The 72,089-nt window shown below is 42.6% G+C and overlaps 2 protein-coding genes across 8 annotated transcripts; one reads left to right on the top strand and one right to left on the bottom strand.

The window, feature by feature from the left end:
- Positions 1–4,377: 4,377 nt before the first annotated feature.
- Positions 4,378–7,629, top strand: LOC118885926 (group IIE secretory phospholipase A2-like). The gene is made up of 4 exons (XM_036835120.1): positions 4,378–4,417; positions 5,159–5,297; positions 5,536–5,642; positions 7,487–7,629. The coding sequence occupies exons 1-4, from the start codon at positions 4,378–4,380 to the stop codon at positions 7,627–7,629; spliced, it is 429 nt and encodes a 142-aa protein (XP_036691015.1).
- A 4,763-nt stretch (positions 7,630–12,392) lies between these two features.
- OTUD3 (OTU deubiquitinase 3) lies at positions 12,393–52,515 on the bottom strand. 7 transcript variants are annotated; one of them, XR_005021002.1, is made up of 10 exons: positions 52,164–52,515; positions 45,394–45,542; positions 33,775–33,887; positions 29,773–29,895; positions 20,869–21,000; positions 19,910–20,006; positions 18,527–18,711; positions 16,470–17,523; positions 16,334–16,358; positions 12,393–13,636 (listed from the first exon to the last, which is right to left on the bottom strand). XR_005021002.1 is itself a non-coding variant. In XM_036861852.1 (8 exons), exons 1-8 carry the CDS (start codon positions 52,382–52,384, stop codon positions 17,347–17,349), a joined length of 1,197 nt encoding a protein of 398 aa, XP_036717747.1. In that variant the 5' UTR covers positions 52,385–52,515; the 3' UTR covers positions 12,393–17,346. The 7 variants fall into 7 exon arrangements, 2 of the variants coding, with proteins under 2 accessions (XP_036717747.1, XP_036717767.1); XR_005021005.1 differs by having other exon boundaries at positions 17,231–17,523; XR_005021001.1 differs by having other exon boundaries at positions 12,393–13,029; positions 13,433–17,523.
- Positions 52,516–72,089: the final 19,574 nt, after the last annotated feature.

Below are 72,089 nucleotides of genomic sequence, written 5' to 3'. Positions count from 1 at the left end.
GGGGAGCAAAAGTAAAGGCTGGACCTCCAGGATCGGCACCCCTGAGGGGCGGCTGGGGGAGGGGAGGAGTTCCTACACCCAGCGGGACCCACCCACGGTTAGGGGTCCAGCGGGGACGGGGAGACCCTGGGGGGGACCGTGCAGGGGTGGGGGTGGCGGAGGAACGGAAGGGAAGGTGGCCAGCGCTTTCCCTGTGCACTTGGGCACCGGGGAGCCTGTTGGGACCTAATCCTCTGCCCTGAGAGCCTCCCTCCTGCCGTGCAGAGCCCAAGCCCCGCCCCTACACCCCCACCCACCCACCCAGGGCCCACCTCTACACTGGGAGACCGCCTCCAACTCGCTGAGCCTAAACTCCACCCACACCCCCTTTCCCAGGGCCTTAGCTCCCAACTCCGGCACTTCACACTCCGGAGGCCCTGCTTTGGAGGTGCGGCCCCTCCCCTTCCACACAGGTCCTAAGCAGGGCCCCGCCCCACGCCTGAATGTCACCCCCCCACCAGCCTAGGTCCCGCCCCACCCTAAACCCCACCCCTGCCTAAGTTCCACCCCCGCCTAAACTCCACCCCCCATGGCCAAGGCTTTTTTTTTTTTTTTTTCTGTTGTGGTTTTATTTTACCTTATTGCAGTTGTTTCAATTACATTTTTATATTTTTTATCTTTCTAATTTTATTTTGTTTTTTATTCTTTGTTATTGTATTGCTCTTTTTTTTTTTTTTTTTTGCCATGCCACACGGCTCGTGGGATCTTGGTCCCCAGGCCAGAGGTCAGGCCCAAGCTCCTGTGGTGGGAGCTCCAAGTCCAAACCACTGGACTAACAGAGAACCTCAGACCCCAGGGAATATTAATCAGAATGAGGCCTCCCAGACGTCCTCATCTCAGCACCAAGACCCAGCTCTATCCAACGGCCTGCGAACTCCAGTGCTTCGAACTCCAGTGCTGGACGCCTCAGGCCAAACAACCAGTAAGACAGGAATACAGCTCCACCCATCAAAAAAAAAAAAAAGAAACAACAAAAAAATATGTTACAGATAAAGGAGCAAGGTAAAAACCTACAAGACCAAATAAATGAACATGAAATAGGCAACCTACCTGAAAAAGAATTCTGAGTAATGATAGTAAAGATGATCCAAAATCTCGGAAACAGAATGGAGAAAATAAAAGAAACATTCAACAAGGATCTAGAAAACTAAAGAGCAAATAAACAGTGATGAACAACACAATAACTGAAATTAAAAATACTCTAGAAGGAATCAATAGCAGAATAACTGAGGCAGAAAAACGGATAAGTGAGCTGGAAGAGAAAGTGGTAGAAATAACTGCCAGGGAGCAGAATTAAGAAAAAAGAATGAAAAGAATTGGGCTTCAATGGTGGCGCAGTGGTTGAGAATCTGCCTGCCAATGCAGGGGACACAGGTTCGAGCCCTGGTCTGGGAGGATCCCGTGTGCCGCGGAGCAACTAGGCCCGTGAGCCACAGCTACTGAGCCTGTGCGTCTGGAGCCTCTGCTCCGCAACAAGAGAGGCCACGATAGTGAGAGGCCTGCACACTGCGATGAAGAGTGGCCCCCACTTGCCGCAACTGGAGAAAGCCCTCGCACAGAAACAAAGACCCAACACAGCCATAAATAAATAAATAAATAAATAAATAAAAGAATTGAGGACAGTCTCAGAGACCTCTGGGACAACATTAAACGCACCAACATTCAAATTATAGGGATCCCAGAAGAAGAAGAGAAAAGAAAGTGTCTGAGAAAATATTTGAAGAGATTATAGTCGAAAACTTCCCTAACATGGGAAAGGAAATAGTCAATCAAGTCCAGGAAGTGCAGAGAGTCCCATATAGGATAAACCCTAAGAGAAACACGCCAAGACACGTATTAATCAAACTATCAAAAGTTAAATACACAGAAAAAATATTAAAAGCAGCAAGGGAAAAACAACAAATAAAATACAAGGGAATCCCCAGAAGGTTAACAGCTGATCTTTCAGCAGAAACTCTGCAAGCCAAAAGGGAGTGGCAGGACATATTTAAAGTGATGAAAAGGAAAAACCTACAACCAAGATTACTCTACCCAGCAAGGATCTCATTCAGATTCGATGGAGAAATCAAAAGCTTTACAAAGCTACGAGAATTCAGCACCACCAAACCAGCTTTACAACAAATGCTAAAGGAACTTCTCTAAGTGGGAAACACAAGAGAAGAAAAAGACCCACAAAAACAAACCCAAATCGATCAAGAAAATGGTAATAGGAATATACATATCAATAACCACCTTGAATGTAAATGGATTAAATGCTCCAACCAAAAGACACAGACTGGCTGAATGGATACAAAAACAAGACCCTTATATATGCTGTCTACAAGAGACCCACTTCAGACCTAGGGACACATACAGACTGAAAGTGAGGGGATGGAAAAAGATATTCCATGCAAATGGAAATCACAAGAAAGCTGGAGTAGCGATACTCATATCAGATAAAATAGACTTTAAAATAAAGACTGTTACAAGAGATAAGGAAGGACACTACATAATGATCAAGGGATCGATCCCAGAAGAAAACATAACAATTATAAATATTTATGCACCCACCATAGGAGCACCTCAATACATAAGGTAAATGCTAACAGCCATAAAAGGAGAAATCAACAGTAACACAATAATAGAGAGAGACTTTAACACCCCACTTACACCAATAGACAGATTATCCTGCTTTGGGTAGTATAGTCATTTCCACAATGTTGATTCTTCCAATTCAAGAACATGGTATACCTCTCCATCTGTTTGTATCATCTTTGATTTCTTTCATCAGTGTCTTATAGTTTTTTGCATACAGGTCTTTTGTCTCCTTAGGTAGGTTTATTCCTAGATATTTTATTCTTTCTGTTGCAATGGTAAATGGGAGTGTTTCCTTAATTTCCCTTTCAGATTTTTCATCATTAGTGTATAGGAATGCAAGCAATTTCTGTGCATTAATTTTGTATCCTGCTACTTTACCAAATTCATTGATTAGCTCTAGTAGTTTTCTGGTAGCATCTTTAGGATTCTCTATGTATAGTATCATGTCATCTGCAAGCAGTGACAGCTTTACTTCTTCTTTTCCGATTTGGATTCTTTTTATTTCTTTTTCTTCTCTGATTGCTGTGGCTAACACTTCCAAAACTACGTTGAATAATAGTGGTGAGAGTGGACAACCTTGTCTTGTTCCTGATCTTAGTGGAAATGGTTTCAGTTTTTTACCATTGAGAACGATGTTGGCTGTGGGTTTGTCATATCTGGACTTCATTATGTTGAGGTAAGTTCCCTCTATGCGTGCTTTCTGGAGGGTTTTTATCATAAATGGGTCTTGCATTCTGTGGGACCTCAGCATTTCTGATCACGACAGAGCCGGGTCCTCTCCTCCATCCCACGAACCTCCAGCCAAGCTTTGAAGCCCGGCCTCAATGTTCTGACCCGACGATGGGGACAGCAGCTCTCTCTGGGGGCCAAGTTGGACCAGGAGGCTACTGTCTCCCCGACCCAGGCCCCAAGATGACATCAAAAGGATGGAAGTTTCCAGCTCATGCTGGAATGTGGGTTTTCCAGCTGAGTCAGATGGAGCCTGTTTCTATGGCAGCCACGCTCCACCACTGCTCAAGGGTTTGGGGAGACAGAATTCTTAGCTGGGAGTATTTTCGCTACCTGTCAAACAAGCAGGAGCCTGCCCAGGAAAGAACAGTAAAGAAAAACCCCTAAGCCCAGCTGGCTGAGCGCCCAGCCTTTGGACTCTAGGTTCTTGGACAAATGGCCCCCTGCTATGTAGTCAAGTTGCCATCACCACTCTCCGTCTGGGTAACACAGGGGCTGGTTGAGGGGCAGGGAGGGGAGTCAGGGCCATGCTGAAGTAGCTAGCGTCACGGAAACAGGACAGACTTGCCCTTGGTGCTCCCTGGCCAAGGGAGCTGAGAACTGAAGTTTCTCAGCCTCTCTAGGCTGCATCAGTAAAATGGGAATGAGAAAAAGACACCAAGAATGAAGAGCACCTAGCACAGCCCAGACATATAGCTCCTCGGTGGGACCAAGCACGGTGATTTGGGGAAAGGGGGAGGGGAGGGGAAGGGCGGTGAGAAGAAAGCCCACAGATCGACCCCACCTTCCCCAAACTGCCTGGAAGCAGAGCCCACAGGCCCCAGGCTGGACCCTCCCCTGGAGACTTGGCCACAGTGTCAGACCAGGAAGTATCATTACGTCACTGGGCATTCAGGGGTTAATGATGGGGAGTGGACAGGACCCGGGTATTTAACTAATGTGGAGACGCCTTGAGATCAGAGGCACCCCTGCTGACTTCCTTCTCCTGCAGCCCAGCTTCTCTACTCCCTGCACCCCTCCCCTCCCCCCAGAATGAAGCTTCCCCCTCTTCGGACCTTACTTTGCCTCATGGGTAAGTAACCTTCCTGCCTTTACCCCTCCCCTGCCCCAGCTAGGAATCCCCAACTCCCTGGAGGCCCCTGAGCTGGGCCCTGAGGAGGGTGTGATTGGACATCCTGAGGAGGCCAGTTCTTCCTGAGCCATCGCTCGTCAGTGGAGAGGGGGGAGAGGGGAAGACTGCAGCCTGGATGGCCCGGTGGGGCGGGGGAGAGGGGCTGGCAGGGATCCCAGACAGCACACGAGCTCCTGCCACCCACGCTCCATCCCCCACCTAAGTTTCCATTTTTGGCTCTAACCTGCCCCAGTCAGCTGCCCCCCATTGCTGCATCATCAGGACCTAGAGGAATTTGGCGAAGTCCAGGTGGTTAGGAAGCTTACCAGTGACATCTGATGGGACTTGACAGGGACAGAGTTCCTGCGGGGATGGGGCTGACACCTGGGGAGGTGATCAGGAAGGGTTGGGACCCGGGAGGATGAGTCGGGGGGTATTCTGGGAGATGGTGGAAGGAGAGCAGGATGGGGGTCACGTGTGCTGACACGACGTGGGTGAGGACAAGGGGATCAAGGTGTGATGATGTCATGGGGATATTATTACTGCTTAGCATTGTTATTATTGGGAATGAGGTGCTTAGGGAGGTGAGGTTACCTAGACAATCAGATGTCTGGACTCAGATTTGGGGGCACATCAGGGGCAGCTGGCTGCAGACGGTGGGGCCCTGGGGGATCTGACCTCCTCCACCCTCCCTCCCAGCAGTGGCCCTCGCTGTCGGGAACCTGGTCCAGTTCGGGGTGATGATTGAGAGAATGAAGGGGAAGCCTGCACTGCAGTACAATGACTATGGCTGCTACTGTGGTGTCGGCGGCTCCCACCGGCCAGTGGACCAGACAGACTGGTGAGCAGGCGGCCCAGCAGGTGGACCACCCCGCTGGAGGCTGGGGAGGCTGGGGGGGCATCCTGGGGGGTGGAGGAGGTGGGGGAAGCATCCTGGGAGGACGGAGGGGCTGGGGGCACCTAGAAAGTTGGGGCCGACCTCCACTTTGAGCCCCTTTGGGCACTGAGCCCCCCAGGCAGGCCCTGGTCCTGCCCAGCCTGGCTCACAGGCCCCTCCAAGCCAACCGTGACCCTTACAGGTGCTGCCACGCCCATGACTGCTGCTACGGGAGTCTGGAAAAGCTGGGCTGTGAACCCAAATTGGAAAGGTATCTTTTCTCTGCCAGCAGACACAGCATCTTCTGTGGTAAGTGAGCAGCCCTAGACTCGCCCAGATACCAGGATGGGGGAGAGCTTCAGCTAGGAACCCTCTCCTGTTGGAGACCCTTGAGCCTGGTCACCTGGGCTGGGGCGGGGGGTGGGATCTTCCATCATCACGGAAGTGGGGAGAGACCTGTCCATCTACCCAGATGCTCCTGCGGCACCCAGTCTAGAGAGCACGTGACCCATCAGCTCCTGCCCTGACCCCAGGCACTTTCCCCAGCCAGAGCCCTCCCAGCTCCAGCCTCTGGGGAGAGGAGCAAAGTGGGTAGAGCTGAGCCGGGCCCCAGAGCAGCTGTACCCACACAGCCCTCCCCAGGGCCTGGGTGGCAGCTAGAGGCAAGGTTCCCAGGACAGAGCCTTGAGGGCAGAGCCCCAGACAGGGAGAGCTGGAGCTTGGATTTGGGACAGCAGACCCTGCTCCCAAAGGCTGACTGCACCGGTGCTCATCTTTGCCAGGCCCAGTGCCCACTTGGACCAAGTCGCTTTCCCCTGGTCCCCGGCCTGGGGAAGCAGCCTGCCCCGAGTCAGAGTGCCGAGGGCTCCACGCAGCCCAGCCCCGTGGAGGGAGCTCAGATCAGAGAAGCAAACCTTCTTCCTGCCGCAAAGCCAGGAGCAGCCTGGAAGGAGGGCAGGCCCAGCGTGGGGCACAGCAGGAGCGTCTAGGAGGGTCAAAGAAGACTCAGCTCAGATCTCTAAGGTCTGCCCTGGGGGAGGGGCAGAACAAGGACCAGAACCACGGGAGGCAGATTCGGCTCAGAGGTTCCTGTTCCCAGTAAGGCAGCTTTGACAGGTAGTAAGCTCCCCATCCCCGGGGGTTCAGGCAAGGCTAGGAAGCCACCTGTTAGGGACGGCACTAAGAGGATGAGTGAGGGGAGGGGTTAGGTGAAGAGGGACACAGGGTCAGGGAGTCACCTACCTACTGTATGGCTTTGGGCAAGTGACATAACCCCTCAAAAGCCTCTACTTACTCATCTATAAAATGGAGACAATCACTCACTTCCCTGGCTTAGTCCAGCTTCTGGTAAGAACCCCACAAAGGAGCTGACGTGGCTGTTAAGTCCCTTCCAACTCTGATTTCTGCTGAAAGAGCAGGTGACAGCAGAACCCGGATGGGAAATGAGGCTGACCTTTGCGAAGGACAGTGAGGAACCTGGACATTTCTGAGCTGGGGGATGTCTCTGTGGGGACAAAAAGGAGCCAGAGCCACTCAGGGCAGACAGAGGCAGTGGAGGGAAGAGGAGGCTTTGGGGCCCCTGGTGCCTGCAGAGCTGACGCCAGCTCTGCTCCCCAGGCAGGGTGTGGCCACGTGTGGAGGGGGAGCCCTAAAGCTAATGCTAGGAAAATAGGCTCCGTCCGCTCTGAGGGAGATAGGCACGGCCGAGCAGGCCTCAGTTTCAGTCCCTCTGGGGCACACCATCTGGGGTTGAGCTGCTGTAAACTTCCCAGCTTTCCTCTCTGGTTGACGGCTGCCTCACTGTCAGTAACGCATTACATGGGAGAAGGAGTTGCCTGGAAATGCACTCTCCCTGGGCTGAGGCGGACGACAGTTAGTGAACCAGATGGTCTCCCCATGGGGGAAAGGGCTAAGGGCAGTGGAGTGGGCTTGGGAAAGAACAGGAGAACAAACTCCCAGGCTTCCCAGCATCCTGGGCCCCAGCAGGCCCTCCAGTACTCTGCCCTTTCTCTCACCCATCCCTGGAACATCCCCCATAAGAATGGGCTTCCAGCAGAATGGGGCTGAGAACAGGGACCCCAGAGCAGTCCCCTGCATGTCTGAGAGTGGCAGGACCGAGGCGCCCAGGCCCTGACTCACCTCATCCCATCCAGCCGGCAGAACCACCTGCCAACAACAGACCTGCGAGTGTGACAAGAGGGCTGCTCTCTGCTTTCGCGACAACCTGGGCACCTACAACCGCACATATGCCCATTACCCCAACAAGCTGTGCACCGGACCTACCCCACCCTGCTAAGTCTGTACTCCGCTTCTTCCCTGCGGTCCCCTGCCCTCCAGCTGCTGGAGCCCCAGACCTCCGGAACGTTGGCACCAAAGCCCCTCCCTCTGGAAAATTCCTTTCCTGCAAACCCATCCCTCCCCGAGAGCTCCCAGACGAGGAAGAGCCATGCCTGGGGGCCCTTTAGCACCCAGAAGATTCTATAACCCACCCCCTGGGATCTCAGTTCCCTCTTCTGAATATGTGAATGATATTTTCCCATAATTCTAATACTGATCCTCAGATTCTATCATTGTAGGGCTTAATTAGTCTACACTTTTCATTCATTCATTCGTTTTTTTGAGCACCCACCCCGTGCCAACAATGTGCTAAGCACTGGGACACAGCGTGGGTCTGACATGGGTGGCCCCTGTGCACAGTTCTGACATTCTGTCCTTTTAATTTCCCATTACAGTGAGTTTTTGTGATTCTCTTTTTCTAACATTTCACCATCTTATCCAAGATAATAATGGCAATCTCTAGAAGGAAGGTTTCTGGCCATATGGTATAATGTGAGAAGCACACAAAATACCAACCTAAAAATATTGTCCCCACCATGTCATCAGGCTTCTAATCTCTCCCATCAGAAGACTGGCTCAAAGTGAAAAGAAGCTCTCAAATCACCTTTTTTGAAGCCCTGCCTTGACAGATGGGCATCCGGGGCTCAGAGAGGGAAAGTTCTACCTGAAGGGGTGTCCTCACTCCCATGCCAGTGTGCCTTCGTTTCTTCATGAGTGAGTATCAGTCACTGACACTCTACCCCTCTGGTTGTCATCTTGGACAGCCTAGGGTGCCCAGGGAAGGTTAGCTGTGAGGATGCCCAGGTCAGGTCAGGCTCCTGATACAGGGAGGGGAAGAGGAAAGGTTTCAACATCCAACACCCTAGGGCCAGCTCTGGAGCCAATTTAAAGCACCAAAGGATTCCCATCAAATGGAATGCAGCCTATCTGGGAAGCAATGAACTTCAGCAGATTCTACTCCTAAATAGAGATATGATATCTCCTCTATCTACAACATGCTGATAAAATCTTCCGGTATTGGGATGAGCCTATTTAATGAGATAAAGCATGTAAAAAAGCATTGCACAGGCAACACTCACAGCGGCCAGGTAATAAACATCCACTCCCTTTGTCCATTTCATGGCACGTGTGCAACTTTCAGGACTTTGAGGGCAGGAAAGAACCTGAAGCCATCAAAAGGATGATCATCACAAATTTTAAAAGGTGAAGAAGTTCTGTGCTAGCAAAACAAACACAAACAAACACACACACAAAACGAGAGGGGCAGATGTGCGTGCTTTGTTGCTGTGACTTGACTCAAATCCTCAGTGAAGAATCACCGGGAGACCAGGTCTTAAAGCACAGCGTGGGTGGGTGGGGAAGAGAGCAACGTGTTTGTTGAGAAGAGTGGTCCTGAGGCGCCCTCTGGTGTCCATTTTGTTCAGGCTAATAGGTGGAAACAAATTTGACTTAAACCTGAATTTCCTTTCATCATGGGGGCAAAGTATGTTTCTGGGCTAGTGAAATCGGTCCCTTCGCATTTTCAGTAATCATATGCTGAGAAATAATCAATAAGTCCTTACAGACATCTTAGAATGATGGTACGACTGCATACACGAGAAACACAGGAAGAAGGAACTGACCTGGGGGAGATGGAAAGAGGTGGTGCTCTGGGCGTTATGGATTCAAGGCAGCGATGGAAGGAGTACCTTGTGATGTTACAGTTGCTTAACCATCTGACAGGGTGAAAATTGGAACTTAAGAACAAGCCCCGGTGCAGCCTGTTTTTCGAAGAATCAATAAATATTTGGTGAATGCATCAATGATTCTGTCTAAATCCTGTTTGTGTGTGTCTATAGTACACACGCTTGATTTCCAGCGCAGACTTGGTGGAAAAGGCTGAAAAAAGGAAAGGAGAACCCTGAACTTGACGTCGGAGCTTCCAGGTAGAGCCCTCTGCTCTGCCAGTCAGCAGCAGTGCATCTGTTCTAGACCTCACCGCTCAGGGAGCTTATTAGAAATGCAGAATCTTGGACCGGACCCCAGACCCCCCAGTTAACAAGACCCCCAGGTGATTCGTGTGCACACTGAAATCCAAAAAGCGCTGATATATGGCCACAGACAGCCTCAGTGTCTGCACTTGTAGAATAGAACAATGACATTTCCCTGGTAGGTTGATTGTAGCAAGGTTTTAATAAATTAGCATGTGTGAATGTACACAAAATAATGCCTAGCACATTATAAGCATCCCATAAATGAATGAATGATAGTCATAATAACAAAAATATCTAACATTTATTAAGCATTTGGCATTCACCAGGCACTGTTCTAAATGCTTTATGTTTATTAATTTATCGAATGAATGAATGAATGAATGAATGGATGAATGAGGCATGGGGACTAAATCAAGGCTGGGGAGGGGACTTTGTTACCTGAATGTTTCATAGCTTGCGTCTCCAATTTTGATAGGATTTGGATGGTTTTTGCTTTTGTTCCCACTTAGCCCCTAACAAAAGCTATGAACCAAGTGTTCAATTAAATAACTTGCTGAGTAAGCGATTAGAAATCAAATCACATTGGAATGCCAGAGTTAAGTCCAATTATTATTTCGTGGACATTCGTCCACTTCTTTAGGGTTCTTTGCAGTGTCACTGCTGGAGAACTGAATACTGTATTAAATTCCTTTCTTTCCCTCAATACACTTTCATACAAACCATGCTCCTGGCCCCTTGCTGAAACCTGGAGACAGAGCCAAATCTGATGTGGCCAAGCTATAGACAGACAACACCAATTACTCTACACTAGTAAGTGTCATAATAGAGCTAAGATCAGGCTCTCAGGACCTAAGGTTCTTCAGCCCTCCGTTCTCCATCCAGTCTCCATCCTGTCCACGATACCAGCTTCATTTTCCCAGAGATTGATTTCCATCATATCACTCTTCTGCCCCTGAACCATCAGTGGCTCCCCATTATCCACCAAGCCCTGGCATTCAAGCTTGGTATCATCTGCTTTTCCAGCCATATATCTCTCTCTATGCTCCTCACCACTGCCAGAACACGCCCACCTGTTTTCACACCTCTGTGCAATAACTTCCTTCAACCCGGCAGCCTCCCTCTCACAGGCTCCTTATCACCACATTCACATCCATGTGCTTTGAGGCACATCTCACATGCCACCTTTCCCATGATGCTTTTCCACTTGGAGAAGATTTCACCCTCCTCTGAACAGCCAAGCAATGTGTTTATACTTTTCTTAGGGATACTTACCCCAGCTATTTGGGCTCTTGTTTTGGGCTCCTATATGGTGAAGGCAGACTGCCCTGGGTTCAAATCTGTGATCTTCAACGCATTATTTATTTCCTCATGTGTAAAATTGGGATGGGACCATCAGCCTCACTGGGTGGTTTTAAGGTTTAAATGAGATAACTTATTCAAAGTGCCTGGAGCGTCATAGATGCTCCATCTGTGCTAGGTCACTTTGCATTTTTGCCTCCCCTGTTGAATCCATCACACGGTGGATGCTAAATAAATATCTGCTTAATTGAATCCACAGATACATGATAATTGCGATTATTTTACAGAAGTGGCATCATACACATGATAAATACTGTACAAATTTATTTGAATAGCCCCTTGGCCCACTACTCTGAGTGCCATTTATCTTAAACATTTATCTTAAATGGACAAGTGTTTGGAAATCATTAACCTTCAGTGCCCTGATCTGATGTCCCACAGAGGCAATGAGGTAAAATTGGCTGGAGAGACGGTACACAGCACTCTTCCTGGAGGGCTGTTACCTGTGATGTGTTCCAAGGTCAAAATGCACATACAGGCTGACTTGTGACACTTACATCAGGACAGCACTCTGGTCCTAGCAGATCCTTCAGAAAGATTCTCAGTTGGGTGAACAGAGTCCAGAGTCTGGGCCTCGTGGGCTCAGGAACTGGATAGCATTTGTGCACCCAGAAGTCTCTCGGTCACGGAATGAGGCAAAAATCACACAGGGAGGACAGTGACCAAGGGGGAACGGCCTTGCCAGTAGCTGGAGAATTCTTCTTCCACCCAGGGTGGTACCGGACACCGTTCAGTGCCAAGGTTCTGCAGAAACAATTCGAAGGCTGCTTGATGAGCACATAGAACAAGAGCAAGCAGGAGCCTCGAGGCCAAAATCATGAGGCCGCGGCGAGGCTGGTGAGATGGCAGCAATCTTGACCTGTGATTAGCGCTGGTGCCCTGGAGCCCTGGAGCCCGGCGCGAGTAGCGCCCTGCTGCACGCGCCAAGGGGTCCCCTCCCTCTGGTTTTCTGTGGCTGCCCTTCCCCCTCCGGAGGACCTCTTCCAGGTGAGTCCGTGCAGTCACCGCTGCCCACGTGCGCCTGGGAGAAGGTGCTCCGTCCTGGAATGGGATCAAACCAAGCCCCCAAGTTCTAGGGAAACCCCAAGGTGGCAGCCAATACGGGCAGACAGCTGCTCTGTATTCAGACAACTACAGACTATCGGAGACGTTCTGAGATACCAGGCAGAAATCTAAGGGATGGCCCTGCCAGTGTGTGAGGCGGCCACACTCCCCTGCATGGAAGCTACCATCAGCTGCTTAAGCTCAGTGAGACCCCAGACGACCACACACTGGAAGGCGGCGCACATCTTCCATGCCGAGGTCTCTCAGGAGGACATTTCCCGGCATGCTGTCTCACGCAAACGGCGGTCAGACAGTGACAAAAACAACTCGAAACTTTGTCTTTAAACTAGAATTTATTGGTATACAAAACTCCATTTCATAGATAAAGTGGCACATCTTTGCAGCTTCTATTGCACCAAGTATTGAAGATTAAAAACACAAAAAAAGAAACATTTGGTTTTGAAAACACTGCAAATAGCCAAGTACAGTACTTTGGTAAATAAAAAATAAAATGGTTCAGAGTAACACAATCTGAGGAAAGAAACATCCTGGAGGAAATGAACTATGGACATCAGACAACGGTCACATTCCCCCCGTCCAGCTCCACAGATAAGGCAAGACTTGCTAAGTCTATGGATCATGACCCCACAGAGGTCTTAAGTATCTCCGGACTGCAGTGAGGACAAGTGTAGTGCAACTAGAAAAAAGGGAAGGCGGCTGAGCCTGGGAAGGCCCCTGTGTTCTCCACAGACCCATCTGCCCTCCTTCATAAAGGGGGTTGACACCCACCAGCGCTTCCGCATCAGCAGGAGGAACACGGAGGTCTGATGTCCGACTCCTGGCTCTTTTCTTCTGCTCACAGAGCCCAGTGCCGGTGGCGGACGCTGGAAGGGCAGCCAGGGAGGCCGAGGGCCCTTCTCCCCGAGGAAAGTGAACCATGAGAGGAGCCCGCACCCGCATTCCTCAAGTTTTGGTTGAGGGACCTGCCAGGGAAGCAAACCGCAGGCTGAGGTCTGTGACTGTGCTCAAGCGACCGTCACAGACGGCTGGCAACAGTGACCTGCTGGGTGTCGAGACGCAGAGGATGAGGGGCAGACCACCGAGGCTTCGCCCAGCGGTCACTACCTTCCAGGGCTACAGCACAGCGAGCAGGAGTAGTTCCGGGACCAGGGGCGTGCCCTGCCTAAACCACAGTCACCACGCACAAGTCCGTGCTCTTACAGAAATTATTCTCTACTGGTACCAGCCCCTTCTCAAGTAACTTTGCGAGGATGCTAAACATTTTCATCAAGCTACAAAGTAGTCTGAACTAGGAGAGCGAGGCTCTAGAAGGTAATTCCTCAGAGGAAATGGTTAAGAGCCTGAGGTTTTTACAGGGAATGTTACCTTGGACAGACGCAGCCAAGCAGTCAACGAGGCCCAGCTCCTCCCCGGAGCTGGGCCCTGTGGGCACCTTCTGAGTTCCGTACTGTGCAATGCACTTCGTGACTGGTGCTCAATGTCTCCACTTCAATCCAATTATCCATTCCCCGCCTTGCATGTGACGGCAGAAGATCTGCTATCATTTACATATGCCATCGAGATCTTCAACTTAACAACATCAATGGAAAAATACAATTTGCTTTAGAGTCAGAAAAACACACCTTGTAGAAAATGCCATTATTAAATCACCTCAGAACAACCGTCGGAAGGCCCCAGAGTTTGAGCAACGCCTGTTCTGAAAGCTGAGATGAACAAAACAGTGAACAATGAAAATGTCAAAACACAAAAACTGCATCAGACTCTGAGTCTAAAGGCTTGCTATAGATAGAGCCTTGAGGTAAAAAAAGGTGAAGAGCTACGCATCTACCCAAAATGGGAGTCAGAGAGGGCCATGGATGTGACATTGAAACCACAAAGCTCCACTGTCACCCCACCCACACAGACCCTTCTGGTCAGGCTGAGAGTTAGCTCTGACTAGGAACCCAAGTTTCCTTCAACTGACGGCACATTCGAGTTGAACATCTCACAGAGGTAAACTGACAGCATTCTATGTGGACACAATAAAACCCAGGCAGTCCAGAGTTTCTCAGAATGAGAGAAACTGCACACTGACGACAGGGACTCACTACGAGCACAGTTCAATGCCAAGTCCATCTGGTATCTACCTACTTAACGTGGGAGCAGCTCTCCCCCCTCAGCATGGCCCTCCCCCACCCCAGGACCGTATCACTTCCCACCGTCAAAGCTCCCCAGGGAAGCAGGCAGCACCATGAGAAACGACCTACACAAAGGCCCACTCTAGCTGCCCCACAATGGAGCTCCCACTTGACAAGCCCTCAGAATCACAATAGGTAGGGAAGTGTTTTCAGAGCTTATAAAAGAAACTATAGACAAGCTCAACTAACACTTAAGATTCTTCTTTCTGCCACAATTCTTCAACCAGACTTCACTCCTGAAAGCATATGTTCCTATTATTGAAAAATTAAATATACATATACATTCTCTCTCTAATATCTCCTGGTGGCAACTATATTAATTCAGAAGTTGTGATTCTATGTTGTTTCAATACATCTACCTCTCTAGTACAAAGCTGATGCTACTAAAATTTTATTTCGTATTTTGACCTTTAAAAAAATCTTTTTTTAAAATCCATAAAACCTTTATATACAGTTTATAAGACTAGTAAGCAGCTATGGACCACCGCCTCATCCCCCTTCTCCTGACCAAAGCTACCGAGACAACCCCACATAACAAACCTCTAACAGCCACAGAGGTTAAGAAAGAGTCGCCTCCTACTATGCAGTGCACCTGAGTAACTATACCAGGTAACCGTCACTGACCACAGTCATCCCAGGACTAAACATGCTGGGCCTCCACTTTGGCTGCCAATAAAGTAGTTCTCAAGTGCCTACCAAGGCAACCAAGTACTACATGGATTCCATCTACCTCATACTTTGGTGGGACTGAGGCAGTGAAGGCTAAATTTAAACCCTTAGCTAGAAGTTATCACTAAAGTTGGATACATGTTCCCCATTCCTAATAATTAACATACTAAACGCAGACCAGTTATAACTGGAAAACTATGAAATGGTAATAAAAGAAAACTACTGAAGCCATTTGATTAGTTTTTAAAACCACTGTTATTTTACCCAAGAAATGCCGAAGCCTATTATCAGAATTAGGTAATTTATAAATAAATGTGCCCAATATTCTTTAGCAACCTTTTAGCAACTTCTAAAACCCAATAGGAAAAAACAAAAACAAAAACCCAATAGGGCCCAAGGCCACCTTCATTAACCAGGTAAATAAAGCAATCCTACTACTTCTGACAATGGGTCTCCCTTAAGCTATTTCTGACTCCTAATTCTGCTGAATTTCTGGTACACAATCAGTCTTTCTGAGAGGATCTGGTCTCCTGTACTCTCACAGTACAAAACAGACAAGAAAGAGCGCTCGCTCAGAAATGCTCAGCCAGAGTCAGGAATGTGCCCAGAGTTAAAAGCCAAGAGAACAGATCCTAAAGCACTGGACCTCACTCCCTTGGAGAGAGTGAGACAACGGAGACCCCTCACTTGTTTGGACTGAGTACTAGAGGCTCTAACTCAGGACTCTGCAATGTGCAAAGAAAAAATGCTGTGCAGTTTCTAAATCTGCTACATATTACGATGTACTGTACCAGGATGTCCTAGGAGCACTTCCAAGAGACTACTGATGCTCCAACCACAAAAAGTCACCAAAGTCAAACAAACAAAAAATTAAAATACATCATCAAAACCACAGAAAGCAAATCACCTGCTGATAAAGACAATCCAATGAATCCAAGGCCAGCCCACCCAATGATATGTCTATACGTGTCAAAACCTTTTTATAGTTTTTCCCTTTGCCTCGGAACTCTGATAATTTTGAAATCTGAGATGGGGGAGGTAACTAATAATTTACCTTTTGATTCAGCACATATTATTTCTCCAAATATTAGGTCCCCAAAAGGCAAAGACAGTCCAAGATTGGCCACATCATACATTCCAGTTTTAAAGTTCACAACCACCTAATTCGGTTTGAGGAATGACATCTCTCCACCGCCCAAATCTATTTCAGCACTGTGGAGTCATTTGAAGGCCTCAGCCAAAGTAAGTTCTCTGCCCTGCTGGTCTAACCTAAGTCACTGACAACTTCTGGAGGGTGCTGGAGAGTGTTTCGAACAGCAAAATCCCCAAACAGGGCTTAACTAAAAAAGAAGTTAAGTGCAGCGTTTTATGGGATTTCACTTTCACAATACTAAGAAAATTCAGCAATGGGTCAAGTTACCTTTTATTTCTCTGAAGGCATCTTTCTAAATCCAGAATAGTAAGGAAGAAAAGACAGTTACCTACTTAAAATGTGAACATGAAAAGCCTTAGAAATTCTTCCAGACACCCCCAACCCCCCGCCCCAAATCAATTACCTCTTCAGACTTCTTCCTGAGCAAAAACTCAGGACTCTCTTGACTTCTGCCTTTACAACTATGGCTTCTGCGCTCCACGCTATCAGAATCCCAGAACTGTGTCATAAGCACTGATACACTGTCTTCTCGTTGTCAAGAAACAAGTACCAACTACTCAGCAACACTACAGATTTTCCAGCAAAGCCCAGGCCTAATTAACAGTCTGGCCTATTTATCATATGGCTTGAGTGCAAACGAACCAACAGCACCTGCATCCCATCTGAGCATCAGAATCACGAAGAAGAGAAACGTGGCTGTTTAATTTCCACCCTGACTACAGGCCACAACCTTCACATCCTATTACTTTGGGAAAACACTTCCTGAATTATTTTCTGATTAACTTGCATTAGAAGAAAGTTAATTCTAAACATGTACCTGAGTTGGACATCATTTATAAACTATCCTGCATATTAATGTCTGTTTGAAAATGAAAGAGAAACAAAGGAAACTTGTCCTTCTGAATTTCTAGCAATTAATCTAAACTACTTCATAACAATTACAGTGAAACCCCGAGTGTTAAGGAAAGATCCCAGAGTCACCGAAGTCTGATTTTCAGGGCAAATAAAACCACACTTAAAAAGTTTTTTTTGACCTAACTATCCACTCCTAAAAGTCGATATTTTAATTATGGAACATGAATGGCTTCACTGCACTTTCATTAAATAAGACACATCACTGACAAAACTCTGAACAAAAAAGGAGGCAGCCTGAAGGAAACTAACTCAGTGTGTGATTCTGTGGGTTGAGTTTCGTTTTGTAAAAGGATGGCCTCGCTGGAAAGCCTGGCACACGGCCCTCCGCTTTCCATTCCCTTCTCACAACTCCCAGGAGGCCACAGTCAGATGTTGAGAGCCGCGAAGGTCTTCACCAAGGTGACCTGGGTGCTCGAGTCTGCTTCGCTTCTGTTGTTGTCCCTGTGGCTACTCCTGCTCTCCAGGGCTTTGTGACGGTGCCTCTCCTCCTGTCGTTTCTTCTTCTCTAGTCGCTGCTGTTCTCGCCTCTGTTTGTTTGTGACCTGAAAGAGAAGACTGCCGCCTGAGTCGCCTGCACGGGGACACAGGCTGCACCAGTGGACGGGAAATGCGGGGCTGACAGATGCAAAGGGCACAGACTGCCTTTCAACAAGAACAGAGAAAACCCACCTAACAGACCAAAAATGAGTTATTTCCCATTACTGCTCAAATTTACATTTAAATTTATACCCTCTTGCTGAGCTAGCAAACAAAATCAATTCCATTCTCCTCATAAACCAATTCAAAATGACCTAAAGAAACATTAACCCTAGTCCAGCAGGAGGTAACACTCAAACATGCCACAGGATGCCTTCCTGTACATAATTTAATGCCCCAGGGGATCCTAACAAAATCCCCAGAAGCTTATCACATCTTAGCCTCTGCCTGTGACCTTTTACATTACGTTGCATTTTGAGCTCAGAATTTCCTGGTGAAAAGTCTTTACAGTAAGTTCTAAATTCAGTAAAATTAATGGTGTCATATACTACTTGTGGGAGTGGGGTTGGGAAGGGAGCAGTACAACCCTTCGGGGAAACATCTGACAATTTACCAAAAGACCTTAAAAAGATTCAAATATCCATGCCCTTTAACCTGTTAATTCCTCTTCTGGGACTCTAGCCAAGCAAATAATGCAAAATACTAAGACTTATACACAAAGATGTTCACTGAAGGTGATGGCATTTACAAAAAATGGGATTCAATCACATGGGTTAGCATGGAAAGCACCCGCACACGCAGTAATGTTAGGCGGGAAACGGAGCCGATCCGCGTGTGTGAGTATGAGTTCAGGGTATACTTCCTTGTAGCCGTCACTGCAAAGTCCAGGCAGGACAAGTGAGCTCTTCCTTCCGCTTCATGATATGCCCTCATGCGCTCCCCGTATTTCCTACAACAACCGCTTTCATAGGTCAAGAGAAAATCACACACTAAGTTGAGCTCCAAGTCCCCCCACGCCACCGAATTACAGCAGCCCACCATCTGCCCTTGCAGCCCCATCTTTCCTACCTTTGGGAGGTGATTTTTATTTGCTTTGTTTTCTTCACTAGGGCTGGCCCGAGACTTATCGTTTTCAGTTCTGCCTTCATTTAAGCCCTGATTTCCAAAGATTCTGGTGCCACTGTCACCCTCCTCCCATAAAGGGTCACACTGCTTCAGCACTCGGCCACTGGACTCAAGGTTCTCCTCTGCATCTTCCAAAGAAAGATATTTTGTTAAATTGAAAACCTAAGATAGTTACACAATGCGATTATTGTTAAATGACTCCAAAATTACCCGGGTCCCCAGATCACTGGCATTTGGAGAGCAAGTTTCCTTGAGGCAAAATTCTAATATCAAGTCAATACAGTGGGGAACATAAGGAAAAAATAATTGGTAAAAATCGGAAGATAAATTTTAAAATAACCTGTCGACCAGTCTTATCATCAGCTTCCTACCAGTCGAGTGCTTTGTTTTGTTAGATTAAACCACTTTTTAACATAAATTTTTAGGGGGAAATCTTTCATTTGTACCCAAAAAACAGAAAGGAAACAAGTTCTAAAGCTGTGCTCTCCAATACAGTAGCTACGAGCCACACGTAGCTATTTAAATTAAAATTAATTAAAGTTAAATAAAATTTTAAACTTAGTTCCTCAGTCAGTCTCGCTTAGCCACATGTCAAGTACATACCATATGGGATAGCACAGACACTGCATAGCGTTATTTTAAAATCACAAAGACCAAGTTACTTACAGCTTTCTAAGAAGGCATAGCAAATATGTAAGGAGGATAATAAAATACCCAATCAGAAAACTATAATGCCAGGAACAGTATCAGGCACATAATGTCTGGCAATAAGTATTGAAATCATTTAAAATAAATAACTTGAGAAAACAGTTCGATGTTAACATCTTTTTTCCTTCCTCTGAATCACAGAATTAAACTCAGTTCAAGCAAAAAGAAATTCTGAATTATCACCAGTTGTCAGATGCCAGTAATCTAAATATTTCCATTAGAAAAATAATTTTTCTCTCCATTCCATTTCAATGATCATTTTGGTATTATAACGGGATCTTATTTCTAAAAGGCTAAAGTCTTCCCTGACATTTTCTATTCCTCCAAAACTGAGCTAGGTGGCCTTTTCACGCATTCCCCTAGCAGCCTGTACCCACACTTCATTATGTCTTATTATACCAATTTACTTATCTGTCTCCACCAAGCCCCTCCCCACCCCAGACTATACTCTCCCTGACACAGGGCTGGCACCTAGTAAAAAACACCTGCATATACAAAGCTGCTGAATGTGAAGAAATAACAATATAATTATTACCTGTCACTTGATTAAAAATAAGTATTTGGAAAATCACCAACATAATCATTGTGAAACCTTATAAATATCAATCATGGACTTACTATTTCTTTTTCCCTGGTTCATCTGCAGCATGGCAATTATCGCAGATTCAATATTATAATTTTCAGCTTCCAGGTTCTGGACTATCAAATTAAAATCCTATGAAAGAAACAAAGGAACACATCAAGACTGGGTATACTTTTCTACCTATCTCTACATCAATAATCTGACAAACAATTTTATAAACTTTTTGCATGTAAAAGTGTAAGTGGACTCAAGCAATGTGCAGTCTATTCCTTAGAATGTTAATAAAAAGCAACCTATTCTAAAAATAAACAAAAGGATGTCATTGAGGCAAGGTTTCAAGACCTTCCATTTAGAAAATGTCTTAATTTTCAGTAAGGTTAATCACCTGAAATAACCATTTAATAAAATGAATTCTTATAAAACTGCACTAGTCAGAAAATAATAAACCCACATACTTCCTTAGGATTTTGAACAGTACTGGATAAAGTCTAGCAAACAAGAGAGAAATGAATGAACATCTCTCATTAAACTGTATCACAGGGGCTTCCCTGGTGGCGCAGTGGTTGAGAATCTGCCTGCCAATGCAGGGGACACGGGTTCGAGCCCTGGTCTGGGAAGATCCCACATGCCGCGGAGCAACTAGGCCCGTGAGCCACAATTACTGAGCCTGCGCATCTGGAGCTTGTGCTCCGCAACAAGAGAGGCCGCGATAGTGAGAGGCCCGCGCACTGTGATGAAGAGTGGCCCCCGCTTGCCGCAACTAGAGAAAGCCCTCGCACAGAAACGAAGACCCAACACAGCCATAAATAAATAAATAAATAATTAAAATAGCTTTAAAAAAAAAACTGTATCACATAATTAAACTACAAATATCATGGGCCTATTTTGGCCCATCAGGTGTTAGCATGCTAGAGTGATGCCACAAAACTAGCAGATAAACTAGGCACAGCAATGCCTGTCTATAAACCACTGTTACTGCATGACAAATACTAACTGAACATCCAGTTGCATTGCAAACTTTCTGGACAGCATCTTCTACTTCATCTCTCAGGTCATCTTCAAAGTCGACTCCCTTTGTTTTGATCTTCTCTCTTTTATTTGATTCATCTTGATGAAGCATCTGAAACTAAAGGACACAGAAAGAGTAACAATCATGAACTCTAGCAAACAATGTTCAGAATCTGCAATACAGGAAGACCCTCTAATCTCAAAAACATTCAAATATATGGGAAAAGATTCCAGCGACAATCTTAAAGGAATAGCAATCACTAGGCTAAATTTTATCCAGACACTGAGATTCCAGGCCACAACTGAAGTATTAAAAACAAAGGCCCAAATATGGGATAAACTGTTCAGTAAAAATGGCATTAGAGCACCTACAGCTTCTAGAGACCAACATTTTGGCAATGACTGCCGACTCAGACAGCACACATCTGTCTCAGCTGGTTTCCAGAGCTGTGAGCTTAGTAACAGAATCGATCCTCTACACTAGCACCCAATGAGCTTTTTCAGCAGGACAACTCGTCTTGAAGAAACACACATACAACTCTCATCTGGTTCCCTAGGCCCTATTTGATCATCAGCAAGCTGCAATGTGCTGGAGCTCCTGTCCCAACCAGATTATCACAGGTGAGCGTGACTCATTTAACCTCACGTGCTATCACCACACTCAAGGGAACCTGTCAAATTCTAAAAACTTGAAGAGCCGCTCACTTGGTATCCACAGGCCTTTACAACCTAAACCCATTTCAGAAAAGCTAAAATCATCCCTCTGTGGCTCCCAATCACTTTCTCCCCCTGCTTGCTATTAATGCAGGGAGATGGGAAATGAGCAAGGACATTTCCACTTTTTGCATGTAAAAGTGTAAGTGGACTCTAGCAATGCCAGTCTATTCCTTGGAATGTTAATAAAAAGCAACCTATTCTAAAAATTTACCCTAACAATGTGGCTATGTGTAGCAAGTCTCTGAAATTCATCCAAAGGAAATAATGTCAAGTATAGAAAGGACTTTTGCTAAAGTGCTCCTCTCAGTGCCACTAAGAGTGGTGAATAACTGGAAACACCTAAAGGTTTCATAGTGTGAGTACGGTTAAATAACCACGGTAAATCCACACAATGATGCTTCATTCCCATTCAAGTAAGGAACACAACAAGGATTTTCACTACCACCATGATTATTTAACCATGTCTTGGAGGTAACAGCAATGCAATTAGCGTCCCCCCCCAAAAAAAAAAAAGAAAAAATAGAAGTATAGAATTGAAAAGGAAGAAGAAAAGTTATCACTATCTGCAGATAATGTAATTTTATACCTTAAAAAAAAGAGACAAAGAGAGAGAATCAACAAAAAAACTACTCCAAACAAAAAGAATTCTGGAAAATCATATGTTTATAAGGAATGTAAATTGATAAAGCCACTATGGTAAACAATATGGAGGTTCCTTAAAAAACTAAAAATAGAATTACCATATGACCCAGCAATCCCACTACCGGGCATATACCCAGAGAAAACCATAATTCAAAAAGACACATGCACCCCACTGTTCATTGCAGCACTATTTACAATAGCCAGGTGATGGAAGCAACTAAATTGCCCATCGACAGACGAACGGATAAAGAAGATGTGGCACATATATACAGTGGAATATTACTCAGCCATAAAAAGGAACGAAATTGGGTCATTTGTAGAGACGTGGATGGACCTAGAGACTGTCATACAGAGTGAAGTAAGTCAGAAAAACAAATACCGTATATTCACACATATATGTGGAGTCTAGAAAAATGGTACAGATGAACCAGTTTGCAAGGCAGAAATAGACACAGATGTAGAGAACAAACGTATGGACACCAAGGGGGGAAAGTGGTGGGGGGGGGGGGCGGGTGGTGGGATGAATTGGGAGATTGGGATTGACATGTATACACTAATCTTTTAAAATACATGTACCTTTTAAAAAGAAAGAAAAATAACAAGTGCTGGTGAGGATGTGGAGAAAGCAGATCCCTCAACATGTTGCTGGTGGGAATGTAAAATGGTGCAGCTACGCACTGTGGAAAACTGTGGCAGTTTCTCAAAAAGTTAAAGATAGAATTACCATATGATCCAGCAATTTCACTCCTAGATATACAGTTGGTGGGTTTGGGCTACACAGTCCACTTATATTTTTCTCAGTAGTAAAAACTACAGTACTACACAATTCACGATTGGTCAAATCCAAAGATGCATAACTGCAGATATGGAAGCTCAGATACAGAGAGTCAACTATAAGTTATACTCGGATTTTCAACTACACATAATTGGCACCCCTGACCCCTGTGTTGTTCACAGGTCAACTGTATATCCAATAGGTTGAGAACAGGTACTCAAACAAATACTATACACACATATTCATAGTGGCACTATTCACAACAGCCAAAGAGTAGAAACAACCCAAATGCCCATCAACAGATGAAAGGATAAACAAAATGTGGTATATCATACAATGGAATATTATTCAACCTTGAAAAGAAACGAAGTACTGATAAGTGCTATGACATGAATGAACCTTGAAACCATTATGCTAAGGAAAGCCAGACACAAAAAGCCACATAGTGTGTGATTCCATTTATAAGAAATGTCCAGGATAAGTAAATCCATAGAGACAGAAAGTAGACTGGTGGTGGCTGGGATAGAAAAGGAATGGGGAATGACTGCTTAATGGGCACCAGGTTTTCTATGCGGTGATGAAAATGTTTTGGAACTGGATGGAGGAAGTGGTTACACAGCTTTATAGGTGTTTTCAGTGCCACTGAATCATATACTTTAAAATGGTGAATTTTCTGTTATGTGAATTTTACCTCAATTAAAAAGTAAGAAAATTTTGTAGGATAGCTGGGTATGTACATAATTAACATTTTGTTAACAAATCTCATATATACAAATATAAAGGGAAAAAAGATCCTTTCCTTACAACAGGAACAGAAAACATAAAACTTCTAAGAATAAACTCAGTAAAAAATAGGAAAGAGCTATATGAAAAAAGTGCTCCTGGACTGACAGCCATAAAAGGGGAAATCGACAGTAACACAATCATAGTACGGGACTTTAACACCCCACTTTCACCAATGCACAGATCATCCAAAATGAAAATAAATAAGGAAACACAAGCTTTAAATGATACATTAAACAAGATGGACTTAATTGATATTTATAGGACATTCCATCCAAAAACAAAAGAATATACTTTCTTCTCAAGTGCTCATGGAACATTCTCCAGGACAGATCATATCTTGGGTCACAAATCAAGCCTTGGTAAATTTAAGAAAATTGAAATCGTTTCAAGTATCTTTTCCGACCACAACACTATGAGACTAGATATCAATTACTGGAAAAAATCTGTAAAAAATACAAACACATGGAGGCTAAACAATACACTACTTAATAACCAAGAGATCACTGAAGAAATCAAAGAGGAAATCAAAAAATACCTAGAAACAAATGACAATGAAAACACTATGACACAAAACCTATGGGATGCAGCAAAAGCAGTTCTAAGAGGGAGGTTTATAGCAATACAATCCTACCTTAAGAAACAAGAAACGTCTCAAATGAACAATCTAACCTTACACCTAAAGCAATTAGAGAAAGAAGAACAAAAAAACCCCGAAGTTAGCAGAAGGAAAGAAATCATAAAGATCAGATCAGAAATAAATGAAAAAGAACGAAGGAAACGATAGCAAAGATCAATAAAACTAAAAGCTGGTTCTTTGAGAAGATAAACAAAATTGATAAACCACTAGCCAGGGTCATCAAGAAAAAAAGGGAGAAGACTCAAATCAATAGAATTAGAAATGAAAAAGGAGAAGTAACAGACACTGCAGACACTGTGACACTGCAGAAATACAAAGGATCATGAGCGATTACTACAAGCAACTCTATGCCAATAAAATGGACAACCTGGAAGAAATGGACAAATTCTTAGAAATGCACAACCTTCCGAGACTGAACCAGGAAGAAATAGAAAATATGAACAGACCAATCACAAGCACTGAAATTGAAACTGTGTTTAAAAATCTTCCAACAAACAAAAGCCCAGGACCAGATGGCTTCACAGGCGAATTCTATCAAACATTTAGAGAAGAGCTAACACCTATCCTTCTCAAACTCTTCCAAAATGTAGCAGAGGGAGGAACACTCCCAAACTCATTCTACGAGGCCACCATCACCCTGATACCAAAACCAGACAAAGATGTCACAAAGAAAGAAAACTACAGGCCAATATCGCTGATGAACATAGATGCAAAAATCTTCAACAAAATACTAGCAAACAGAATCCAACAGCACATTAAAAGGATCATACACCATGATCAAGTGGGGTTTATCCCAGGAATGCAAGGATTCTTCAATATACGCAAATCAATCAATGTGATACACCATATTAACAAATTGAAGGAGAAAAACCATATGATCATCTCAATCGATGCAGAGAAAGCTTTTGACAAAATTCAACACCCATTTATGATAAAAACCCTGCAGAAAGTAGGCATAGAGGGAACTTACCTCAACGTAATAAAGGCCATATATGACAAACCCACAGCCAACATCGTCCTCAATGGTGAAAAACTGAAACCATTTCCACTAAAATCAGGAACAAGACAAGGCTGCCCACTCTCACCACTATTATTCAACATAGTCTTGGAAGTTTTAGCCACAGCAATCAGAGAAGAAAAAGAAATAAAAAGAATCCAAATTGGAAAAGAAGAAGTAAAGCTGTCACTGTTTGCAGATGACATGATACTATACATAGAGAATCCTAAAGATGCTACCAGAAAACTACTAGAGCTAATCAATGAATTTGGTAAAGTAGCAGGATACAAAATTAATGCACAGAAATCTCTGGCATTCCTATATACTAATGATGAAAAATCTGCAAGTGAAATTAAGAAAACACTCCCATTTACCACCGCAACAAAAAGAATAAAATATCTAGGAATAAACCTACCTAAGGAGACAAAACACCTGTATGCAGAAAATTATAAGACACTGATGAAAGAAATTAAAGATGATAAAAACAGATGGAGAGGTATACCATGTTCTTGGATAGGAAGAATCAACATTGTGAAAATGACTATACTACCCAAAGCAATCTACAGATTCAATGCAATCCCTATCAAACTACCAATGGCATTTTTCACAGAACTAGAACAAAAAAATTCACAATTTGTATGGAAACACAAAAGACCCTGAATAGCCAAAGCAATCTTGACAACGAAAAACAGAGCTGGAGGAATCAGGCTCCCTGACTTCAGTCTATACTACAAAGCTACAGTAATCAAGACAGTATGGTACTGGCACAAAAACAGAAATACAGATCAATGGAACAGGATAGAAAGCCCAGAGATAAACCCACACACATATGGTCACCTTATCTTTGATAAAGGAGGCAAGAATATACAGTGGACAAAAGACAGCCTCTTCAATAAGTGGTGCTGGGAAAACTGGACAGGTACATGTAAAAGTATGAAATTAGAACACTCCCTAACACCATACACAAAAATAAACTCAAAATGGATTAAAGACCTAAATGTAAGGTCAGACACTATCAAACTCTTAGAGGAAAACATAGGCAGAACACTCTATGACATAAATTACAGCAAGATCCTTTTTGACCCACCTCCTAGAGAAATGGAAATAAAAACAAAAATAAACAAATGGGACCTAATGAAACTTAAAAGCTTTTGCACAGCAAAGGAAACCATAAACAAGACGAAAAGATAACCCTCAGAATGGGAGAAAATATTTGCAAATGAAGCAACTGACAAAGGATTAATCTCTAAAATTTACAAGCAGCTCATGCAGCTCAATATCAAAAAAACAAACAACCCAATCCAAAAATGGGCAGAAGACCTAAATAGACATTTCTCCAAAGAAGATATACAGATTGCCAACAGACACATGAAAGAATGCTCAACATCGTTAATCATTAGAGAAATGCAAATCAAAACTACAATGAGATATCATCTCACACCAGTCAGAATGGCCATCATCAAAAAATCTACAAACAATAAATGCTGGAGAGGGTGTGGAGAAAAGGGAACCCTCTTGCACTGTTGGTGGGAATGTAAATTGATACAGCCACTATGGAGAACAGTATGGAGGTTCCTTAAAAAACTAAAAACAGATTTACCATATGATCCAGCTATCCCCCTACTGGGCATATACCCAGAGAAAACCATAATTCAAAAAGACACATGCACCCCTATGTTCACTGCAGCACTATTTACACTAGCCAGGTCATGGAAGCAACCTAAATGCCCATCGACAGATGAATGGATAAAGAAGTTGTGGTACATACATACAATGGAATATTACTCAGCCATAAAAAGGAACGAAATTGAGTCATTTGTTGAGACGTGGATGGATCCAGAGACTGTCATATAGAGTGAAGTAAGTCAGAAAGAGAAAAACAAATACCATGTGCTAACACATATACATGGAATCTAAGAAAAAAAAAAGGTCATGAAGAACCTAGGGGCAAGACAGGAATAAAGACACAGACCTACTAGAGAATGGACTTGAGGATATGGGGAGGGGGAAGGTTAAGCTGTGACAAAGTAAGAGAGTGGCATGGACATATATACACTACCAAACGTAAAATAGATAGCTAGTGGGAAGCAGCCGCATAGCACAGGGAGATCAGTTCGGTGCTCTGTGACCACCTAGAGGGGTGGAATAGGGAGGGTGGGAGGGAGGGAGACGCAAGAGGGAAGAGATATGGGAACATATGTATATGTATAACTGATTCACTTTGTTATAAAGCAGAAACTAACACACCATTGTAAAGCAATTATACTCTAATAAAGATGTTAAAAAAAAAAAAGTGCCCCTGCAGATCACCAAAAAAGTCAACTAAACAAATAAAAAGCTTATCAGGTTCCTGGCTAGGAAGATTCAACATCATAAAGATGTCAATTTTTGCTTGTTAATCTATTAATTTAATGAGATCCCAATGAAAGCAAATTATCAACAGGACTTCTTTTTAACTAGACAAACATATTCTAACACTCATATATAAAACAAAAAAAGCAAGAATATACAGGAAATCAAAAAAAAAAGAAAGTAACAATGAGTGAAGAGTTCTACTAGATTTTAAAATACACTATTTCTTAACTAAAACAATGAACACATTAACATATGAAGAGAAAAACCAGTGGAATAGAACCAATGTCTAGAAATAGACCCAACTACATATGGGAATTTATTATATGAAAAAAGCGGCATTGTAAATCAGTGGACAAAAGACATGTAATTAATAAACAGTTTGGGTTCAACTAGGTAACCACAAGGAAAAATATAAAGTTGGATCCATACCTCACACCTGTATATCTATATAAATCCCAAATAGAGACAAGATCTAATTTCTTTTAAAAAATGAAAGTACAGAAGGACTAAAATAAACTATGGGAGAATTCTTTTTAACCTCAGAGTGGGAAAGAGCTTCCTAATCATGACCCAAAACCCAGAAGACATTTATATGATGTCTTGAAAACTTGATAAATTTAGCCACATAAAACTTTAAAATTCCTTCAGAGCAAAGACAATATGGGAAAGAATAAAAAGACAAAAGACAGACTGTGAAAAATTTGCAACTCATACCACAGATAGAGGCTAATTTCCCTAATATATAACGATCTCCTAAAAATCATTAAGAAAACTGAACAGGAAAAAAATGGACAAAAAACATGAATACAGTTCAGTCAAAAAAGTACAAAAGTAGGATTTAAACACAGGAAAAGATGCATAAGCTCACTAATAAGAAAAATACAAATTAAAACTATGTTAAGAAAACTATTTTTTCCCTAACAGTGACACAGATTTAAAAACTTGATAACACACTGTGCTGGCAAAGGTGCAGAAGAGACACATATTGCAAGTGGGAGTGTAAACTGGTAAGACTTCTACAGAGAGCAACTTGGCAATACCTACCAAAATTATACATGCACACATCCTCTGACGTAGTAAGAACCTTCTAGGAATTTATTCCACAAATACACTCGCACATGTGTGAAAAGATACACATATAAGTAAGGCACTGAGTGTTGTTTGTAAAAGCAAAGTTTGAAAGCCATCTAAAAGTCCATCAAAGGGACTATTCCAGCACATTATAATGCATCCATACACTAGAATACTATGGAGCCATTTAAAAAGATTTAGGAAGTCCCTCATGTACTGCTATGAATTAAACTCCGAGATATGTTCCATTCAAAAAGCATGGTGCAGAACAGTATATAGAGGATGCTACAATTGTGGATAGGAAGAATGTACTCCAGCAAAAGTGGAATACATGCACATACTCACATATTTGCTTGCTATGTAAAATATCTCTAGGCAATTTTATGATATACTAATAACACTGGTTGCATCCAGGGAGGTAAACAAGGGTGAGAGAGTGACTTTCACTTTATTTTTTTAATTACAAAGAAAGTGTCTAATAATGTGAGGAAAGACTTGTGAAATAATGTTAATAGCAAAAAAGCAGGAAACAAAGCTATACAAATACGAAAACAATAACAAAAATTGTTGATTCTGTGCATTTTTTATTTTCTTCTTTACTTTTTCTATAGTTTCCGAATTTTAGATACAAAGCATGGATTAATTTTAAAACATAAAAGTAATTTTAAATGTTTATATAAATTATATTCATGCAATCATAGCCATCAGCTGTTAGGGAAAGCAAAAGAACAATAATTTTATCTGCTGCTCTCACCTGAACTAACAAAATTTAAAAAAAAAAATCAAGCCCAGAGATTCTTAAAGGCAACTTTCTATTAACACATCACTGGTTTTTAGCTCCAGGGCACACAGCTCTCGACCTGGTTCCTGCAGGGCTGAGAACACAGAAGAAAACGGAGGCTTCACTCACATCAGTCTGGAGATGTGCAGGTGCTTCTGAGTTGTCATTGATCCTCCGAACGCTGTCATAGTGCTCTCCATACCGATATGCAATGTGTAACTCCTGCACGTTGCTCTTATCTGTACCACGAATCTGCAGGCAAAGGAAGGGGAGATGCCAGCAAGGATCTGCACAGTGTCCACTTCAGAAGAGAGACGCCACCTGACCGCCCAGGAAGCCCAGTCAACAGGCTCTGTATAGACGGAATTGGGAATACGACTGCGATACGTCCTAAGCAATTTTTGAATTATCTTTCTTCCACTCGTGTATATATGATTCATTGTGCTTTAATATGCAACTACATGGACGTAAATCCATACAAAAATGCATATTCAAAAACCAGGGGCAGATTTACCATGAATAAGCTTAAGTTTCAGGAGTGTTAGTACCACTCAGCCCCTCAAATGCACAGGTCCCTTCCAAGAGGGAAGGCCCAGGGGCAGATGCAGATTTGTTGGGCTTGAAACTCAAACAACTTGGGACACTCTTTGAGAAAAAGAATATAAAATTACATATATAAAATTGCTAGAACTCCTCCCAAGACCTTGAAGGGGGGCCCATAAAAATGAAGGACCTGACACATATGCTTCACTAGCTTCACAGTAAATCCACACTGTTCTTAAAACAAAAATAGCATTTTTCATCAAACACATACTGAGAAACATTAACAACAAACTCAAAACATCCCACTTATATCAATTTCAAAGTAAAATTATATAGTCAGGCAGTACTACTGCACTGCACAACCTGGAAGCACTACTTGCAAGGTGTTGTGTGTGAATGGCACCCCTGCAGCACAGCCCAACCAGAATGGTGCTCCCTGGAGTCATGCAATACAGACGCCCTGAAGTGGAGCCTGGGCATCGCCCCCCAAACCACCAACTCCGCAGAAACTCTACAGTAATTCTGAATCTGTCCTTTAGAAAGCCCAGTAACTGTCTATTTGTTAAAACCCCAAAATATCAGCACCTCCTTCTTGTTTTTGCTGAAAGTCACAGGCAGTAAGATACTATTATTTTTTTTTTTAATTTATTTATTTATTATTTATGGCTGTGTTGGGTCTTCGTTTCTGTGCGAGGGCTTTCTCTAGTTGCGGCAAGTGGGGGCCATTCCTCATCACGGTGCGCGGGCCTCTCATTATCGCAGCCTCTCTTGTTGCGGAGCACAGGCTCCAGATGCGCAGGCTCAGTAATTGTGGCTCACGGGCTCAGTTGCTCCGCGGCATATGGGATCTTCCCGGACCAGGGCTCGAACCCGTGTCCCCTGCATTGGCAGGCAGATTCTCAACCACTGCGCCACCAGGAAAGCCCAGATACTATTATTAATTTACATATCTGTGGTCTAAAAACACAGCAAAACCATGGAACAAACAGGAACTACACAGATCTAGAAGTCAGAACCACGGAAGTTTTCTCCAGGCAGAATATCTAGGTCTCAAAGAGCAGAGAGCCTGGTTTTCACACATGCAAAATAGAGAGAGCACCATTCATCTCCCAGGAAGACTACTGGAAAGGAAATGAGTTGATCAGAATCTCTGAATGACATAATCCCTAAAGCACTTATATATTTAAATAATAATAACACTATATATGCATTATGAATAGGAAAAAATAACTTGAGGAACAGTCACCAAATTGTGATGCTCATGGAGAGGGAGATCACAGAGGACTTTCATTTTCTAAGTCACACGTGTCTATATTGTTTACAGAAGCATACATTCCATTTGTAGCCAGAAAAAAAAATGTAGGTTGTGAGTATAAACCTCTTCATTATTAACGTAAGAGCTCTTACTCATGACAGTAGCAACCAATTCAGTTTCAATTCTCAAATTTTATAAGGTGCTCCACTGGGGTAGGGAGAGATGGGGAAAACCTAGTAGACAATTCCAATATACAGGAAATGTATTTATTTTAAAAACATATACTCTGAATGTTTAGTAAGAGGACACTACAGAAATAAATGTACTTGAAAAAAAAATCTAGTTATGCAGAATTATCTTCCACAACTACCTAGATAATTAAGAAACTTTAAAAACGGTTATCAAAGGAGGAGAAGGTAACCTACAGTTACTGAGTTGGCCCTGGGTATATTCCTTCAAGAAGAGTATCATTATGCTGTATATTCAAATGATTTTGATGACTTCTGCTAAGCAGTAAAGATTTAAAGACAAAAAACTGGGACAACGAAAGAGGTAACCAGTCTTCTTGGCTCAAAGACATCCTTAGAAAGAGAGAGCCTCACTAAAAATATGATAGCTCTCCCCGGTGTCAGGATGTGTGACGACACTACCCCAAAGAACAGCACATACAGATATTGTTTCCCATCCTGCTCACTGTATCCCTGTAACGTAAAGTCCTTACCAACCCATGGAGTATCTAATTTATTTTGTTGTAGTGTAATTTTTGTTAAAAGGACATTATGCCAGACACAAAAAGCTATATACTTCCATTTACATGACATTCTGCAAAGGCAAAAACTGTAAGAGACAAATCAGATTAGTGGTTACAAGAATCTGGGAGTGGGGGGAGGGGACTAGTGACTGCAAAGGGGCATGAGGTAACTTTTTGGGGTGGTGGAAATATACTGTATATTGATAGTGGTGGTATTTACATGACTATGTTTGTCAAAACACATAGAACTATACACCAGAGAATGGTGAATTTTGCTATATGTAAATTATATCTCTATAAATGACTTTATTTTTAATGAGCAAAGGCTAAGCAAAGGAATAAGCAATTTACAAAGAAATATATATGCAGGTGGTATAGGAAACCAATGAGGAAAAAAGGCCATTGTTGCCTTGATAATAATATAATATATAGGGATACACAGTGTGTGTATGTATACACGTATGGATGTGTCCATGTGTGTGTAGACTTGCTTAAAACGTGTGACATTGTGATACGTCTCTTCCCAGTCATACATGAATGATTTTATAGTTAAGAGTGTGTGTGAATAACAGGGATACACACTAAATGTTAATAGTAATTATCTCTGCGGAGTATGACTCTGAGTGATTTTTATTCGCCTTTTTTTATTTGCCTTTAATGGGCTTTTCTGAATTTTGAAATTGTTCTATAATCATTATGTTGTACTTTCTAATTAAAAAAACAAAGTTAGAAATGGGGGAGTAGTGGAGCAGGGGAGAGAGGAAGACTGATAGGAATCACCTGACCAGCCTCCAGGAGCTGAGCCACAAAGCGAAAAGCGCTCTGAGTGCAAGGAGGACGAGTAAGGGGTGGTAGCCTGTGTACAGTTTCACCCCGACCTCTGACCTTCCGTCCTCCAGAATGTCTGGTTTGAGGGACTGTCTGGGAGACTAGGCTACTTCAGAATGGAACACCAAAGGTAAAGGAGGGGAAGGAAGGCCTAAGCGACTCAGCAGCAGCGTGCTCTGCCATCCCACAGCACAAACGCAACATTTGTTGTAAAATCTTACTTGCTGTAGAAAAACCATTGGAACCGCTATGTATAGCCGGGCAGGGCACAGAAATAGAGCTTGACACCCTAGGCCATGAAATAAATTTTGTTGTTCAGAAATTCTTTTTAGCAACAGCTATTATAGTGAATTTGGTCTTTGTTTTCCTCCATCTAAAAAACAAAAACATATACATGGAACAGGTATATTTCAAACTAGAATATGTATGCAAATCCTTTAATTTCTCATCGAGATATTTTTACAGAATTATCTAAGTTATTTCCACAGTAGGCTCTCCACCCCAAACTACCCAATTAACTGACTGCTGAGGAACATTTCTGGCATTTTAAAGGTTTTTGAATTATACTTCAGACTCCATTTGTAATGCAGGGTTTAATTCCAAGCCACCACAAGCTTCCCGTCTTGGGTCAGGCTCACAGCCCAAGTTACCCTGCATAGTTCAATATCATAAGTCAAGCCCCATCATCTGAGGACATCCCCAAAGCTAATTTATAAACAAGAGCTTAACATAAGTTCCTGAATAGGTGACCTACCTGCCACAAAGGGGCATTAAGTTGATGAATCACCACATTCAACTGATGATTTCTTGCGAAGGCTACAATTGCATCATTGCCAGCAAATGTTCCAGGCTTTGCCAAACTGGCCACTGCATGGAAAGAGAGAAAGAAAAATGAAGTCTTTATCACAGAAAAATCCAAATGCAAACATGCTTTGGTATAATTTAGTTCTAAATAATGAGAAACAGTGAACATACCTGAAAAAGTCCATTAGCTTTGTCAGTCTACGAATTGAAGCTGGTTAAACAGTACATAGACTGCTACTCAGAAGGGCACCAACCACTCATAAAGAAAGGATTCATTTATTCATTCCTTCAATAGATATTTTCTGAATGCTTCCTAAATGCCTAACTCTATGAGAGACATTGGAAATGTGACAGAAACCATAACAGTTTGCATTAATGATGCTTATTATGTGTCAAGCACCGCTCTACTCACTTCTCATATTCTTTCAGATTTTATAATTTCTTCTCACAAATCACTTTTTTTTTTAACGTTTTTATTGGAGTATAATTGCTTTACAATGGTGTGTTAGTTTCTGCTTTATAACGAAGTGAATCAGTTATACATATACATATATCCCCACATCTCTGCCCTCTTGCATCTCCCTCCCTCCCACACTCCCTATCCCACCCTTCTAGCTGGTCACAAAGCACCGAGCTGATCTCCCTGTGCTATGCGACTGCTTCCCACTAGCTACCTATTTTACATTTGGTAGTGTATATATGTCCATATATACACTACCACTCTCTCACTTTGTCCCAGCTTACCCTTCCCACTCCCCGTGTCCTCAAGTCCATTCTCTAGTAGGTCTGTGTCTTTATTCCCATCTTGGCCCTAGGTTCTTCATGACTTTTTTTTTAGATTCCATATGTATATGTCAGCATACGGCATTTGTTTTTCTCTTTCCGACTTACTTCACTCTGTATGACAGACTCTAGGTCCATCCACCTCACAACAAATAACTCAATTTCGTTCCTTTTTATGGCTGAGTAATATTCCATTGTATATATGTGCCACATCTTCTTTATCCATTCATCTGTCGATGGACACTTAGGTTGCTTCCACGTCCTGGCTATTGTAAATAGAGCTGCAATGAACATTGTGGTACATGACTCTTTTTGAATCATGGTTTTCTCAGGGTATATGCCCGGTAGTGGGATTGCTGGGTCGTACGGTAGTTCTATTTTTAGTTTTTTAAGGAACCTCCATACTGTTCTCCATAGTGGCTGTATAAATTTACATTCCCACCAACTCACAAATCACTTTTAATCCTCAAAACAATCCCCTGAAAAAAGGTATTATCATGTACACCATCTTATAGATGAGGAAACCAAGGCACAGAGTAGTGTGCAACTATGCCCAAGGTCACGAGCCGGTACACAGCAGAGCTGAGTTTCACCCCAGGCATCCTGACTTCAAGACCTTGGTTCCTGGCCACTCCATTATACAGCCTGTCACAGTTTGCCCTCAAGGAGTTTATAACCAGTGGGGGACAAACAACAAGAAAATGGACACTGCTGATGTGTAGGTGCTTTAGGAAAGAAACATGTAGTAAAGAACGTGGCCTTACCCAAAGAGAGGTCTGGCCTTTACCCCCCGCTCCTGGGAGAGAACCTCTAAACCCTTGGGATTTCCCAAGTGATAGGGGTGTCTTTGTCATTCACAGTAGGCCCCTCAGCCTCAGCTGACAGCTGATGCTAAGTTTATGCACGAGGCGACTCATGGTGGACCTCTCTGGCCGTGTGATATTAGAAAGACCTGGGGGACTGGGGAGCTGGAGACTGAGTTGAACCACTTAGGCAATCGAGCAATAACATCTACATAATGAAGCCCTAATAAACATTCTGGACACTGAAGTTTGGGTGAGGGTCCCTGGTTGCCAATACTCTTTGTATAGTGTGTAACCTTCCCAGATTCTACCATTTGGCTAATTTTGATCTGTATTCTTTCCTTGTAACACACTACAACTGTGAGTATAACAGCCTTCAGTGAGTTCTCTGAGTCCTTCTAGCAAATTATCAAACCTGAGAGTGGTTCTGGGAAACCACAAACTTGCAGCTGGTGTCAGAAGTCAGGGAAGTCTTGCGTAAGACTGTGTCCTTAAACCTTGCAGCTTGGCTAACTCCAGGTGGGGAACATAAGCCAGTCTGACCAGTGGGGAGGGGAGGTAAGGTGTACCAGATAAGCTTCTCAGCTGAGACAACTACGCTGCTTCCCAAAGGGCAGGTAAAAGACAGACAGACAGAAGAGGAATGGGTGATGTCCCAAGCAGAAGTGAGAAAGAGAGCATGATGAGCTTGTGGACTACACAGCACTGGCAGCGACTCGGAATGCTGAGACGGCAGGGTGGGGAAGCAAGAAAATATACTGGCAAATGACAAGAGAAGAGAGTAGGGAAAGAAGAAAATCACAGATCATAAAGGGCTAAAGAGTTGGTACTTTCCTGAGGTCAACGGGGAGCTGCCAACAAGTGTTAGACAGGGGAAGACCTATTCGATGTACATTTAGATCACCACTCTGGCTGCAATGTGGAAAACAAACTGAAGGGGTCAGGAGGCAATGAGACCAGTCCAAAGAGTATTGAAGAAATCTAGGCACATGGCCGAAGAGGCCTAATTCTATGAGACAGTAGAATGAGAAAAAAAACATTGAGGTAGAAGTGACAAGACTTAATGAATGACTGGGTATGAGGAGGGAGGGAGAGAAGGCATTAAGAACATTCAGGTTTCTGATCTGGGTATCTGTTTAGTTAGGGAAAAGATGATGCCAATTCTCCAAAGCCACAGTCTAAAGGAAAGAAAGAATCCTAAAGACACAGCCAGATGCAAGGGTAACCAGGTCCTGAAGAGTTAAGTGAGCCATTCAATGATTCAGTCAACAAATATGAGTGCCTACCATGTGCCAGCCATTGCCACAGCGGGGAAAAGACACAGTCCCTGCCCTCAAGAATCTCATAGTGTAACAAGGTAGACATTAAAAACATAACTATAAGAGTGATAAATGTAACAAGTCTAGTCTTCAACTGACACACAAGTAGAACGTGCAGACTTCTAGGTTTCTTTTCCCTTCTGCTATGGCAGTCAGAGTCACTTCCCACTTCTATGATACTCAAACTCTTATAGAGCACCAACCAACCATCAGGCATGCACAGCGACATTTCATAGAAACACCTTCCCACCGTACACCTAAGGTCCTGCCATACCCCCAAATCTACCACATGACCATCACTGAAGATGTTCAAAGTGGAATTTAAAGTCACAAACTAAAAACTCTCTTCACCTAAAATACTTTGATTGGATCAATGACACAACTCATTTTACATGGCATTAAACTCCCAAACTTGCTCCATACACCCACATTTAATTTGTAAACTGCTGACCATCTGATTAACTGGTGTCTGCTAGACAAAAAGTGATCCAGGAAGAGGACCATCAGAACTCCGCGACTAGAATAAACTACTCGCTAGGAGTTTTGCTACTGTCTCCCTTTTGCTGCTTGTGCCTAATGAATGAGTTCTTTCCCAGTGAGGAAAGAGAAAGGCTTTGGGATCACAGATAGCTTCCCTCCCAAATGTCTTCCTCCTGCTGCCCTCTAGTTTATGAACAGTACAGCAACGTGGTCTTTCCCCACGCAGAAACTTCAGAATCTCCTGTCTCGCCCACCCCTCCCGTCCCCCCATCACCTCCCGAGTCCTGTCAATTATATTGCCAAACTGTGTCTTGGTCTGGACGCCACTCATCATCCCCAGTAGCTGCCTTGGTGGAGACACTCTTATGCTTTCATCTGGCCAATGTGCAGAGCTCTCTAACTCATCTCCCTTCTCAGTCTCTCTCCCCATCCTTTCCTGACATGGTTCCCAGAGTTAGCGCTCTAAAACGCAGAATGATTCTCTTTCCTGATAAGAGACAGACAAGACTGTGAGACCTGTAATGAAAATGTTATTTGTAAAACATAAATATATCAGCACCCAGCACAGTAGATTCTCAGTAAATATCTGTCAAAATCAAAGCTTAAAAGCTAGTATTTTCTTACTAGCTTTGAGCCTATTAAGGAACTAATTTAAGTCACTAACTGACTTGCCTCAAAGAAACCAGGTTGTGTTTGGGTTTGGGGGGAAAAATTAAAATGACTTTATTGATGTTTCTGATTATAAAAGTAATGCATGATCATTTAAAAATCAGAAAAATCTACAGAAGATCATTTAAATACTCATAGTCCCATCATCCCCAGATGGCTGACACTTACTAAGAAGTTATTTTAATTGTATTAACTAATTTAATCTTTACCAAAAACCCCTATAAATTAGGTCCTATTATTATCTCCCCTTAATAAAAGTTGTTGAAAGAGTGAGTGGTTTCTGAAAAATAAATGGAGCCAGGAATTAACCATAAAATGTTAGTATCTTTCCAGACTTCCTAATTTGGTTCTGTGTGCGTACACCTTTTAAAAATAGGATCAATCTATACACATTATTTTATAACCTGTTTCCCCCCTCCCTCCCCACCACTAAATAAGAAGTCACGAATAGGTGGAGGAACCAAGATGGCGGAGTAGAAGGACGTGCGCTCACTCCCTTTTGCGAGAACACCAGAATCACAACTAGCTGCTGGACAATCATCGACAGGAAGACACTGGAACTCACCAAAAAAGATACCCCACATCCAAAGACAAAGGAGAAGCCACAATGAGATGGTAGGAGGGGAGCAATCAGAGTAAAATCAAATCCCATAACTGGTGGGTGGGTGACTCACAGACTGGCGAACACTTATACCACAGAAGTCCACCCACTGGAGTGAAGGTTCTGAGCCCCACGTCAGGCTTCCCAACCTGGGGGTCTGGCAACGGGAGGAGGAATTCATAGAGAATCCGACTTTGAAGCCTAGTGGGAACTGATTGCAGGACTTCAACAGGACTGGGGGAAACAGAGACCGCACTCTTGGAGGGCACACACAAAATACTGTGCGCATCAGGACCCAGGGGAAGGAGCAGTGACCCCGGGGGAGACCGAACCAGACCTACCTGCTAGTGTTGGAAGGTCTCCTGCAGAGGCGGGGGGTGGCTCTGTTTCACCGTGGGGACAAGGACTCTGGCAGCAGAAGTTCTGGGAAGTACTCCTTGGCGTGAGCCCTCCCAGAGTCTGTCATTAGCCCCATCAAAGAGCCCAGGTAGGCTCCAGTGTTGGGTTGCCTCAGGCAAAACAACCAACAGGGAGGGAACCCAGACCCACCCATCAACAGTCAAGTGGATTAAAGTTTTACTGAGCTCTGACCACCACAGCAACAGTCAGCTCTACCCACCACCAGAGCCTCCCATCAAGCCTCTTAGATAGCCTCAACCACCAGAGGGCAGACAGCAGAAGCAAGAAAAAATTTAATCCTGCAGCCTGTGGAACAAACACCACATTCACAGAAAGACAGACAAGATGAAAAGGCAGAGGGCTATATACCAGATGAAGGAACAAGATAAAACCCCAGAAAAACAACTAAATGAAGTGGAGATAGGCAACCTTCCAGAAAAAGATTTCAGAATAATGATAGTGAAGATGATCCAGGACCTCGGAATAAGAATGGAGGCAAAGATCGAGAAGATGCAAGAAATGTTTAACAAAGACCTAGAAGAATTAAAGAACAAACAAACAGAAATGAACAATACAATAACTGAAATGAAAAATATACTAGAAGGAATCAATAGCAGAATAACTGAGGCAGAAGAACGGATAAGTGACCTGGAAGACAGAATGGTGGAATTCACTGCTGCGGAACAGAATAAAGAAAAAAGAACGAAAAGAAATGAAGACAGCTTAAGAGACCTCTGGGAAAACATTAAACGCAACAACATTCGCATTATAGGGGTCCCAGAAGGAGAAGAGAGAGAGAAAGGACCAGAGAAAATATGTGAAGAGATTATAGTCGAAAACTTCCCTGACATGGGAAAGGAAATAGCCACCCAAGTCCAGGAAGCGCAGCGAGTCCCATACAGGATAAACCCAAGGAGAAACACGCCAAGACACATAGTAATCAAATTGGCAAAAATCAAAGACAAAGAAAAATTATTGAAAGCAGCAAGGGAAAAACGACAAATAACATACAAGGGAACTCCCATAAGGTTAACAGCTGATTTCTCAGCAGAAACTCTACAAGCCAGAAGGGAGTGGCATGATATACTTAAAGTGATGAAAGGGAAGAACCTACAACCAAGATTACTCTACCTGGCAAGGATCTCATTTAGATTTGATGGAGAAATCAAAAGCTTTACAGACAAGCAAAAGCTACGAGAATTCAGCACCACCAAACCAGCTCTACAACAAAGGCTAAAGGAACTTCTCTAAGTGGGAAACACAAGAGAAGAAAAGGACCTACAAAAACAAACCCAAAACAATTAAGAAAATGGTCATAGGAACATACATATCGATAATCACCTTAAACGTGAATGGATTAAATGCTCCAACCAAAAGACACAAGCTTGCTGAATGGATACAAAAACAAGACCCATATATATGCTGTCTACAAGAGACCCACTTCAGACCTAGGGACACATACAGACTGAAAGTGAGGGGATGGAAAAAGATATTCCATGCAAATGGAAATCAAAAGAAAGCTGGAGTAGCTATACTCATATCAGATAAAATAGACTTTAAAATAAAGAATGTTACAAGAGACAAGGAAGGACACTACATAATGATCAAGGGATCAATCCAAGAAGAAGATATAACAATTATAAATATATATGCACCCAACACAGGAGCAGCTCAATACATAAGGCAACTGCTAACAGCTATAAAAGAGGAAATCGACAGTAACACAATAATAGTGGGGGACTTTAACACCTCACTTACACCAATGGACAGATCATCCAAAATGAAAATAAATAAGGAAACAGAAGCTTTAAATGACACAACAGACCAGATAGATTTAATTGATATTTATAGGACATTCCATCCAAAAACAGCAGATTACACTTTCTTCTCAAGTGCGCACAGAACATTCTCCAGGATAGATCACATCTTGGGTCACAAATCAAGCCTCAGTAAATTTAAGAAAACTGAAATCATATCAAGCATCTTTTCTGACCACAACGCTATGAGATTAGAAATGAATTACAGGGAAAAAAATGTAAAAAGCACAAACACATGGAGGCTAAACAATATGTTACTAAATAACCAAGAGATCACTGAAGAAATCAAAGAGGAAATCAAAAAATACCTAGAGACAAATGACAATGAAAACACGACGATCCAAAACCCATGGGATGCAGCAAAAGCAGTTCTAAGAGGGAAGTTTATAGCTATACAAGCCTACCTAAAGAAACAAGAAAAATCTCAAGTAAACAATCTAACCTTACACCTAAAGGAACTAGAGAAAGAAGAACAAACAAAACCCAAAGTTAGCAGAAGGAAAGAAATCATAAAGATCAGAGCGGAAATAAATGAAAAAGAAATGAAGGAAACAATAGCAAAGATCAATAAAACTAAAAGCTGGTTCTTTGAGAAGATAAACAAAATTGATAAGCCATTAGCCAGACTCATCAAGAAAAAGAGGGAGAGGACTCAAATCAATAAAATTGGAAATGAAAAAGGAGACGTTACAACAGACACCGCAGAAATACAAAGCATCCTAAGAGACTACTACAAGCAACCCTATGCCAATAAAATGGACAACCTGGAAGAAATAGACAAATTCTTAGAAAGGTATAACCTTCCAAGACTGAACCAGGAAGAAACAGAAAATATGAACAGACCAATCACAAGTAATGAAATTGAAACTGTGATTAAAAATCTTCCAACAAACAAAATTCCAGGACCAGATGGCTTCACAGGTGAATTCTATCAAACATTTAGAGAAGAGCTAACATCCATCCTTCTCAAACTCTTCCAAAAAACTGCAGAGGAAGGAATACTCCCAAACTCATTCTATGAGGCCACTATCACCCTGATACCAAAACCAGACAAAGATACTACAAAAAAAGAAAATTACAGACCAATATCACTGATGAATATAGATGCAAAAATTCTCAACAAAATACTAGCAAACAGAATCCAACAACACATTAAAAGGATCATACACCACGATCAAGTGGGATTTATCCCAGGAATGCAAGGATTCTTCAATATACGCAAATCAATCAATGTGATACACCACATTAACAAATTGAAGAATAAAAACCATATGATCATCTCAATAGATGCAGAAAAAGCTTTGGACAAAATTCAACACCCATTTATGATAAAAACTCTCCAGAAAGTGGGCATAGAGGGAACCTACCTCAACATAATAAAGGCCATATACGACAAACCCACAGCAAACATCATTCTCAACGGTGAAAAACTGGAAGCATTTCCTCTAAGATCAGGAACGAGACAAGGATGTCCACTCTCACCACTATTATTCAACATAGTTTTGGAAGTCCTAGCCATGGCAATCAGAGAAGAAAAAGAAATAAAAGGAATACAAATTGGAAAAGAAGAAGTAAAACTGTCACTGTTTGCAGATGACATGATACTATACATAGAGAATCCTAAAAATGCCACCAGAAAACTACTAGAGCTAATCAATGAATTTGGTAAAGTTGCAGGATACAAAATTAATGCACAGAAATCTCTTGCATTTCTACACACTAATGATGAAAAATCTGAAAGAGAAATTATGGAAACACTCCCATTTACCATTGCAACAAAAAGAATAAAATACCTAGGAATAAACCTACCTAGGGAGACAAAAGACCTGTATGCAGAAAACTATAAGACACTGATGAAAGAAATTAAAGATGATACCAACAGATGGAGAGATATACCATGTTCTTGGATTAGAAGAATCAATATTGTGAAAATGACTCTACTACCCAAAGCAATCTACAGATTCAATGCAATCCCTATCAAATTACCAATGGCATTTTTTACGGAACTAGAACAAATCATCTTAAAATTTGTATGGAGACACAAAAGACCCCAAATAGCCAAAGCAGTCTTGAGGGAAAAAAAACGGAGCTGGAGGAATCAGACTCCCTGACTTCAGACTATACTACAAAGCTACAGTAATCAAGACAATATGGTACTGGCACAAAAACAGAAACATAGATCAATGGAACAAGACAGAAAGCCCAGAGATAAACCCACGCACCTATGGTCAACTAATCTATGACAAAGGAGGCAAAGATATACAGTGGAGAAAAGACAGTCTCTTCAATAAGTGGTGCTGGGAAAACTGGACAGCTACATGTAAAAGAATGAAATTAGAACACTCCCTAACACCATACACAAAAATAAACTCAAAATGGATTCGAGACCTAAATGTAAGACCGGACACTATAAAACTCTTAGAGGAAAACACAGGAAGAACACTCTTTGACATAAATCACAGCAAGATCTTTTTTGATCCACCTCCTAGAGTAATGGAAATAAAAACAAAAATAAACAAATGGAACCTAATGAAACTTCAAAGCTTTTGCACAGCAAATGAAACCATAAACAAGACCAAAAGACAACCCTCAGAATGGGAGAAAATATTTGCAAACGAATCAACGGACAAAGGATGAATCTCCAAAATATATACACAGCTCATTCAGCTCAATATTAAAGAAACAAACAACCCAATCCAAAAATGGGCAGAAGACCTAAATAGACATTTCTCCAAAGAAGACATACAGATGGCCAAGAAGCACATGAAAAGATGCTCAACATCACTAATTATTAGAGAAATGCAAATCAAAAACTACAATGAGGTATCACTTCACACCAGTTAGAATGGGCATCATCAGAAAATCTACAAACAACAAATGCTGGAGAGGGTGTGGAGAAAAGGGAACCCTCTTGCACTGTTGGTGGGAATGTAAATTGATACAGCCACTATGGAGACCAGTATGAAGGTTCCTTAAAAAACTAAAAATAGATTTACCATATGATCCAGCAATCCCACTACTGGGCGTATACCCAGAGAAAACCATAATTCAAAAAGACACATGCACCCCAATGTTCACTGCAGCACTATTTACAATAGCCAGGTCATGGAAGCAACCTAAATGCCCATCAACAGACGAATGGATAAAGAAGTTGTGGTACATATATACAATGGAATATTACTTAGCCATAAAAAGGAACGAAATTGAGTCATTTGTTGAGACGTGGATGGATCTAGAGACTGTCATACAGAGTGAAGTAAGTCGGAAAGAGAAAAACAAATATCGTATATTAACGCATGTATGTGGAACCTAGAAAAATGGTACAGATGAGCTGGTTTGCAGGGCAGAAGTTGAGACACATGTAGAGAACAGACATATGGACACCAAGGGGGGAAAACTGCGGTGGGGTGGGGATGGTGGTGTGCTGAATTGGGCGATTGGGATTGACATGTATACACTGATGTGTATAAAATTGATGCCTAATAAGAACCTGCAGTATAAAAAAAGAAACAAACAAAACAACTAATACTAAACTTTCATTGGGTTATTTGTATGGAAATATGTTAATATAAATGTTTCAGACATTACATGAAATTTCTAAAAATCTTATATGTTCTGGTATAATGTTATGTCATAATTCTAGTTATTACTTTAAAATGTATATCTCAGAAATAACTAAATTTCCTTGTCAATTGCATTATTATGAACTTTCATCAAATCTTTAACTGTGGTCACTTGTAAGTCTTTTGTCATTTACAGACAGTTCTGGGTATACTCTGATGCTTTTGCAAATATGTTCCTATAAAAGGGTTTCATCTGCAAGGAATTCATGGAAAAGACTCTGACAAGTACAGGTTTCTGGTAACTGACTGTACTGCTGAACTGAATAAGCATTTTCAGAACTCTAATGAAAAACTGATGAACTCATAAAAGTGCTAACAAAAGATCAAGATGAAAAAAAAAATTAATTACATGGGACTGAGTGAACTGATGAGGATGATTATAATTTTTGTGACTTTCTGTATGAATTAAAAAAAGAAAAATCCCACAAGGACTCAGAGGCAAAGAATATACAAATCAATTTTCACGGCAAAGTAAAGGAGCTGTTACAGTGGAGGATTACTGGACTGAATGTCAATATTATGACATAGTATGAGTGTGTTTCATGTTTGGTAGTTGCAATCATTGTTGCTTTTGTTGTGGTCATCCATTTACAATGCTTGGTGTCAGTCTATTTATCTCTTGTAAAAATAAAATACAGTGTGTGTGTGTGAAAAAAAAAAAAAGAAGTCACGAATAGCTTTTCAGGTTAATTAACATCAACATTTTTTTTTTTTCAGATTTTACTTATTTATTTATTTATTACTGGAGCCACACCACACAGCTTGGGGGATCTTAGTTCCCCAACCAGGGATCGAACCCGCACCCTCAGGAGTGAAGGCGTGGAGCCCTAACCATTGGACCACCAGGGAATTCCCAACATCATCATTTTTATTAATGGCATCTACATCTAAACCTAATGATTCCCAACTGCCTAGCACACTGCCTATTATGGAGCAGACAAATAAATACTTGTTGAATAAATGAATGCCATAATTTATGTAATCAAACCCCTAGCTGGGAGGGTAGGGGATGCAGATGGATTTAATTACCCAATGCACTACTCCTGGAGGATCCAGTGTCCCACGGTGAACCTACCATGTTTCTCAAAAGGAATGTCATCTTCTACAAAGGGTTCGAAATCTTCTCGCTGCTTTATCATGTAGTCCACTGTCTCTTGCCGGTGCTTGAGATGATTTCGTGAGTGTCCCTCCAACTGATCACCAAGAGCTCTGAATAGGCAATTGCTATCAAAACAAAACGCTGGTCAAGACCTTTTAAAAATGAACTTAGTTCATCTAAAACAATGATGCTTCATGCTAGGCCATCCATGGAAATCTTTCACACAGAAAAGAGATAAAGCCTCAACTCTGACTGTCCAGGTTCCTCCCAGACACCAGAGGGGAGAGCACTAGGGAAGATATTCAATCGCATTACCTTTTTGAGAGGCATCAAACAAGAATCCTATTCCCCACTTACCAGCTGGCTGACTCAGGAGAGATACTGAACTTCTCTGTACCTTCGCTGCTTCAACAAGTGAAGTTTGGTGATATACTAACCACCTGAAGACAGGGGCCAGACACTACACGCCATTCCACACCTAAGGGCTATGACTCCCAGATCCCCTTCCAAAATAATAAATCATATCTACTGCCTCTTTTCTGAAACCCTTTTCACTATGGCTGCTCAGCTATTCACCTAACAAGTACCAAAAAGACAGCAATTTGTCAAGCTCCCAATAGAAACAACTGAAGTGAACATCCTTCTTGAGTCCTAAGGACACAGCGGGGAAAGCTGCGGGAAGAAGAGCACCGGGACAACACACAGGCATAGTTCACAAGGACACGCTCCCTCCTTGGCTCTTTACCTCTCACCAGAGGAGCCACAATGCTGGTCTTATTCCTGCCAAATGAAAACTCTCCAAGTTTTCTTTCTGTTTTGTTTCTAAAATTAAAATGCTGGTAATAAATTGTAAGAGTTATCTTTACTTTCAAACCCTTTAAAGGCTTCTAAAGTTCCAAACTACACCACAAACACAGAGCCCAGATACACAGAGACGGAAACAAGACAAACACAATCTGGTATCCTCAAAACTAAGGAAATGGCCATTCTGAAGCCAAACAGTTGTCCACATTCACACCAAACTGTTTACTCTTCCAAATGAAAACCTATGATATTCTAATTACAAAATATAAACTCATCACACTTCTGGAAGGACTTCAAACCTAAATGTATAGGTGACGGAGGTTTTTTGCTTTTCAACTCAGAAAAGTGAGTTTTCAACAGAAAGGTATAGAGAGGCAGGAATCTCTTCAAACATATAAGGAGATATATATTTTTTTGTTTGTTTGTTTGTTTGTTTTGGCGGGGCAAAGGGGAGAATTTAGACAACAGATTCTACAAACTAGAATCCAAGAAACTCTGCATCAATCTGGGGCAACATTCTAGAAGGGACTAGAACATAACATTTCTATACACTAGAATGAGGGGTCTGTTGATAAAATCTAACAATGGCAGTCTTTTTCCAACCACAGGAATAAAGTAAGCTAATGGATAAGATGTTCTCAATTTTCAGCTTCTCTCTCAAACTTTTCTTAAAATTTTAACATCTGCCACCACTAGTTTATTCTTGAATCCAGTTTAAAAGAAGGCATGATTTGGTGCAAAATTACATATTTAGTTGCATTACATTTGATATCTCAAAATTCATGGTGTTCTACAGAAAGTAATATGCTTCCCATGAACTTTCAGCAACAGAGGCAAATGTTCTCCACATAAGCCAAAAAAGTAGGTTATCAAGCTGTGTATACCACATGAGTGCAAGCACGTTCATCTGTATACTATACACACAGATGCAGAAACACATACTAATGTGCGCAAAGAAAAAGCACTGAAACCATCACTTAAACAGCTCTTACAACGTGCCAGGGACTGTTCCAAACACTTTATATGTATTAAATGTGTTTAGTCCTTACAACTCTATGAGATGGGCACTATTACTGTCCCCCTAAGGTAACTTGCCCAAGGTCACAAAATCAGTAGGTGGTGGACCCAGGATTCAATCGCAGGCACCAAAATGTTAGTAACAGTTATCCCTGGGGAGTGGAATTAGGATTATTTGTTAAACTTAGTTCGATATACTTTTCTATACTTACCAAACTTTCCTTGAGCTCACTAAAAATAAGTAGTCAAAATGAAAAATCAAGATAGACAAATCACTTCCTTTTCTGACAGAGTTACAAGATAGTAGCACATGAAATGTGAACAAACTCTACAAACAACCTAGGTTCCCTTAGGGAACCCAGCAAGAGCACTCACGATCCTCACGAGAACAGCGCGGCCAGCGCCCAAAGGGCCTCTAGGAGGCCCCAGCTGTTTCCTGAGTCCACACCCTCACCCAATACACTACAGCAGGGCTTCTCACCCCCCCCCCACACCGTTGACATTCTGGAATAATCCTTTGTCCTGTGCACTTGAAGATGTTTAGGAGCATCCTTGGCCTCTACCCACCAGATGCCAGTAACACCACTACCACCATGTTCCCGCCAGTTGTAACAGCCAAAAATATCTCCAGCCATCGCCAAATGTTCCCTTGGGGGAAAAATCATGCCCGCTTCAGAACCACTGCACATACATATAGGGATATATGTAAAGTCTTGCATTTGAGTTCATAAAAATAACCAATTACATTAATTAAGGGTTTTGGGTGCTCAATAACTTAGCATGAGACAATACTGCAACGTTAGACATTAAAAAAATTAATGGGCTCTTAAGCTGCAGTAATGGCAGTTAAGTATGCAGAAAAGTCGGGGGAGAGGGGGTCAGGTTTTGTTCTGTTCTTTGAGGTCAGACCCCAGCTAAAGTACTGTATGTGATTCTAGTTACTACATTTTAAGATAGGTTCAGATGAGTTGATGTGGCTTTAAACTAAATAATATGAAGAACATAAACAACGAGTGACTTCTAGCCTAAAGAAAGCTCAGGGGGACATGATAGCTGCCTCCAACTATTCGTCATGGTGAAAGGAATGTTATCCTTGTACAATAAAACTAAACTAAAACAAGGAAGCTACAGAGACATAGATTTTGGCAAATAAAAGGTAATTTTATTTTAGGTCTATAGAGACGGACTGCACAGACTAAGGATTTTGTACATTTCTATTGACAAGCCTCAGGAGTTGCCTACATATGTGTTATACAATATGGTTGCCACTAACCACAGGTGATTACTAAGCACTTGAAATGTGGTTAATACAAATTGAGGTGTGTTGTAAGTGTAAAAGACTTACACTTTTGAACATTATTTTAAAAACTTGTTTCATTTTACCTTTTTAAGGTGGCTAACAGAAAATTTTTTAATTATTGTGCATATGTGGTTCCCATTTTATTTCTATCAGACAGTGCTGGTCTCAATCACTGATTCTCAAAGTGTGACCCCTGACTAGCACCATCAGCATCACCTGAGAACTTGTTCAAAATGAACATTCTGCGCCCCCTAGCCCAACCCCAGCCCTACCGAGTCAGACACTCTGGGGTTGGGAACCCAGCAATCTCTTCCCTCTGAGGGTTTAATTAGCCCTCCAGATGATTCTGCTGTATGTTAAAGTTTGAGAAACACTAGTCTAGAATCTAGACTCTAAATCAACAGTTCTCAATTATACTGCACATTAGGATCACATGTGAACATTTTTAAAATTATCCCTAACCAGGCCCCACTGCCTGAGATTCTGGTGTGGCTGATCTAAGGGAGCGCCCAGGCGCTGTATTCTTTCCAAAGTTCCCCAAGTGATTCTGTTGTGCCACCAAGGTTGAAAAGCACTGAGCCAGACACAAAAGATGAGGCTGCTGTACAGGTGATGCAGGTACTAATGGATAATCAGACAAGATGACAAAGTGTGAATGCCCTTCTAGCACTAAGATCCTACGATTATAAAAAATAAGGTAAAACTTTCAAAATAAAACAACCTGAGACAGAGACAAATGGCTAAAATTAGTGATTCTTTAATGCTTTAATATTGGAACACTACTAATTAGCAATGTAATTTGAGGCTACATTTAGGAAGATACAACTGGATATAGTTCAGAGAGATGTTAACATTGTACCGCCTAATCCAATTAGTGATTCTTTTCACGCTACATCCAATCATGTTTTTAAGGACAACATCAAGGTTATAATATTTCTTGTTTTGAAACTGAATCCAATTTATGTGGGCCCACCCTCCAGATCACACAACAAATATGAATGCGGGCCATGATGCATTACAAAAATCCATAAGTAGCTCCCTGATTAATCTATGCTACATTGATTCGTTTCACGTAAAGGCTACATTAGAGAACACAAGCTAATTTCTTCCCAAGCACCCGAAGGCTCCAGAATGCTACAAGTACCATACTGCCAACAATGAATACGCCTGTATAGTGTGAGATGCTATCTCAGGCTACTCAATATTGTAATCAGACCAGAATGGAAAGACAGAAGAGTGGAGATTGTCAACTATTTTTTTATTACCATAACTTTATATTTCACCAAGAGTACTCAATAAATGTTAACAAATAAAAGAATCTGTTGATACCCACTAACCTGTAACATACACAGGAAGCACCATCCACTGCACAGTGATAAAGCCTGTCATCACCATATGCAAAAGTACCACAATACTAAAGAGGGCTGAACAGCCCATGGCACCCATGGGAAGAATTTGTGAACAGAAAGGGGTTAGCTTCATGGAGCCCCCAAAGGAGAAATTATCATTATCATTATATCTATCTAAATTGTCCAAAGAACAGGGACGTCAGAAGTGAGAGACATGAGCACTGCAGTCAAGCTGGCCTCTGCCTCTGCGGCCTCATTGCCACTGACTTCCACCCTTGTACCCTATGTCATCCTAAACAACTTGCAGATGTCTCAAAAATAATGTGCTCCTGTGCCTTTACGTGTATTACTCCTCAGCCTGGAATGTTCTCTTGGCATATTTTTATTGGTCCTTCATGACCCAGTCTGAGTACAACCTCCTCTGAGAGGCACCTAGCACACGGTAGGTTTCGATGAACGTTTGCTGAATGAACAAGGTTTCCCTGACCACTTCTGGGAGTGTTGGCAACTTCCTTCTCAATAGTACCACTATAATCAGTCACTGTTAAGAATATATCAACTTGCATTTTAATTATTTATATCATCCATTCTTAAAGTGTGGCCCAGTTTGGGAAGGGAGGGTATCTCTGAGAACCTTTCAGGGTATCCATGAGTCCAAAACTAAAATGTTATTTATCTTTTTCACTCTCATTCTCTCACAAGTGTACCGTGCAGTTTTCCAGAGGCTACCTGGAATATGATATTCGATGTTATCACTCTGAAAGTTAATATAATGTGTGTTTGTGTATTATGTTTTTAATTTTTATTTTACTTTCTAATACAGTAAATATTGATACCTATAACCCACATAAACAAAAGCTCTTTGGAGTCCTCAGTAATTTTTAAGAGTGTAAAGGGATCCTAAGACCAAAATGTTTGAGACCTGCTGTTATGTCTCTCTCTTACTAAGCTTGAACGTTATCTTAGTCATCAATGTGTTCCCAGCATCTCTGTGCTGCAATTCCTGTTCATAAGCAATCTTCTGTTGAGTACTTCAGTTTCCTGGATACCCTGCCAGTGGGAAGCCCATGCCCAGTACAGCAGACACAGCAAACCAATCATTTGCAAGGAAGAGGCAGACCCCAGCCCAAATCCCACCGTAAAGTATTCAGCTGGTATTTCGGTTTATAGAGCAATGTCTTGTGCTTGTGAGTTTGCTTAGGATAAGTTAAGGCCCTGAATATTTATTAACTATATTTGACAAAAATCAAGGTACTAAGCTAAAGGCAAGACCCAGCAAAGCAAGCTTTTAACTGTAGCGACTCCACTAAGAAAATGCCTCTTTGAGGGGCCCTGCTGAGGGTCTAGCTGGCCTCCCTCTACAATATTTTTATCATTCATTCATTCAACAAAAATGCCCAAATGAAGGGAGGAACAAAAACAACCAGGCTGTTATTAACACTATCTCTTCAAGAGTGCCACACTCTGGCATCCAGACTCTCTTTTACCTACCCCTGCAATGGGGATGCTGATCTCCTGCCCTCTCCCCTACCCTTTTTCTTCTTCCCTCCACGCTCCTGGATCCATATGCCCCTTCCTGAGGCCATTTTTCCTTCCCTTCGCCCATTCCCTCCCTCCCACCCCGTTTATTTATCCCGTGTTCCCTAAAAAAGCTGGACACAGATTCCAGTCTAAACCCCAAGCAAACTTGGGTAAGCGCCATTGCTTACAGAGAAACTGAAGCCCATAGAAGTAAGAATTAGAGAAGCTGCCTTCAGCTCAGTAAACAACAGGCCCTCACAGACCTAATTTCCCAAGCGTAAAAGGAGGGCAATATCCAACAGTAAGGACTCAAAGGAGACCAAGCGTTATACCAAGTGGGGCTTAACGCCTCTTTCTATTCGTCTGATGGTCATTATGACCGCTCTCCGCGCGGTCCTGCTCTTCGACTGACTGGCTCCATCTCATTCGTTCAGGTCTCAGCTTAAATGTCACCTTCCAGGGGGGCCTTCCTGAGCACCGATCTAAAGGAGACCTGCTCCAGTATTCTCTCTCAGGACCCCTTTACAGTTTGCTTGGAGCCTCTGCCACGATTAGGGCAACTGGGGATTACTCGAGCGTCTCTAGGGGAGGGACCTGGCCGCCTCGCTCACCGCCGGACCCCCTGCATTAGGAAACGGCTGGCTCGCAGCTGGCGCTCGGGGCCGCCCGATGAATGGGTGGGCGAGAACCGGCGACGGTCGCCATGCCCGGCGGGTCCCCCGGCGCCGCCCCCCGCGCTCCCGGGCCCGCCTCACCCGTCCCCCGGCACCTCCCGCAGCTTCAGCCCCAGGGCCTGCAGCTGGTTGGCGAAGCTGACGAACTCCTCCTCGCAGCCGCCGCCGCCGCCGGGCTCCGGCCGGTTCCGCCGCTCCTTGGCCAGGGCCCGACGCGCCGCCCGCTCGTCCCGCTTGCGCTCGGCCTCGGCTTTCCGGCTGCCGCTGCCCGGCCGGCTCTTCGCCGCCTGCTTCCGGGACATGGCCTTGGCCCCGCGGCCCGCAGCGGCAGGAGGGAGAGCCGCAGGACCGCCGGGCGGCCGCCTCAGGTGCCGAGGAGGCGAAGCGGCGCAGGCAACGGAACCCGGCGACGGCAACACGGCCGCCACTCCTGCGCCGGCGCCGGGGACCCCGGTCATGTGATGAAACCACGCCCATGTGATGAAACCCCGCCCCTCCGCCCGGCTAGGCTGACAGGCGCCATAGAGAGCTCGCCTGGGAGAGCTAGAGGGGAATCTATCTTTGTTTGTTTCGCTCCTCCCTCTATCGGTGGGTGGTACTCCAGGTGAGCAGCCGGTGGGACCAGAGAAAACAAAGCAGAAAAAGGCCAAGGAGAGCCGTGGTACTAAAGCCCATACACTTTATTTAATCCTGGCTTTCTCTGCTTCTCTACCTTCCCTCATAACTCAGGGAGAGGTAGCCCTTGTCCAAAACTGGCTCCTCTTGTAATCTTGATTCCACCATAAGGTGACCAGCCCAGGTTTACCTGGACTAAGGGTTTTCCAAGGGTGCCGGACTTTCAGTTTTAAAACGGGGACAGCCCCAGGTAAACCAGGTAGTTGGTAACCCTAATCCACATCCACGTACCCTGGAAGCTAACTCCATCAGTAACCCCTCTCTCCTGCTGTAATCCCCTCTTCTCCCTCATCCTGGACCCACTTTCTTAACTCTCTCTTCCCACAGTGATGCCACTGTCTCCTCCACGTCTTGACCCTCTAACCAGTCTCTTTCACCATTTCTGGGAATGTTCCTAATGTTTCTGCCCTTAATGATGTTATTTTCTCTACCTACAAGTTCCCCTTTGGGAATAGCCTCCATTTCCTCAGTTTCAACTAATGTCTGTACTTATCTTCAGTGTGTAAATAACTCTCACTTCAGCCCCTGTGGTAGATGCCAGATGTAACACTGAATCAAAGAGACATGGCGATTGCCCTCAGGGAGCCCAGATTCCAATGAGACATATAGGCAAGGACACAGCAGTTTCGATACTGCATGACAAATTCTATCAAGGGTGCAGTGGGGCAAAAAGTAGAGTGAAAAATGCAAAAAGGCTTCCGAGAAGAGCTGGGTTCTAGGCTGAAGCTTAAAGGATGAGTAGGACTTGGCCAGACTAAGACAGTTAAGAGAGAGGGGATTGTGTGTGCAACACCAGGGCTCTATTTTGAGGAACTGAAGAAAGTTCAGTCTGACAGGAGCCCAGGACTTGAGCTATGAGACAGGAAATGCAAGGAAGGCCCAGATCTGGACCAGTCTTGTAAGCCCTATGAAAAGGTTTAGTCCCAGTCCTTAGAGCCATAGGGAGCCATTGAAACATTTTAATCAGGAACTAACCTGAGCAGGCTTATGTTTAAAAAATGTCTTTGGCTCTAGTTAGGAGAATGGGTTGAAGGAGGGATGCCAGGTAGGAAGTTCCTGTAGCTATGCAAGGACAGGTGATGGTGATGCGGATGGGGATGTGGATTGGGATGGGATGCTGAGTCTGGGATGGAAGGGAAGAGAAGTAGATCGGAAAGATAAATTCACATGCTAGTAAAAGTTCATGAAATGGAACTGGACTGAATTGTTGTAGAATGTTTCACATGCTTCTCTGAAGTTGCTGAAATTCCTCCTCTACAGATCCCTCTTTTAGTCTCAGAAAGAAAGAATGTGAGTTATGCCGGGCCCGGCCTCTTCTTGCACAGACATCCCAAGGCCTGCAACAACCCCTCTGCTTGTATTTAGTTAAGTTGGGAGGCAGTGCTAGGAGTGGAAAAACCACTGGACAGGATGGCATAGCTCCAGGTTCCGGTTCAGGTCTATCGCTGATTCATTCCATGATCGTGGGTGAGTTGCTTAACATCCTTTTCCTCATCTGTAAAACAGGAATAACAGTGAAGACCACATACAATCATAATGATAGTAATGACAAACTTTTATGGTATTGACCGTGTTCAAGGCACTATTCTAATTGCTTTACAAATACTACCTTATTTAATCATTACAACAACGCAATGAAATAGGTGGGGTTTTTTTGAAAGTGGACTTTTTAAAAATTTTTTTATAATTTTTATTGGAGTATAGCTGATTTACAATGTTTTAGTTTCAGGTGTACAGCAAAGTGAATCTGTTATACATATATCACATATCCACTCTTTTTTAGATTCTTTTCCCATATAGGTCATTACAGAGTACTGAGTAGAGTTCCCTGTGCTATACAGTAGGTCCTTATTAGTTCTATTTTATATATAGTAGTGTGTATATGTCAATCCCAGTCTTCCAATTTATTCCTCCCCCCCTCTTACCCTCTGGTAACCATAAGTTTTTTTTCTACATCTGTAACTCTATTTCTGTTTTGTAGATAAGTTCATTTGTACCCTTTTTTTAGATTCCACATATAAGCAATACCATATTATATTTGTCTTTCTCTGTCTGACTTACTGAAATCTGTGTTATTTTTAATTCCCACCATCTAGGTGAGAAAACTGAAGCACAGAGAGGTTAAGTAACTTGCCCAAAGTCACATAGCTAGTAAATGGCAGAGCCAGGATTTGAAGCCAGGCCACCTGGCTCCAGAGTATATGCTCTTAACCACCGTGTTATAGGACACATATAACTTTTTCATAAACTACTCTATGAAGAGTCCTCTACAAAATACCTGAATTTATTTCATTATTAACTCCCTTACGCTGCCCATAATTGTTGCCAATATAGTCTTTCTACTATATCTGTTGTCAGATATCACTATTGTCTGATTTTCTAGTTAACTTTCTCTGCATTAAAGCGGATCACAAAGGTTTAGAGCCTGATAGGCCTGGGTTTCTATCCTGGTTTCATTTTAGATGAGTTATGTGACTTCTGAACATCAGTTTTCTATTCTATACAATGACTAAGATAACATAAGAATGGGAGGGAGAGTTGTAAAGATTAAATGAAAATGTAAAACTTTAGGCCAACAGTAAGTACCAGCTTAGTGAAGTTGTTTGAATCATTCTTCTGACTGTGGAAAACCCCTGGGCTCAGGGCAAAGAGTGACATTGCAAACTTCAGACACCAGGGAAGAAGGTTTTGTCACCACAAAACATGTGGAAAGGTAGGTGGAACATGTGGAAATATTGACAGAAATGCAAAGACTTGCCCTGTTACCGAACGCAAGTTCATGTGCCCGACGCACAGTGAGGCCAAACAAACCGAAATGTTGGAGTTCGGAGCAGAAAGGTTTATTGCAGGGCCATGTGAGGAGACGGGTGACTCATGCCCAGAAAACTGAACTGCCCAAGGTTTCAGCAAAGCATTTTTAAAGGCAAGGTGAGGGAGGGGCATGGTTGGTTTTTGCAAACTTCTTGGTGTAGGAATCCTTTGTTCTTGCAGCTGTCCGTGTAGGTCAGGTCATGATGTAAACCTCCAACAAGATACATGTTATTCTCTGTTCTACAACTTTTTATCACTGTATGAATGGAAAAGTGTTATACCCTTAAAGGTCAGAGCCTTGAGAATGGGCTATCCTGTATATTTCAGGCTACAGGCAACATTCTTAACTGGAAGCAAAAGCAATAGAACACAAAGGTTAAAGTAAAAGAAACAGATCTAATATGGAGTCAGGTTTGTTCTTCCCTATTACAGTCCTTCTTGTAAAATCTTTTCTTGCATAAGCCCTTGACCTGTCAGGCCATGCCTAGAATTTTGAATGAGCTCATTTCTCTTCTGTCATCAGAGGCCGGTATTAAACAATGTCTCCCTTTGAGGGCAAATCAATACTGCTTATAAATTATATCTAAAGGCCAAAGGGAGGGAGGACTTGTGAATTAAATGAATTAATTAAAAGAATCATCAAACCTCATTGAGTGGCATTTAGTTCAAATTAGTTTTTAAAAAAAAGTGTGACGAGTAGAATTTTAGTGAAGAAATGCAGCTTTAAGACTTGCAAGAACATAGTATCAAGGGTATGGGGAAATGAGAAATCTCACACACTGCTGTTGGGAGCTAAACTAGTCTGGCCACTGGAAAGGCTGTTTGGGCAGTCTCTGGTAACATTTTAAATGCCCAGTGACCCAGAAATACCACATCTCATTAACTATCCTAAAACAAATCTTGCACACATGCATTAGGAGGTCTGTCCAAGGATATTTAAGGCATAGTGGTGAGTAAAAGAAAATCATTATAAATAGTGTAAATATCCATCAATAGGAAAATGGCTTCTTCAATTATGAAACAGCCATTTATGAAATACTCTGCAACCATTTTAAAAAATGGTGAAGGGGAAAAGAGGTAGGTCTAGATGAGTTCAAATGGATAGCTCTCCTGGATGTGTGTTGGAATGAAAAAGCACGTGGTAAAGTGATCCACTCCGTGTAGCCTTTATGTAAGACAGAACAACAAAACAGAAGAACTATATGTTTTCTACAGGTACACATGTATACGGTCACCCCTCAGTATCTGTGGAAGATGGCTCCAGGACTCCTGCAGTACCAAACCCACGGGTGCTTAAGTCCTTATATAAAATGGCTGTAGTACAGTTGGTCCCCCGTAACCACGGGTTCCCCATCTGTGGATTCAACCAACCTTGGATCCACCATTAGTTGAATCCATGGGTGTGGAACCCCCAGATACAGAGGGCTGACTCTTCTAAATATGTAGAAAATGGTCTAGAAAGATAAATAGCAAATTGATAAAAATGAGGAGGGAGGAAAGAGTGAAAGTGAACTTATATGTATTTTTTTAAATGAGTGCAATATGATCGTGTATTACATATATAACAAAATTAATAAAATTTTTACTAGACTAATAAAATCTATTCTTTCCCTCAAACTGAAGCCCAATAGACTTCTTTGGGGGACCTCTTTATCAGCTAAGCCAAATTTGTAATAAGTATATTGCTTTTCCCAAGAAGTGGGTATTTCTTAAGTCTTTAAGTGTTCTCAGGGGCTTCCCTGGTGGTGCAGTGGTTAAGAATCCGCCTGCCAACGCAGGGGACACAGGTTCGAGCCCCGGTCCGGGAAGATCCCACATGCTGTAGAGCAACAAAGCCTGTGCACCACAACTACTGAGCCTGAGCTCTAGAGCCCCAGAGCCACAACTACTGAGCCCACGCGCCTAGAGCCCGTGCTCCGCAACAAGAGAAGCCACTGCAATGAGAAGCCCGCGCACCGCAACGAAGAGTAGCCCCCACTAGCCGCAACTAGAGAAACCCCATGCAGCAACGAAGACCCAACACAGCCAAAAATAATAAATAAATAAAAATAAATAATAATAATAATAAAAGAGTTCTCGGCATCTTGCTGTCTTGCCTTTCTCACCATGTCACCTTTGGATCAATCTCGTTTTGCTGTTAATTTGCTTTTCCTGTAAGGACAGGGCTTCCTAAGCAAAATTAAATATCAACTCAGCCATGTCCAAACTGTCACAGACTGTGTAGTACTAAATTTGAGTTAATGATACGTCGTTCTATTTGATGGACATAAAGCACATACATATATAGCAAATACGCAGGACAAGGATCATCCCCCCACGCCACCACCCAGAACCCCTCTGCACGTTCACTTGGGCATATGTGCACACATACACATGAAGCTTTGTCGCCCCTTCACCTCTTTTTCCATTTGTGGCTCCTGTTCTTGGTGGTGGTTGGTCCCAATGGGTGCCTCTGTCCCTCTTACTTCCCCACTTGTCCTCTTTCTCTGGATTTCCAGCGCCCCCTTTGTCTCACCCACTCAGCATATGGCGGACCGAAAAGAAAAGACTTTTGGAGTGGTCAGACTGAATTAAGTCAAAATCCCATTTCTGCGGCCTGTGTGACCAGCACTATTTTCCATAATCTTTCCAAGCTGCAGTTTCCTCATCTGGGAAATGAGAGCAGTGGTGGCTCCTTCCCCGAGTTGTTCTGAGGTATTAATATCACGACCCTAACAAAGTACCCGATCCATTAAATATTAGTTTCCTTCCTCCTCTCTCCCTTACTTCTCTTTTTTTTCTACCTCAGCACTGCCCATTCTCTTCACTTTCCCTTAAGTGGCTATAAAACCGAAATATATTACATATACCAAATTATTTATATATGTAAAGTGAATAGTTTAATATCCTCCATTGCTAATTTTTCTGGCTACTAAATAGAATATTTTACCCCGCCCTTGAGGGGATTAAAAGACATCAGTTTTTGTTTTCATATGATCCTCGCTTGATTTCTCTGTTTCATCAATGACCTTGAAGAGAGAAGAAGGTGATGGGTGTGGGAAAGGGAGTTCCCATCCCTGAACTAGATGCCCATACTCATTCAAAATGACTTTGCTAGTCCTTGAGCTGCAGGATTTATCTTTACGGCTCCGTAATAATTGCTTTGTCTGGTATCTCTGTGCCAAAGATCCTAATTGCCCGCAGAGTCTGCAACTGTTCCATCAGCACCTGTGCCGGGACCCCACCCTGTGGCGCAGATTAACTAATCTGGCAGGTGAAAGGAAAGGGAGCCCTGTGCTATAGGGCACACAAGGGGGCAGCAGAAAGACAGCTTTCTCTCTCTCTTCTCAAACGATCCACATAGAAATTTTTCTGATATGAAAAATATAACCTGTTCATGGGAGAAAATCTGAAAAGACATTAAAGAATTTTTTTAAAAAATCATCCATAAATCTACTCTCAGAGATAGTGATTGTTGCCATTTTAGTGTATCAGGTTTACCCATATGAGATTGCTGATAATCAACCATTTTTTAACCTACAAAAATGACAATTTCACGGGGTTTAACCTAATATTTCCTCCTATCTTTTCTCTATGAGAACATAAATGAACTTTTAAATATAAAATTGAGATGGGACTATATGTGTATATGTGTGTATATTTTTAAAACCTGCCTTTTTAAATGAAATATTAACAGCTACAAATATGGATAGGGAATTCCCTGGCCATCCAGTGGTTAGGACTCGGTGTTCTCACTGCTGTGGGCCTGGGTTCCATCCCTGGTCAGGGAACTAAGATCCTGCAAGCCACGCTGTGTGGGGAAAAAAATGGATAAAGAATAATGCAATGCACACTAACACGCCTAACAAAATGTCACGTACAACTGAAGCCCCACATACTCTGCTCCCCAACAGCTGCCCCCTCCCTAGCTCCTTGGGACAACCATGCTCATAAATCTGGTGTTTATCACACATAGGTTTGTATCATTACACAATACACAGTATGGTTTAGTATTTTTAACTTTACGTAAATGATACCAAAGTGAATGTATCATTCTATGACTTGTTTACTGAACATTGTATTTTTTTTTTAAGAGAAAGGTAATTTTAAATTTATTTATTTATTTATTTTTGGCTGTGTTGGGTCTTCGTTTCTGTGCGAGGGCTTTCTCTAGTTGTGGCAAGTGGGGACCACTCTTCATCGCGGTGTGCGGGCCTCTCACTATCGCGGCCTCTCGTGTTGCGGAGCACAGGCTCCAGACGCGCAGGCTCAGTAGTTGTGATTCGCGGGCCTAGTTGCTCCGCGGCATGTGGGATCCTCCCAGACCAGGGCTCGAACCCGCGTCCCCTGCATTGGCAGGCGGATTCTCAACCACTGCACCACCAGGGAAGCCCTGAACATTGTATTTTTAATGTATTATTTTTTATTGAAGTATAGTTGATTTATAACATTGTGTTAGTTTCTGGTGTACATCAAAGTGATTCAGTTATACATATATATTCGTTTTCATATTCTTTTCCATTATGGTTTATTACAGTATATTGAGTATAGTTCCCTGTGCTATACAAGTAGGACCTTGTTGTTTATCTATTTTATATATAGCAGTTTTTATTTGCTAATCCCAAACTCCCGATTTATCCATCCCCACTCCCTTTCCCCTTTGGTGACTATAAATTTGTTTTCTATGTCTGTGAATCTGTTTCTCTTTCATAAATAAGTTCACTTGTGTCATATTTTAGATTCCACATATAAGTGATATCATATGGTATTTGTCTTTCTCTTTCTGACTTACTCCACTTAGTATGATCATCTCTAGGTCGATCCATGTTGCTGCAAATAGCATTATTTCATTCTTTTTTATGGCTGAATGGTATTCCATTGTATATGTGTACCACATCTTCTTTATACGTTCATCTGTCGATGGACATTAGGTTGTTTCCATGTCTTGACTATTGTAAATAGTACTGCTATGAACATTGAGGTGCATGTATCTTTTCAAACTATAGTTTTCTCCAGATATATCCCCAGGAGTGGGATTGTTGGATCATATGGCAATTCTATTTTTAGTTTTTTAAGGAACCTCCATACTGTTTTCCATATTGGCTATACCAGTTTACATTCCCACCAACAGTGTAGGAGAGTTCCCTTTTCTCCATACCCTCTCCAGATTTGTAATTTGTAGACTTTTTAATGATGGCCATTCTGACCGGTGTGAGGTGGTACCTCATTGTAGTATTGACTTCTCTAATAATTAGCAATGTTGAGCATCTTTTCATGTGCCTATTGGCCATCTGTATGAACATTAAATTTTTTTAAGTTATCCATGTTTATACATGTAGCTTTAGTTGTTTCATTCTCAAGTTTTTGCTATTAAATATTCAGAGTTGCTATCTGCCTCTCTCCACTAGACTAGGCTCCTCCATGCTAGGACTCTGTCCTAGTTACCTATGGCCTAAGAGGCCCCATTAATGGGTATTGAGTGAACTGGACAAATGCAGAAAGTGAAAGAGTGAGGACCACTGTGCTAGAGAAAATCAAGCCTAGACTCCTTTGTTGGGTACCCAAGGCAGAGAGCACTGGTGACAAGAAGGCTCTCATGTCTGGGAGAGGCAGACATCAAAGGTGAACATTTCATTGTGATGTCACCTCTCTAGTGCCAGACTTAGGGTGCTAGGGCATCCCAGCCAGAACTGAAGGGGCAGAGCAAGAGCATCTGGGAAAGCTTCCAGAGAGGGTCCTGCGCCCATTCCTGAAAGATGGTGGGTCCCTTTCACCATGGCAACCAAAAGCCCACATTTTTAGATAAAGGCATTGACATGTTCTCTGGATTCTCTGAGTATTTATCTCCAATTTTTTCAGACAATTAAAATGTATGATTGGTAGAAAATGGCATGCTGGAGTCTTAAAACATAGACAACCAAAAAACCCAATTCCTTTAGTAGCCAAAATCTTCCTAACCCTGATGAGTTTAAAGTTTACCTGTAAAACACAAGGATAACAATAAACCAGAGTAGAAATGAGGTATAGCAGCAAGAATTTAGGGGCTCTGGAATCACTGAGAGTAAAGTTAGAATCCTGACTCTTTTACCTCCTGAACATGTGATGCTGGGTAAGTTAGCTAACCATTCAATTTTTGTCTCTTCATGGGCAAAATAGAGATACTAACGCCCACCTTGAAAGTTGGGGATGTAAACTGCCTGGTCTATACCGAGCATCCCATAAATGGGAGCAGCTTTTATTGGCAGGCTGGGCTGGCAGGGAACTGTCTTTGACACTTGAAGCTGGACCTGGTCATTGAGAGAGAAAGAAAACTCCTCACAGATACTAAAACCCAGAATCGCACGGTGACAGCTGCTGCCAGCTGCTGGTCCTGGAAATCACTGTCCTCAACCCTCCTCAAGAACATGTCTGTCCCTTGAAGAAGATACATCTCTGACATGCCAGGAAGCTGCCTTTGGTTCTGTGTCCATTTCTCTTCTTGGAGAAGATGGAGGGAATTAAAAGGTGTGTATCAGCAAATCTCAAAAAATAAGTGAATGTCCCAAGCTCACCTGAGAATCCTCTGTGAAACCTCCAGGTGCAAAAGCACAAACTCAAAAACATTCAGAAAATGAGACAGGCTGGGACCTGGAACCCTTTGCTGCAATGCTTGCACCTGGACAAACGTCTCCTCCTCGAGTTCCAAAATACAAAGAAACTTAGGGGGCAAATTCTGGACAACAAGATACAAAGAGACCAAAAAGCCTAACCGCCACTCCTGAAGAGCCGGGAGCAAAGCAGGGTACTGCGCATGCCCCCTGCACACACCACCACCAAAGGGGAGGGCAAACCACTTAAGCCCCGCCTCCGGCCCGACACCTGGACACACCCCTACCCTCACCCCATATAAGGAGCCAGCTTGACCTCGCTCTGAGAGCAAGCCTGCGAAGGAAACTTTTACTTGTTCTCGCTCCCCCTGCTGTAGCCGGGGCCCCAATAAAGCCTTGCCTGAATTTCTTGTCTGGTCTCTGATCAATTTCTATGGATTAAGGAGGCCAAGAACACTGGTTGGTAACAAAAGGAAGTAAAATCTGGTGGTTCCACAATACCTACTATTCCCCTGGCAAACATCTTTTTTTTTTTTTTTTTTTTGGTTAGATGAAAAAGGAATTGGGGCCAAAATGACCCCGGTGGAGTAGATCTATTTAAAGAAGTGAACATTTAATTTTTGTATTTACAGTTAATCTCTCTCTCTCTGTCACACACACACACTTTATTTAAATTAGCCTTTATTTTTATTTGTTCAGCTAGAGCCGCTAGAACTTCTCCACTTTGCTGGTAAAGAGCAAGTCATGCTTTTAAAATGTGCACACCATTTGACTCGATGCCTAACCTTACAGATAATCATTACAACATTTGTTATCATGGGAAAAAATGGTAAACAACCTAAATATCCACCAAGAGTGGATTTTTCAAGTAAACTAGGATGTCGCCATACCATAGAATATCTCTCGCCATTCCAAATAGTCTCGTAGAAGATGATCGATCAAATGAAATGGAATGGAATAATGTATACAATGTGTTATTAGGTGAAAAAAGCAGTTTGCAAAGAGATAAGGATCTTATTTCTGTTTAAAAAAAAATACAGAAAGACACACATATGCACAGAAAGAATGGAAGAGTAGATATCAAAATGCTACGCTGATTACCTCCGGGCTCTTGAAAATGGAGGTGATTTTTATTTTCTTTTGTTTGCATTGTTGCATGTTTGTATTTTTCTGGATTTCAGACATTGAAACCTTATTACAGTGGTAATAAAGAGAAACATCCCCCAAAAGATGTGCACAGTCCTTGGTACACCTGGTTCTTTGCTCTTATCCTGTTCCCTAAAGCTTCCCACTGGCATCAGAACTCACAGTGCCAAGGCTGGAGCAGCCTCTTATGGGGAAATGTCAAAAACTTCATTCTCCAGCAGCTGACCCTAACTTTGATCCGTGCCAGACATGTCACTTGTGACATTATCTAAGCATATTCATTGTATCAGGAATGGAATAGTTGCCATACCCATTGGCTTGACTTACCCAAAAAGAAAATTGGAGAGTAGGCACTCAGATTTCTAAGAAAAACATTGAGTACCTCTCCTTAGGGACACTCATGTTTACAGCTGTGACATTTGCATTGCTGTGACATCAGGAATTTGAGATGGGCAGACCATCATATGGATGGCTGGGTCATTTTTATTTATAGGCTAAAGAAAGGTGCCAGCCCTTTGCTATGAACCTAGAATCTGCCCTTGGCCCCCTCTGAGAAAGACAGAAAGGACAAGCCCACCTTGTCCCATTGTGAGTCCATTCTTTACTCTTTATATTGTGTATAGTAGCGGTCCCCAACATTTTTGGCACCAGGGACCAGTTTCATGAAAGACAATTTTTCCACAGACGGGGCAGGGGGGTGGCAGAATGGTTCAGGTGGTAATGCAAGCGATGGGGAGCAGCAGGTGAAGGTTTGCTTACTCGCCAGTTGCTCACCTCCTGCTGTGCGGCCCCCTTCCTAACAGGTACCGGTCCGCAGCCCGGGGGTTGGGGACCCCTGGTGTACAGGGTTCAGGAGTTTTGCCGTCATAAAGCAGTAGCCGAGCTGGTCTCCTTGCTGAACAATGATAGTTTACAAAGCCCAGGGGAGCAATGTATTTGGTTACAGACCAGGTGAAGGTGTAAAAGCATCAAGAGAAGTAATATGACACCCCCTTCTCTGAGGCACAATTAAATACTCCCTCCAGCTCTAATATTACCACCTACAGGAAGCCTTCCAGGGTTTCACAAGTTACCCTTAGACCAAAGACTATCATCTCTCTATCCTTAGATTAGGCCCTGGCATTTTAGAAAGAGTCTATGAATGAAGGAAGGAAGGAAGGAATGACATGAGTGAATGAATGTGAGAATGAATAAATGAATGCATCTGCACTTTGTGGATACGCCTACTCATTCTTTTCACAACAATTTATTGAGGATTTTCTGTGTGCCAGACTCTGTGATGGTCACTGGGATTACAAAGTGAGCAAGACAGACAAGCTCCTTGCTTCCAGGGAGCTTATATTATAGTCAAGGACGTAGTCAATCCACAGGAAACAAATATGTGCCTGATTTCAGATAGTGATAGTGCTACAGAGAGAATACACAAGGTTACATGAAATAGAGTATCTGGAGGAGCAGGGTGGTTGGAAGAAAAGGGGAGCAGGGAAGGCCTCTCTGAGAAGGTGGCATTTGAGCTCTGAACGACTGTGAGAGTACTTGTTTTCAAGTGCTCATTTAGCTTATTTCAAGAGCTTTTTTTTTTTTTTTTTTGCCACATCGCACAGCATGTGGGATCTCAGTTCCCCAACCAGGGACCAAACCTGCACTCCCTGCAGTGCAAGTGCAGAGTCTTAACCACTGGACTGCCAGGGAAGTCCCAAGAGCTTTATTCTTGAAAATAAAATTTCAAGGGTGTGTCTGACTTTGTCTTTTTCTTGACAGTGGAGACTACATCTTATTCATCACTGTGAACTAGCAGGATACAATGGCAAGCACATGGGATTTGAAAATGGACTACCTGGGTTCAAATCCAGCCTCTACCACTTATCAGCTTTGGACCTCGGGTAAGTTATTTAAGTACTGGAGCCTCAGTTTCCCCATCCAAAAATGGGGATGATGATGATGATACTTTTACAAAAGAGATAACTGCCAAAAACCTGTGCTTCCTCTTCCACAGTGTGAAGTTGAAGTTGTTTTATCAACAACTTCACTGCCCAACCATGGTTTCCATTTTCCAGCCCCTTTTGCACCCAGATGCAACCAAAGACAAATTTTTGCCACTGAGATGTGATGTCATTTCCAGGCCTGGGTCCCTGAGTCACCATAAAGAGGAAAACCACCCATTGACCAGGAACACCCTCTTTGGACTGTTAAGTGAGGGGAAAAGCAAACTTTGATTGTGTTAAACCTCTGAAATTTTAGGTTATATTTGTTAGAGCATCCAGTATTATAACACTTAACTAATACAACCTTAAAGTATTACAAATATTGAATGAGTGTGTCATTCAGTGCCTACTCAAAGTGCTTGCTGGATGAACATAACTAAATACAGGGCTTTGAATCCTTTGAAATCAGCCTCATCAGATTTTTGACCCCCTGCCCCCCTCACCTTTCCAGAAGGAGATGGTTTTTACTATAATATTTATTTCTGAAAAGTTTAGTGACTATAGGATGAGGAATATTGGGACCCTGGGACCTTGCTGACTTGTGCTGTCAAAAATTTTTTTATTGCCTGGGGATACAGGAGGAGAGAATCTTGCTCAACAAAGTAATCTCTCTCTCCTTGAGATCAGACTTTGCAGTGGAACTTGAAGATCAAGAGCTTCTTGGGACTTCCCTGGCGGTCCAGTGGTTAAAACTCCCATGCTTCCAATGCAGGGGACTTGGGTTTGATTCCTGGTCAGGGAACTAAGATCCCACATGCCGCAAGGTACGGCCAAAAAATTTTTTAAAAACAATTTTTTTTAATTAAAAAAAAAAAGAGCTTCTCCCCAAATCTAAAACATCTTTTCTCTCTTCCTCTTCCTCCTCCTCCAGGACACTTCTGTGATGAGATCCCTGCAAGGTTTTTAGTTCTCAGGCATCTAAGAGAGAAGAAGAAAACTATATGTCTCATGTTTTCATCCACCTTAAAATAAGATAATGAACATAATGCTCCTAGCACAGCAAATGGCACGTGGTAGGAATTCAGCAAATGGGCCTGGCCTCCCTTTAGCTCATTTAACTCCCGTTGGCTCACTGTCAACTGTGACATGATGGATAGCCTGTCTCAGCCTATACTAAAAACAACCCAACTGGAATTATTTTCCTCACTGGACAAATATGAAAACAGAGTCTTAAGGTGTTCAAATATATAGCATTATTGTATCAATAGAGGTCTGGTACACATTTTATCTAAACTTAATTCTTACAACCATATACAGAATGCATGATATTGGTATTATTGTACCCATTTTCCAGATAAGAAAACCAAGGCTCAAAGAGTTTAGATGACTATCATTCTTGGACACACATTTTTTTTAGTGCTTTTCTGTGTACCAGGCTCTGTGCTGGGGTGCTGGGGTCAACAATGAGTACTACACACACATTCTCGCTCTCATAGATCTCACAATCTGGTGTAAGAGGCAGCCAGATAAAGAGGCAATTTCAGGTATGATAAGTAAAAAAGTCTGAGTAAGCCCAGGATGCTGTGGGAGCAAAGAAGATGGACCACCTAACAAGAAGTGGAGCGAGAAGGAGGGACATGGAGTATTTTAATTTACATTAGATGTAAAATAAGATGTGACTTGTGGATAGGATTTAGCTAGAATGGGCATTGTGGAAGAATGTTCCAGGAATAGGGAATCACTGGGGCAGTTTTACCATTAGGTGTTCCCATGTGAATTTCTTTCTGTTTACCCTGCTTGGGAATGTTTGGGCTTCTTGTGTCTTTGGAAAGATGTGTCCTCATCTCTGGAAATTTTTCTGTCATTTTCTTCAAATATAACCTGTGCTCTGTTCTGTTTTTCCTTCTGGGAAAAATATTTTTCTGGAAAAGCCAAATTCAATTAATCCTAAATTAGACATTCTGTGTCACTTACTTCTCTTCTGTAGTTCATGCCTTTTTGACTCCCCATGCTTTTTTCTGGAGATACTCTTTTTACCTGTCTTACAGTTCATGCTGTTAATTCTTTCTTTAGCTGTGTCTAATCTGATGTTAAAACCATCCATTGCATTCTTAGTTTTGGTTCTATATTTTTCAGTTCTAGAATTTCTATTTGGTTCTTTTTGAAATCTGCTATGTCACTTTTTATCACTTCGTGTTTCCTGACAGAATTTTCCAGCTTTATGTGTATCTCTTTGGACATAGTGAGTGTATTCGTTTTATTGTTGTTTTCTGATCATTCTAACAACACTAGTCCCTATCGATCTGTTTCATTGTCTCTTGTTTCTCTCAACTCTTGTTTGTGGTGCCTTGTCTTTTAGTGTGCCTAGTTATCTTTAATTAACTGTAGAATATTGTAGTTTAAAACATATTTGTAAAACAATTTGTGGCCAGGATGATGTTATATTCTCTCAAAAGAGGATTTTCTTTAGCTTCTATCAAACACCTGAGGGCACTAACTGCCCAAGATGATTTAACCAACCAAATTCAAAAGACTGACGTTTTTCTGGACCACCCTAATGACTCAAAGACTGGCTACAGTCTGAGATGCAGCTTGTTTATTTCCATCTCACCCCTTCTCCTAGGGTACAGCCCTTTTGAGTCTCAGCTAAAAGTGGAAATGGTTTACCAGGATTCTTACCCTTGATGGGATTCAATATTCTACTTTAGTTCCACTGTGTCTGAGAGAGCTGCCTGCTTGATATCAGCAAATGTATGGAACAATACCAGTGGCCCTGAGTGTAATGCTCACCTCTCTGGGATCCTGTCTTTTCCCAGATCTCAAGCAGTACCCCTCACTAGCTTGTTAGCTATTTGATACTTTTAAGATGTTTTTGTATTTTATACAGCTCACTTAAGTATCTCCAGCTTCCAGCCATTACTGAATACAAAAACTTAAGAACAGCTGTATCCAGAGATCACAGAACTTCTGAGTAGTACAAGCAGGACTGGAATAAAAAATATATCTGTTTCAAATCCTAGATTCTTTCTTCTACATTGCACTGTTCAGTCCAGATGATAATGATATTGATAAACAGATAGATAGATAGATAGATAGATAGATAGATAGATAGATAGATAGATAGATAGATAGAAACTAACACTTATCAAGCCCCCTACTCTGTCAGGAACTCTGTTCTAAAAGCTTTAAATTTTTTAACTCATTCAATTTTCACAACAATCCTATGAGTTAGGTACTATCATTATTCTTGTTTTACAGATGAAGAAACTGAGGCAGGGAGAGATTAAGTAAATCAGCCCAAAGCCACACAGCTAGAAAGAGTTGAGCTGTAATTCAAACCTGAGAGTCCAACTCCAGAGTCTGTGCTCCTAACCACGAAGTTTTAAACAAAACTTCCCTGTTGCCAAGGGTCTGAGAATCACTTATCCTACCACATGGATTCAGACACAAACATCAATCCTAAGACTATTGGTTCTTCAAGATTGAGCTCCATGCTATTGCCACCTACACCTGCCTGAGTCTGTATAGAGCAAAGTCTTCAGTTCCAGGTATCAGGAAGTGTTGCTCTGAAAACAAATCTTCATTTCTGTAAACTGCAACCATCCTCATCGCTTCTGTTAGATATTTTTCTCCAAGGGAAACCACAACAGTTTACAGGCTAATCAGTGCTCCCGCCAGCCTCATAAATTGGGAGAGAAGGGTGGGGCAGTGAAGGGGAAAATGTTTTATTGTCCCCATTTTGCAAAGGCAGGTTTCAAGCAAAAGCAGGTGAGTCATCCACAGAGATCAGAATCCAACGCCCGCTCCATTCCACCCCCCTGAATTCCCTCCAGCAGTGGGGGACTTTACCCCATAGAGAAAGCCACTTGTCTTCTTAAGAAATATGCAAAGTAGACTCTGGACCGCCAGGGAGAGGGTGATAGGAGACAGATGCATGCCGGGTCCATGAGTCTCCCTAAGGATTGGATGATCCCATATCTTGAATTTTTAGGACATCAATAACTATCCAAGTTACTATTTTTTTATATATACATTTATTTATTTATTTTTGGCTGCATTGGGTCTTTGTTGCTGCGTGCGGGCTTTCTCTAGTTGCGGCCAGAGGGGGCTACTCTTCGTTGTGGTGCGCGGGCTTCTCACTGCGGTGGCTTCTCTTGCTGTGGAGCACAGGCTCTAGGCGCGTGGGCTTCAGTAGTTGTGGCACGTGGGCTCAGTAGTTGTGGCTCACAGGCTCTAGAGTGCAGGCTCAATAGTTGTGGCACACGGGCTTAGTTGCTCCGCAGCATGTGCGATCTTCCCGGACCAGGGCTCAAACCTGTGTCCCCTGCATTGGCAGGCGGATTCTTAACCACTGCGCCACCAGGGAAGTCCCCAAGTTACAAGTTACTATTAACTGAGCATTCACCACTGTGTTAAAGCACCTTCGTGCATTATTTATTTAGTTCTCACATAACCCTGTAATGAAGATTCTATCATGATCCTCACTTTCAGATTAGAAAACTGAGGCCCGGGGAGGTTAAGGCACTTGCCATAGCCATCTAGTTAGGAAGCAGCAGACCTTTGGTTCAGCACTCCGAAGTCAGTCATCTTCCATTGTCTTTCCTTCCCCACCTACAGATGTGTTTCTAGATATTGAGAGACAGAGTAGGGACAGACGGCTTCCCTGAGGCCCAGGCTCGCTCAGAGACATGGCTGAGGAAACTAAAACCCAGAGCAAATGACACCAGGAAGAGGAGAGGGTTTCTCTGAAAACAGCAGGGTGGGTGCAAACTGACGTGCTTGTCCACATGGCAACCTGGACACACCTGGAAACACCTGCTCCACCTCCCAGATGGGGCCAGAGCCGCTTGGGTCATGTTCTTTCAGTTGTTGTTCTCTTCTTATTTCTTCAGAGTTGTACAAAGGTCAAGTCCCACCAAGGGGGCTCCCAAGGACCCCTAGTCCCAACTTATCTTAGGAAGAACCTTGGAGAATGTTTTGGCACTGAGGCCCATGCACTGGAAAGGCCTCTCCAGGACAAGGTAAGTGCTGCCTCAGTTGCATGGCTTTGGAAGGGTATCCTTGCCTCCAAAGAGATCTCCTATCTTGAAATGTCACACGGCTTAAATTCCACAATTAGAGCTATCCTTTTTGGGTAAAAAGAAGTGAAACCTCTTTCAAGATGTAAACATTCCCAGAAGGGTTCTAAATTTTTGTCACTCTTAATTTTTTCTCACATAAAGATTTTTTTTTTCCCCAGACTTTTGGAACTTACTACCATTTGTCTACTGAGAATCTGACCCATAAAAGGCCCCCAATAAGTATAGTATTTGTTTACTATCTGATGAATGCTCAAAAATGACTAAACAAATAAATAACAGCTTAAAATTAGAGAGAAAGCTCAAAGAAAACCATGTTTCAACCACTCTTTTTTTTTTTAATGGAGTTGAGCATATAGCATAGTTGCATTAATTTGTTCTTTGGGGGCAGTATGTATAAAATTTTTATAATGTTCCACAAAGAGCACTATGACTAAAGGTGCTTTAGCATCTGAACAATTTTTTTTTAACTTTTTTTTTTTTTTTTTGGCCATGCCACGCAGTTTGCAGGATCTCAGTTCCCCCACCAGGGATTGAACCCGGGCCATGACAGTGAAAGCTTGGAATCCTAACCACTAGGTGACCAGGAACTCCCAGCACCTGAACAATTTTTTTTAATTAATTAATTTATTTATTATTTATTTTTAAATAAATAAAAAGACTGTGTTGGGTCTTTGTTGCTGCACGCGGGCTTTCTTTAGTTGCGGCGAGCAGGGGCTACTCTTCGTTGCGGAGCGCGGGCTTCTCATTACCGTGGCTTCTCTTGTTGCGGAGCACGGGCTCTAGGCACACAGGCTTCAGTAGTTGTGGCTCGCAGGCTCTAGAGTGCAGGCTCAGTAGTTGTGGCGCACGGGCCTAGTTGTTCCGCGGCATGTGGGATCTTCCAGGACCAGGGCTCAAACCCGTGTCCCCTGCATTGGTAGACAGATTCTTAACCTCTGCGCCACCAGGGAAATCCCCTGAACAATTTTTAAAACCACTGGATTCAGGTGATTGATCTGGCTAGCATTCATCCATCCATTCTTTAGAATAAACTACTTTGTAAGACAAACACCTTTCTGGGTGTCTCAGCATCAACAAGAAAACATATCAAAAGAGCTCAGTACAGAGCCCGGCACAGAGTAAGCACAGACTATATTGCAGCTGGTATTATTGATATTTGGGGACTTGAACTTGGAGACTCTTAAAATGTGATCTAGAGTATTTTAATGCCACCCCATTCTGCCTCTGAAAGAGCAAGAGCATTGATGGAGAGGTAGTAAACACCTCCATGCAAGATGCCCTGCAGCCTGTGGGCACAGAGCACACAGCAAGCCAGCAAGAGGAAAAGCACAACCAGAAACTTCTCTTACCACCACAGGCTCATCAAGATTGTGTACAACGAGAAGAAAAGTAGGAGTGGAGTGTCAGGGGAAGAAAGGAAAAGAGAACAGAAGAAATGGAAAAGACGGTGGGAGAGGAGAGAAGCTGCAGGTTGAAGCTCCATCTGGAAAGTCGATAGGCAATGCTAGATGATTTTTAATGTCCCTTCCTAGTACTTTATGATGGGAAAGTAGTGAAAAAAGTTGGAGGGGCGGGGAAGCAGAAAGAGGGTTTGTGATAGTGAGGAGTCATCCAAAAGCCTAAAAGAACATGCTGAGCCCATGAGGGCTATGTTGCTTATCCCGGGCATTGCATCCAGTCTACAAATAGTGCAACGCAACGTGCAGGAGGGAGAACAGCAACAGTAAAGATACCATTCTGTCATCTCAGCCTGGATTTTCCACAAAAACCTCATCTGTTCTGAATTTATGCCAAGCAACCAAC

The sequence above is a fragment of the Balaenoptera musculus genome, chromosome 1 (genome assembly GCF_009873245.2).
Source record: "Balaenoptera musculus isolate JJ_BM4_2016_0621 chromosome 1, mBalMus1.pri.v3, whole genome shotgun sequence".
NCBI classification, from domain to species: domain Eukaryota; kingdom Metazoa; phylum Chordata; class Mammalia; order Artiodactyla; family Balaenopteridae; genus Balaenoptera; species Balaenoptera musculus.
Note: the sequence above shows the minus strand (reverse complement) of the source record. Positions and strands in the feature narration are given on the sequence as shown.

Bases quoted from the DNA above. Each gene is read 5' to 3' on its own strand.
- OTUD3 (XM_036861852.1), bottom strand. From the start codon at position 52,384: ATGTCCCGGAAGCAGGCGGCGAAGAGCCGGCCGGGCAGCGGCAGCCGG. The intron at 33,888-45,393 runs GTAGGTTCACCG...CTTTCCATGCAG, and splicing joins CATTCCTTTTGAGAAACATG to TGGCCAGTTTGGCAAAGCCT. The intron at 17,524-18,526 runs GTAGGAAAGATG...CTTCTCTTTCAG, and splicing joins ATAAAAATCACCTCCCAAAG to GTCACAAACAAACAGAGGCG.
- LOC118885926 (XM_036835120.1), top strand. From the start codon at position 4,378: ATGAAGCTTCCCCCTCTTCGGACCTTACTTTGCCTCATGG. The intron at 5,298-5,535 runs GTGAGCAGGCGG...TGACCCTTACAG, and splicing joins CCAGTGGACCAGACAGACTG to GTGCTGCCACGCCCATGACT. The intron at 5,643-7,486 runs GTAAGTGAGCAG...CATCCCATCCAG, and splicing joins CAGACACAGCATCTTCTGTG to CCGGCAGAACCACCTGCCAA.